The sequence below is a fragment of the Mus musculus genome, chromosome 2, assembly GCF_000001635.26.
Source record: "Mus musculus strain C57BL/6J chromosome 2, GRCm38.p6 C57BL/6J".
Lineage (NCBI taxonomy): Eukaryota > Metazoa > Chordata > Mammalia > Rodentia > Muridae > Mus > Mus musculus.
Genome location: NC_000068.7, coordinates 89130086 through 89201583, shown reverse-complemented (window position 1 = coordinate 89201583; position 71498 = coordinate 89130086). Strand labels below are relative to the sequence as shown.

The following is a 71498-nucleotide window of genomic DNA, read 5'->3' as shown; positions in this document are numbered from 1 at the left end:
AATTAAGTTAAATTTTAAAAAATCTTCAGCCAAAAGAAAAAAAAATAAAATAGGAAAAAGTTAATAGGATTGTATTAACTCTTTGTTTGTAAGTTGTTAGTATTTTAAATTGAGCAGAATACAGTAATTATTAATCTCTAAGTGTTGACCATTACAGATCACATGTCATCATCTACCATGAGATGCAATTCATGTCAGGTGATTATTCTGTGTTGAGACACAGATATAGCATTTACATTAAAGGAAAATAATCAATTCATACTAAATTCATAGACTATCATACTGGTGTTGCTTTTGAGTTCCATTATTCACAATTTTCTCATAATTTCTACTCTTTAACATTAAGTGTAAATAGATACAAAAGGGAAGGAAACAATGCTTAAGGACCTTACAATTTGGCAGACTATTTGATTTTTCCCATCTCTGAAATGATCTAAAGAACAACCTTTTTTTAAAATTTTTTTATTAGGTATTTATTTCATTTACATTTCCAATGCTATCCCAAAAGTCCCCCACACCCTCCCCCACCCATCCCCCCACCCACCCACTCCCACTTCTTGGCCCTGGCGTTCCCCTATACTGAGGCATATAAAGTTTGCACGACCAATGGGCCTCTTTCCACTGATGGCCAGCTAGGCCATCTTCTGATACATATGCAGCTAGAGACACGAGCTCCGGGGGGGGGGGGTCGGACGGGACAGGGGTACTGGTTAGTTTATATTATTGTTCCACCTATAGGGTTGCAGATCCCCCCAGCTCCTTGGGTACTTTCGCTAGCTCAGGAGAGATGACTCAGAGGTTAAGAGCACTGACTGCTCTTCCAGAGGTCCTGAGTTTAATTACCAGCAACCACATGGTGGCTTACAACCATCTGTAATGGGATCTGATGCCCTCTTCTGGTGTGTCTGAAGACAGCTACAATATACTCATATACATTAAATAACTAAAGGACAATCTTTAAGTTTTCTCTCAAGCAGCAATGTCAAGACTGAATCCCCTATGTTAGTATACCTTTAAATATAATTTTTCACAAAATATTTTTCTTAGAGAAATAGTCTTTGCTATTTTATTTCTCAAAGAATACACATTTCATGTAGGGATTAGTATAGGATTAGTATTTAAGAAGCTAGCTAATATGTTTGGTTGGTACCATGCATTTTGCCTAAATTCAGGAGTGAAATATATTCCATCCAATTTACAGCACTGTTCTCTTCAAATACAGTGTTCCATAAAATCATTATCAGATAGGAGCCAGATAAATATGTCAAAAAAAAGTAGCACCAAGGAGTACATAAAAGTCTTACTTAAAAAAAAAAAATGTTGAGTATGAAAGACAAAAAAAAAAAAAAAAAAAAAAAAAGTAAAAGTCTCTCCAGTGCAAGAATTAAGTATTTCAGAAAAAAATAGAAAGAACTTCATTTTGTAAAGATTGAAAAGTTTCTAACCACAGTAATAAAACTGCTCTAAACACGCAAGCAAGTGTAAAAGTACAAATGTGTCATAACAGTGTCATGCAGAAAGAAGTCTTAAAATCCCAAGAGTGTAAGGATTGGTCTCCCAAGCTGGTGACATCTCAGGGACACCTCTATAAACGTCAGTGACAACAAAGGAGGGAGCTTTGGCTTCTTTGTTCTTCTTGCATCCTGAGACCATGCTGATGGCTGGATCAGAGTGGCAATGCTAACATAATTTGCATCAACCTCCAGAATCACTGTTCTCTCTCTCAGATGTGGACTAGAATTGGATACAAGTAGAAGTGTGGCCACCATAAATGGGCTACTTCATAAGAAACCGGAGATACCTATTTTCAGATTTTTCACAGAAGCAATTTGAGATGATCTATTTAAGGTACATTTCCACATTTTCAGAGATGATTTTGATTTATAACAAAGTAATTTATATGTGGATGATATTTGTTAGACTACTGAGTTTAAAGGCAACATTGAATAGCTGTGTGCATGGAGTTTCATATACTTGGTGCTCAGACTCTTCAACATTATTGTGAATATTATGATTATGGGTAATCAGGCCTTAAAATGATACATTCAGAGCTCAGAGATTGGCACTTGCCAACTAGTAATTGCTCGGTGCCCGACCCCTGTCCCCGTCCAGTCAGTTGCTTAGTTGGAACGTTTTCCTTCCTTCCTTCCTTTCTTCTTGCCTCCTTCCTTCCCCTTGAACATGGACTTCTTTAAGTCTAATAAAACGAAACATATTTTCTATTTGTCATCTTGAAGTTGAAGGCAATTAGCAGAGAAATGGCATACCTGCTAATTTTCTATTATCTTTTTACCAGCAGTTTATTTGTTCTTTGTAAAATTGAGTAATACTGGTGTTCTTACTGTTCTCATATTATGGATTAGAAAGTAGTTTTATTTTGCAGCTATGTAAATAATAACACTGGAGAATAGTTGGTTGGTGTGCTGTCTATACTGCATAACTATTAATAATGAATGTAAAATGTCCTCTTCCCATAACTGGACATTAGACATGAGGCAGAGGGCATTAAATCAGAAAGAGTGATTAAGTCAAAGCAAAGTCTGATGGTTTAAGTATGTCCACTTAATTTTCTCTAGGTAGCAGAGACTGCCTCTGAACTGTTCAGAAAATTCAATTATTTGAACATCTGAACTACTTCAGAGCTTGTGGTTGTGATTTGATCCTTCTTAAAATTAACACAAAAGAGAAGTTTCCAAACTCCATTAGAAAAGTAGTGAGGCAGGACAGTAAAACTCGTTTCCTACATGCCATTAAGACAAGCAAAATTGATGCATTTGGTGACAGGCGCAGCGACAGAAGAGTTACTAATCTGAAGAGAACATGTTTTCCAGAGTTGGCACAAAGAAGCTCAGTTACACAGTAGGGATGTTTTTACTACTAGACAATAATCTTAGGTGAAAAATATGTTCCACTTGTGAAAATTTAAGATGAAATAAAATTTATAGTAAGTTTTAAATTTATGATTGCTATTGATGAGAATAATATTGTTTTTTCATTTAAAATCTATTTAAAAGCAACTACTCAAAATGTTAACAATTCTACTAATTCCTCTAATAGTTCTGAGTGTTTTAATCACTTTGGAGTTAACAAAGACATTCCATTATGTTAAACTATATTATTGCAATCAAAATTGTTGCAAAAACACTAGGAAGGAAATGATGGGCACTGTGAACTTCAGGACACAGGGAGGCACACGACTCAAGCTCACTCTACGACATGACTCAGTGACTACAGTTATGCAGTGCAGGGCCCTGAGCAAGACCAGCAATAAAACCTAGATGCTTACAGTGCATGCTTGTTAAAGATAAAACGGAAAGAGAATGTTTGGGAGAGAAGTATAGAGAAAATGCATTGGTTTCCGTATCAGAATCTGGAACTGAAATCAGTGAGTGAAAGAAAATATAAGAAGGTTGAATTTGTGATAATGACATCTGTGAAAAGATTATAATATTGTAAAAGCACAAGTAATGTACATATAGAGCAGGTTATATTTAGGACTATAAATATATATATTTGTTTATAAATATATGTCTATTATAAATATATATAAATATATATATATATATATATATATATATACACATACACTACACACACACACACACACATATGCATGTAACAACAATTAATATAAAGAAAGGCCATGAATTTGGAAGAGAACAAGGATGGTTATTTGGGAGAGTACAGAGGGAAGAAAGTGGGGAGAGAAAATGGTATAGTCATACTGTAATCTGAAACATAAATATGTAATTTTTCAAAGGGAAAATGATCACTAGGTGCTGTGTTGTTTGCCCATTGTTTTCATGCTTGCCAATGAGAGCTCAGCTAGCCTCAGAGTCCTTCGTAGAATTTATAGAAAAACAGATGTTGTAACTTTTAATTTTATTGTTTAATTTTTAAGTATTTGGTTCATAATAACAAATCCATGTGATCAATAAAGTATCATTTTATCTTCTCTTTTATAATATTAAATACATTTAAATACTCAATTGTGGATATTTAATTTTTCTGGTTTTCCACTTAATTTACTCTTACAAAGCTTAAGGTTTTCATACTATTAATGCTTTATTAAATGTATTGCCTGTATTTAATTGTATAATTTTTTATTCTAGACTTACATTGTCACCTTGTCTTGACTATTTTAGATGTTTTTCTGTCTTCAATATTTTTGAATGTGTATTATATTCTAAAGTAAACTTTTTCTTTTCACTTTATTTTAGAATGTAATTTATGGCCAGAATTCTTAACCGAAAAAAACATACACAAGTTTGTGCCTCTTAATTTGTTTGTTGTTTTATTTCCCTAAATTATTATTCAAGTGTATCAATATATAAAAATTGTTATTCAGATTTATATATGTTTTCATTTTTGTTTGTGGATATGTGTGTGTGTGTGTGTCTATTTGATATATGTCACTGTTTTTCTTCAGGAGTCCACAACAGCTAGAGGAAGAAAGTGAACCTGTGAATCTGGAGTTACAGAGGGCTGTGAACTCCACCTGGGTGCTAGGATTGAACTTCATGTCTCCTGCAAGAACAAAACATCTTCATTGAGCCATCTCTCCAGCTTCTAAAATATGATCTTCTAAACATATTCTTTCTTTTACTTGATTCAATGTTCATGAACAGATGTATACAGACCCTGTTTAAGTATTCATTATTCTATATCAAAATATTTTATGCATTTTCAGAATGTGTTGGAAAAAAAGAAAAGAAAGAAGCATGGATGTGGCTTGGTGTGGTGACACAAACTTGCAACACCAGTATATAGAGACAGGAAAGAAGATCTGAAAGTTGAAGTCATCCCAGGCTAAGTGGTGCGTTTGCGTCCTGCCTAGACCACATCAAACCTGGCCACCCTTCCTCTACTGCCTGCCCATACCACAAAAACAAAATCTACTGGTTTGTCTTTCCTGGACCCAAAACCTTGAAGTCTGTTAGACTTCAATAAATCGTGCCTGGCTACTTTTACAGACAGCCTGTCTCCTGCTTGTTTAATTACAGAAAGGGTGCTGTTCCTCTTTCTCCTTAACATTTTATTTCATCTACTTTTAGCCTACCACATGACAGTATATAAGGTTACAGGATATGACTCATGCCATTTCACTTAGTTCAACTGCTTTACTTTATCTGAATACTCTTGTCAGGCATATGAAATATACATGGACCCACAAGACTTAATGAAACATACTTTATTTATATTTAGCTTAATTTTCAGCTGTAACCCCTTTAATATTGTAGGATTAAACCTATGCTAAACCTTGTGTTCAGGTCAACTATATTTTAAATGGTAATTTAAACCTTGTGATCATGAGCCATGATTACATTATACTTATTTTCCATAGTGGATGTGTTAACATGAGTTTCGGAACTTGTTTCACTGGACAAACGATGGTGCCATTTCATTTGCAACAAACTAGCATTGAAAATCTTAATTAAAATTAGAATGATAAAGATCATTTCACTTAATGTTAAAATTAATATAGAGCTATATTTTGTTTGGAACTACTCACGTAGTTTTCTTCTTACACAAAGGCTCATGTAGGACTATTTATCTTGCATCGTTAATTTTAAAGAACATACGAAGGTACTAAGAACAGAGCAGGAAAAGGTGAGGATTTAGATCTCAGTATACATATCAAGATTGTAGGGTAGTTTATTTTTTTTCCTTTGCATTTTTCATTGTGTGAAATGCTGAGTTTCATTCTGACTTTCCATGCGTGGGCATCATGCCTTGCAATCTTCTTACTAAAATTATTTATCCATTCTGCTTTATCTCTGAATGACAATTTGTAAACTAATTAGTGATTACCTAACTTACTGTAAGTGATTGCTGCCTGTTCCAGTGACTTTACAGGGTCTGTTTCACATGACTGTTTCCTTGGCTTTTGCCTGATAGTGGCTGGAGTTCATATTATACATGCTACTGAGGAATTGATTTAGGTCATCATGTAAATATAATCATTGAGAAATAAATGAACTCTCAGATGATAGCTTGATTACTTATAAATATGCAAAGTAATGTCTACTTGTTTTAGATGTAAGTCATTGAAGCATCTCATTTTCTTGTCAGAGCACATTCTTATATACATATATATTTGTAACTGTAGGCATTTATGCACACAAATACGTAAAGATGAATATGTATATGCATGTATATGTTTGCTCATAAAAGTATTTTACAGGAAAAGATATAGAAATTTTTTGGATTGTGATTGCCTAAGGAAAATTAGTCTGAAAGCTGGAGTATTTACACATATTTGGGGAAGTATATTCTGTGGGCAAACAGTAGAATTTTCTTTTAAATTCATTATACTAGAATTGAAAATGAATACTACCACTAGTGACTTTTGATAATTTCAAATTTGACCATATAACTACTAGGGATGAGCAGGTAAGGCAGTATGGTTTTATAGTGAATTCTTATAAATTATAAAGCATGTGACTTGGGAAATAAGTCAGAAGACTCTAAATTATATTTGAGAGGAAATTTCTCTTTTTCAGCTTTGTGTTGTCGTGAGTTTTCATTTGTAGGTGACTGGTCCATGGCTTTCTGACTCTTCATTATTGACTCTATTGCCTTTACTGGGATATGCTATTTACATAAGTACAAAGGAAGAAGACGCTTTAAGAATAAAAGAAACTAGAAAGAAACATCCCTTCCTAGAAGTTCTTACAGGGGAAAAAATCACTCTTCACCTTGGATGTCACAGTTGTGTCTCTAAATTTCTAAGTTGAGCCTCTTTTGTTTGTTTAATCATGACAGTTTTGATGTTGACTTTTGCAGAAATAAAATACAGAAAACTCTGCTGACTAAGATTAGGACTTTAGGTCTGGAACAATTGCTTTTGTGTTTGGTTGAATTTTTATTATTTGTTTGTTTGTTTGTTTTCTTTTTGTAGCATTTCACTTATCTATCATGAAAACAGGATAAGTTTTACAAAGTTCCTCTTCTGGCATAAAACGATGAATTAAGAGAAATTTCCATACTTTTAACATATGCATCATGAGGAGTGCTATAGTGTTTTCTGCAGATTTTTCTTTTATGAAGAATAGATAAATTCAATGGAAGTTCAAATAAAGTTCACAGTTATAAATTTAATATAAATCCATGATTTTGAAATATGACCTAAGGTACCTCTTGCCTCTTATTTCAGTAGATAAGGCAGTGTTCTGGTCAGTCGGTGAAGACTGGTCATCATTTACATCTAGAACAGTTTAGAATGAATTTTAATATTCTGCTTCAGGAAGCCTATAAAGACAGATGAAAGCTGACCAATCAAATACAGGCTTTTGCTCTTCTCTCACTCAAGTAGATGTTTTCATTTCTAAATTTTAAGTGTAGCTGTTCAAAATATTTAATAATTTGTAACAGCTTCAATATAATATGTTATACAATTATATGTTTAAATGTTATATTATTTTTACAATTGGAAAATAATTAAAAGGACCAATTTGTACATTGTAATGATATAAACTTGAATGACATACACTTTTCTCATAATTTCAGATTTATGTGAACAGATTTCACTTCAACATCTTCTTAAGAGTCATGTTAAACCACAGTAGTGTCACTGAGTTCATTCTTCTTGGACTTTCACAGAACTCAAAAGTTGAGAAAGTACTGTTTGTTATATTTTTGTTGATCTACCTTGCAACTATTGGGGGCAACATGATTATTGTAGTAACCATCATCTATAGCCCTGCACTGCTGGGCTCCCCAATGTACTTCTTCTTAATATTCCTGTCCTTTCTGGATGCTTGCACTTCTTCCACTGTCACCCCCAAGATGATTGTAGACTTCTTCTATGAAAAGAAGACCATCTCCTTTGAATGCTGCATGACACAACTGTTTGCTGTGCACTTCTTCACTGGGATGGAGGTGATTGTCCTTTCAGCCATGGCCTATGACCGCTATGTGGCCATTTGCAAGCCTCTTCACTACTCCTCCATCATGACCAGGAGACTCTGTGGCATTTTGGTGATGTTGTCTTGGGCAGGAGGCTTCTTGCATTCTATCATACAAATCATCTTCACTTTGCAGCTGCCCTTCTGTGGACCCAATGTCATTGATCATTACATGTGTGACTTGTTCCCATTACTGAAGCTTGCCTGCACTGACACACACATATTTGTCATTTTAGTGTTTGCCAACAGTGGGTCTATCTGCATTATAATCTTCTCTATTTTGCTTGTCTCCTATAGTGTCATCTTGTTCTCTCTGAGAGCCCACAGTTCTGAAGGGCGGCGTAAAGCTCTCTCCACCTGTGGATCCCACATTACAGTTGTGCTTTTGTTTTTTGTGTCATGCATATTAATATATGCTCGACCTGCTGCCTTCTCTTCTGAAAAAAATGCACTTGTATTTGCCACAATCATAACACCACTTCTGAATCCTATGGTATATACTTTCAGGAATAGGGAAATGAAGAATGCTATTAGGAAACTGTGGAAGAGATGGAAAGTGGTTTCTGGTGACATTTAAAATTTTACATTTACAATAATTTGGAGACAGACCAGTGGGTAAGAGCATCTTATAGTGCAAACCTAAGCTGTATTTCTGATTCACAACACCCATGGCAGAAGTCAGTCATGGTAGCACAGTTTTAATGAAATATTAGTGAAGTCAAATACTGTAGAGCACAAGGGCTCTTACCAAACCCAGTATGGTTAAAGTTCATTGGAGACCTTGTCTTAAGAAAATAAGGCAGCAAGAAATAAATGGACATAGTACTTTCCTGTGTCTTTTCATGCACTATCTATGCCTCATGTGTACACACATGCATACACTATTCATATAGGTACACAAACAACACACACACACAAACAAAGAATCAATAATTGCATTTCTAAACTAACCAAAGAACTCAATAGAGCACTTTTTAGTAGGACAATTGTTTTTTTAATTGGACATTACTTTTAAAGAATAGCATCTTTTTTTATAGGATGCATTTACATTGGAGGTGTCAAAACTGATTCTCAGATCACACATTCACTATGAACTGGTTAATTAACATTAACATATGAATATTAAAGCCAGTATAATTTTATTGTTGTAAAAAATCTAGTGATTTCTAAAACTATTAATTAGGCTAACATTGGCTGACTAAATAACTTAGTATTTGAAATAAGAAAAACAAAATTGAAAATGTTCGAAGATCATGATACTTTGAAACCACAAGATCTAAAAATGCAGAGAAGCATATGTAAAGCCTGAAGTATATGTGTTGCTGGATCCTGTATCTTATGGCTAATATCCACTTATAAGTGAGTACATACCATGCACTCAGGATGATCTTCTCAAGATCCAACCGTTTGCCTACAAAATTCATGATGCTTTTGTTTTTAATAACTGAATAGCATTCTTTTGTGTAGATGCAACATGTTTTCTTTGTCCATTCTTCAGTTGAGATATCTATGTTGTTTCTAGTTTTTGTCTATTACAAATAAAACTGCTATGAATGCCTTGTGGTATGGTGGAACATTTTTTGAGTATATCCCCAGGAGTGGTATAGCTGGATCTTGAGGCAGAAATATTGCCAGTTTTCTGAGAAAGCTCCAAATTGATTTCTAAAGTGGTTGTACAAGTTTTCACTCCCACCAGCAATGGTGGAGTGTTCACCTTGTTGCACATCTTTGCCAGAATGTACTATCTCTTAAGTTTTTAACCTTAGCCATTCTGGTGGATGTAAGGTGAAACTTCAGTATTGTTTTGATTTGCATTTCCCCGATGACTAAATACTTTGAACATTTCTTTAAGTGCTTCTCTGACATTCAAGATTCCTCTGTTGAAAATTCTCTGTTTAGCTCTGTGCCCCATTTTTAATTGGGTTATTTGGGTTATTGGTATCTAACTTCCTAATACAGTATACCCAGGCTACACACCACAGACCCAAAGAAGCTAAACAGGAAGAAAGACACAAGTGAGGATGCTTGAATCTCACTTAGGAGGAATAAAATAGTCATAAGAGACAGATGGAGGGGGAACTGGAAGGGAGAGGAGATGGGGACCAACCAATAACAGGTCCCATGGGCAGACACCAGTCCTTGACACTACTAATGATATTCTTTTATGCTTGCAGACAGGAGTCTAGCATGTCTGTTCTCTAAGAGCCTCCACCCAGCAGATGACTCAGACAGATGCAGAGACCCACAACTAAACAGCACATGGAGCTTGGAGACTCCTATGAAAGAATAGAAGGAAGAATTGTGGACAGAAGGTAATAGAACTCCATAGGAAGACCAACAGAGTCAACTAACATGAACCCTTGGGGCTCTCAGAGACTGAACCACTAACCAATGAACATACACAGGCTGTATAGATATTCCCCTCACCCTTGCACATACTTAGCAAATGTAGAGCTTGGTCTTCATGTAGGTTCTGAACAATTGTAAAGGGACCTATCCCCAAAACTGTTGCCTGTACGTGGGCTATGTTTTTCTAGCTGTGCTGACTTGTATGATCTCAGTGGAAGAGGGTGAGCCTAGCCTCACAGAGACTTGATGTGCCAGGGTAGTGGGGATGTCAAGGGGGGTCCCTACCCACTTAGAGGAGGAGAGGGGGATGGAGGGATGGATAGTAGGAGGGGTTTGCCAGGAGAGGGCAGTGAGTGAGATATAAAGTGAATAGCTAAAACCAAAAAAACAAATAACAAAGACAAACAAACAAAAGAAAAACCCAAAAATCCCAAAACTTTGCTGTTTCATGTGAACACATTTTACAGATATGTCTATTCATGCCTCACAGATAATTTGAGTCAGTTCTTGAATTTCTAAAAGGAATAGACAATCAGAATTCCCATGGCGTCGTGTGACTACCCCAACCGAATGAGCAGTATGACAGAGTTCATGGTGAAAACCCATGTGAAAGCACAAGCCAGAGAAGAGTATTGATTATTCCCTGAAATGGTCATATGGTAGGAAATGTTCATATGGTAGGAAATGTTCATATGGTAGGAAATGTTCATATAGCATGCCTGTCATTATTTACAGAGAAGAGAATCCAGAGGAAGAGGAATCACATGTAAATTTCAATTTTAGAAGAGTAATATATTTCAATTTAATTTATCAGTTTAGTATTCACTTCCCCTTATAATTTTTGAGGGCTTGGGGGAGGATATATTGTATATGAGTATATCTTTACATCATTTTATTCCTCTCTGCTCCATTCACTTTCTTCCATGTTTCTCACCCTTTCACCAATGGCTATTCTTTTGTTCTATTGTTAAACACACACACACACACACACACACACACACACACACACACACACACACACATCGTAAATATATTTATGAATACAAATTGTTGAGTTCATTGTGTGTGTGTGAGGGGGGGGCTGATTTCTTTGATTAGGTAATGTATCATAGGTCCATTCTTGTAAAAGACTAATTCTTCTTCTATTTTTATATTTTTAAATTTGTGTATCTACAGGAAGATTGCATTCAATAATTATCAACAGATATGAATGATGAAGTAAATGTATATATTTTAGATCACTTTATATTTTATTATTTTATTTTCTTATTTTATTATTTGAGACAAGCTCTTTACATAGCCTTAGAAGTCCTAAAACTCATAATGTAATCCAGGCTGTCCTGAATTCACAGAGACCTGCCTCTCAGTACTAAGAGTGTACCACACTACCCAGTAATTTAGTTTTTTATACTAGTATTTTCTTGTAAATCTTCACTAAGTTAATTCAGTGTTACATATCTTTCCTTTTTTAACCAAAAACTCTATGAAGCCAATTGAATTTTATCACACATGGAAAACTCCAACTGGAATACATTTCTTATTTGTAAAGAAATTCAAGAAGTAAGTCAAATGTTCTACCATGTCCAAATGAAACCACCTTAAAATGTATTCAGTACTAAATGCAAATACTGTTATGGTTTCTCCTTAATTTACTTTCCAGAGCCAATATATAAAAATGGCTCTGAGATTGTCTTAATTTCCACTGGAAAGTGTATGTACTAAGAATTACAAATTGTTTAGAAAACAGTGTAAACAATGTGTGTGGATCTCATGAAAACAAATTTGTAACACATTTTGGATATGCTAGGGTACTTCCCCACTCAATTCCTGCATTTCTCATCTTTCTTTCTCATAGCTGGTACATCTTTTTAAAAGTTCTTCCTTATCCATAGGGGTTCTTCTAGGTTAAGTAACTTACCTGTTTCTATGAATTAGCTTAAGAGATAAAGATATGATATTAGTGGATTAATTGCTTTTGGAAGTTGTGAATACAGTGGTTAAAATAAAACAGCAAAACAAATCGCATCTTGTATCTTGGGTATTCTAAGTTTCTGGGCTAATATCCACTTATCAGTGAGTACATATCATGTGAGTTCACAATTTGCAAAACACATGAAACTCAAGAAGAATGAAGACCAAAGTGTGGACACTTTGCCCCTTCTTAGAATTGGGAACAAAACACCCATGGAAGGAATTACATAGACAAAGTTTGGAGCTGAGACGAAAGGATGGACCATCTAGAGACTGCCAGGCCCGGGGATTCATCCCATAATCAGCCTCCAAATGCTGACACCATTGCATACACTAGCAAGATTCTGTGGAAAGGACCCTGATATAGCTGTCTCTTATGAGGCTATGCTGGGGCCTAGCAAACACAGAAGTGGATGCTAACAGTCAGCTATTGGACGGAACACGGGGCCCTCATTAGAGGAGCTAGAGAAAGTACCCAAGGAGCTAAAGGGGTCTGTAACCCTATAGGTGGAATAACAATATGAACTAACCAGTACCCACAGAGGTCGTGTCTCTAGCTGCATATGTATCAGAAGATGGCCTAGTCAGCCATCATTGGGAAGAGAGGCCCCTTGGTCTTGCAAACTTTATATGCCTCAGTACAGGGGAACGCCAGGGCCAAGAAGTGGGAGTGGGTGGGTAGGAGAGTGGGGGGGGGGGTAAGGGAGACTTTTGGGATAGCATTTGAAATGTAAATGAAGAAAATACCTAATTAAATAAAAAAACAGCAAAACAATAATAAAAACATTTTGTTGCCTTTTATATCACAAGCATTATGACTTTATATTATATTGACTCTAGTTGTACAGGTATGGACTCCAATCTGTCATGAGAAAAGAAGTTCCAGTTTTTAGCTGTGGAATAACTACTAGATGCTGTTTTTCCATTTTACTCTACTAGTTTAAAAATTAGAAGCGGATAAGATTCTCTTATACTTTGATGATCAGATTCTGTGACACACACAGATTAAAAGCAAACTCTATACTCTAAATAGGACATGGATACAGAGTCCTACTCTTAGCCAAGAAGCTGCTTGGAGTTGGTGCCTTCTGGGGAAAAAGGCAGTTCTCTTCAGTGGAACATCACTGATCATGTCAGCATACTCCAAGCAGTACTCATGCCTAAGAATAGTTTGTCAGCATAAAATGGAAGCCAAGTGTTTGATGGACTTTTGTTTATTTGTTTGTTTTGGTAGTGTTTCCTTACTTTTAATCTTTTCTTTTATTTTTGATATTACAATTTCATCCTTTCTCCCTCCCCTTTTATATCCAAAACATTCCAATATACTCTTACACACTGCCTTTCAAATTCATGGCCTCTATTTTCATTGCTGTTGTTACAGGTATATATGTACATATTCCATTTAGGAATATGGAACATGTAACATTCTTAGTATGCATGATGTCATTCTTTGTATGTTTTCAGGGATCAGTGGCTCAAATATGGTCTTCATAGGGAAGACCATTTTTCCTACTCTCAGTATTTCTTAATCGCCTGGTTCCTTGTGTTGGATTGAGGCCCTATAGTCTTTCCCCCATCCACTTTGGCATATCTCTTGTGTCCTTTTTTAACTCATTTAGCAGTCATGTTGATGTGATTTTTATGGATGTATTTTCTGACATTACTAGGACTCAAAGCCTCAGTAAACTCCCTAATTCCTTTGGTTCTTACCAATCTGTCCCCTCTTTTACATTGTTCCCCGGATGTTACTTATGGGAAATTGTTTTGTAGAAGTATCAATTTGGACTGATCTCCACAATTGTACATTATAATTGGTTTTGATTTTCTGTAATGATCTTCATATGTTGCAAAGTTAAGTTTCTTTCATTAGGAGTAGGAATACTCTTATGTGTGAATACAATGACAAATATTTAAAGTGTAGTTAGAGGCTATGCGGCTTTTCATAAAGTAGGGTTGGAGGTTTTCTTCCTAGATGAATAAACTCAGTAGCCATGGGTGTTTTGTTAAGTGTCTGGTACCAGGCATGATTTATCTCTTGTTGAACAGGCCTTAAATTCAATTAGAAATGTGTAGGTTACTGCAAAGTTATGTGTACTGTGACTGGACTCTTAGTTTTATGGTGTCATTATGGTCATTGTGGTCCATAGCTTTATATGTGGAAGACAACTGATTGCATTTCTCTTTTTGAAGCTTGCATGTTCCTTCTGGTACCATTAATGATTGTCCTCAGAGAGGAGACATTTAGGTCAGTTGCAGCTTGGGTGCCTCTGAGCCCTATGTCTGAAAGGCATAGTATCTTCAGCAACAGTATCTTACCTCCCACCTCTGGGGTCAAACAGAACAACAGCAATATACTATATATTTGGCAATATCTTGGACAATTATGTCTAATAACTCAAAATAGATCTCTCATGCCTGCTTTTGGGATTTTTTGTTAGGTGATATTTGACTCTTAGAGCAGTGTCAATTCAAGCAAGACATTTTCATTTAAAGTAGATAGATAGGTAGATAGATTAGATAGATAGATAGATAGATAGATAGATAGATAGATAGATAGATAGATAGATAGATAGACATATATACACATAGACAAACACACACACACACACACACAGACTTACATATATTAGTTTTAGATAAATAGTTACTGGCATAATCCCTTATTTTTATTTCACCCTCTCCATTCTTAGTCTGTATTTATTTCCTCTTCCATCCCTAATTTGAAGCCCCATTGCCCATTTCCCCATTAGTTCATTTTTATCCTGCTATTCTGCTACCACAATACCATTGGTTACTTCCTCCCTTTCTTTTTTTCTGAAGGTGTTTTGGCATTATATTCAAAACTGAAGAGGTGAAGCTAAAGCCTCCAATTATTTTTGTCTTTGTGGGACTCTTTTTGTAGTTTATCTAGTTGCCTAAAAATCTCTTGATTTTGTTTTTATTGTTGTTGTTTGTTTTGCTTTGCTTTTTTAGCTGAATAGTATTCCATAGTGTATATGTACCACATTTTCATTATCTATTTGGACTTTTAGGTTGTGTCTATTTCCTATTTATTCTGAATAAAGCAGTAGTGAACATGGTGGAGCTAGTACCTGTAGAGTAGGACGCTGAGACCTTTGAGCTTATAACAAGGAATTTCCCCAAACTGATTTACAAACTGGTTGCACCTGTCTGCAGTCACAACAACAGTGTGATTGTTATCCCAACCACACAGCATTCCTTTTTAGTTGTTTTGTTGATCTTTGCCATTCTGAATGGAATAAGATGAAATCAAAATTTGGTTTGCTTTGCTTTTCTCAAATTGCTAAGGATGATAAAAATTTTAAATATATTTCTTAGGTCCATTTCATTTTGCTTTTCTTGTGTGTATCTTATAGCATTTTTTTGTTTGTTTGATTATAATTTTTGCCTTTATTTTTTGAAGGAGAGATAGAAAATGAAGTTAGGTGAGTAGCAAGATGGGTATGATCTGAGAGGAGTTGAAGAAGAGAAGAATATGATAAAATCTGTTGTTGAGAAACATTTTAATAAAAATTAAAAGCATTTTTTTGCTTTAGTTTTCAACCTTTTTTTTTTCTATTGGTTTTGTTTAGGATTGATCATATTTCTTTAGGATTGGTCATGGTACTTCATCTTGACTAATTTTGGCTAAAATAATAGACTTTGTGTGTGTGTGTGTGTGTGTGTGTGAGAGAGAGAGAGAGAGAGAGAGAGAGAGAGAGAGAGAGAGAGAGAGAGAGAGAGAGAGAGCTTCGTTATATACCTGTCTTCACTACTTTTAGGTCAACTTGACACAGAATAAAGTCACCTGCATTAACATTCCTTCTAGGTTCAGTCCAACAGTTACCTGGCAATAGGAGCTGTTTGGCCCATCCCCTCTCTCTTACTCTCTTTGCCCCTTCTCTCTCTCTCTCTCTCTCTCTCTCTCTCTCTCTCTCTCTCTCTCTCTGACTCTCTTACCCTTTTCTCCCTCTCTCTCCTTCCCCCCATCCCTCCCTCCATGTGTTCCTGGCCAGCCTCTCCTTTCCTCTTTCTTTCCTCTTTCCTCTTTCCTCTTTCCTCTTTCCTCTTTTTCCTCTTTCCTCTTTCTTTCCTCTTTCCTCTTTCCTCTTTCCTCTTTCCTCTTTCCTCTTTCCTCTTTCCTCTTTCTTTCCTCTTTCCTCTTTCTTTCCTCTCCTCTCCTCTCCTCTCTCCTCTCTCCTCTCTCCTCTCTCCTCTCTCCTCTCTCCTCTCTCCTCTCTCCTCTCTCCTCTCTCCTCTCTCCTCTCTCCTCTCTCCTCTCTCCTCTCTCCTCTCTCCTCTCTCCTCTCTCCTCTCTCCCCTCCTCCTTCCCTCCCCTTCCACTCTCCTGCCCTCCCCTCCTTTCCTCCCCTCCTCTCCCTCCTCCTTTCTTCTTCCTCCTCCTCCTCCTTCCTCTCTCTCTCTCTCCCCCCCCTCTCTCTGTCTGTCTTTTCATGCCTCTAATCCTCTCTCAACTCTCCTTCCCTTGCACCTAACTAAACTCTATTCTATATAATACCTGTCATATGGCTGGTACCTCGGGGGGGGGGGGGGGGTAATGTTTTAGCATTGGCCCACAGAGGCATTTCTACCACCCCACCTTACCTGGCTCTACAAAGCATATTCCTGGCTCTTTTTAAATAAAATACAACAACCTGAAAGGAAGAAACCTCAACTGAGAAATTGCCTCAAAAAATAAATCTTATGTAAAACATTTTAAAAATTAGTGATTGATATGAGAGGGCCCAGCCCATAATGGGTGGAGCTATCTCTGTGTGCTGGTCTTGACTTCCAACCCGCCCACTGCAGCACCAGCACCATGGTCCCTGGCCCGGGGGGAGTCTACAAACACCCACAAGGACCCACACAGGATCCGCTATGGGATCCTAAGTCCTCTGGTGAGTGGAACACAGCGCCTACTCCAATCCAATCGCACAGTACTTGAGACTGCATTAATTAAGGAAGTAGGTAACCTGACCTGATTTGGGGCTCAAGTCCCTTCCGGCCTGCCCACTGCAGCACTGGGGTTCCTGGCCCGGGGGGGGGGGAGAGTCTACGGACACCCACAAGGACCCACACAGGATACTCCATGGGATCCTAAGTCCTGTGGTCAAATCTAAGTGGATCAAGGAACTTCACATAAAACCAGAGACACTGAAACTTATAGAGGAGAAAGTGGGGAAAAGTCTCAAAGATATGGGCACAGGGAAAAAATTCCTGAATAGAACAGCAATGCTTGTGCTGTAAGATCTAGGATTGACAAATGGGGCCTCATGAAACTGCAAAGCTTCTCCAAGGCAAAAGACACCATCAATAAGACAAAAAGACCACCAACAGATTGGGAAAGGATCTTTACCTATCTTAAATCAGATAGGGGACTAATATCCAATATATATAAAGAACTCAAGAGGGTGGACTCCAGAAAATCAAATAACCCCCTTAAAAGATGGGGTTCAGAGCTGAACAAAGAATTCTCACCCGAGGAATACCAAAAGGCTGAGAAACACCTGAAAAAAAATGTTCAACATCCTTAATCATAAGAGAAATGCAAATCAAAATAACCCTGAGATTCCATCTCACACCAGTCAGAATGGCTAAGATCAAAAATTCAGGTGACAGCAGATGTTGGCAAGGATGTGGAGAAAGAGGAACACTCCTCCATTGTTGGTGGGATTGCAAGCTTGTACAACCACTCTGGAAATCAGTCTGGTGGTTCCTCAGAAAATTGGACATAGTACTACCGGAGGATCTAGCAATACCTCTCCTGGGCATATATCCAGAAGATGTCCCAACTGGTAAGAAGGACACATGCTCCACTATGTTCATAGCAGCCTTATTTATAATAGCCAGAAGCTGGAAAGAACCCAGATGCCCCTCAACAGAGGAATGGATACAAAAAACGTGGTACATTTACACAATGGAGTACTACTCAGCTATTAAAAAGAATGAATTCACGAAATTCCTAGGCAAATGGTTGGACCTGGAGGGCATCATCCTGAGTGAGGTAACCCAATCACAAAAGAACTCAAATGAAATGTACTCACTGATAAATGGATATTAACCCAGAAACTTATTATAGCAAGATATAAGGTACAATATGCAAAACATATTAAACTGAAGAAGAACGAAGACCAAAGTGTGGACACTTTGCTCCTTCTTAGAATTGGAAACAATCACCCATGGAAAGAGTTACAGAGACAAAGATTGGAGCTGAGACGAAAGGATGGACCATCTAGAGACTGCCATATCCAGGGATCCATCCCATAATTAGCCTTCAAACGATGACACCATTGCATACACTAGCAAGCCTTTGTTGCAAGGACCATGATATAGCTGTCCCTTGAGACTATGCCGGGGCCTAGCAAACACAGAAGTGGATGCTCACAGTCAGCTAATGGATGGATCACAGGGCCCCCAATGGAGGCGCTAGAGAAAGTACCCAAGGAGCTAAAGAGATCTGCAACCCTATCGGTGGAACAACATTATGACCTAACCAGTACCCCGGAGCTCTTGACTCTAGCTGCATATGTATCAAAAGATCGCCTAGTCGGCCATCACTGGAAAGAGAGGCCCATTTAGGCAAACTTTATATGCCCCAGTACTGGGGAACGCCAGGGCCAAAAAATGGGAATGGGTGGGTAGGGGAGTGGGGGGGGGGAGGATGTGGGGGACTTTTGGGATAACATTGGAAATGTAATTGAAGAAAATACGTAATAAAAAAAAAAGGAAAGAAAGCAGGTTGAGCAAATCATGGGTAGCAAGCCAGTAAGCACAGCCCCTCCATGGAATCTGCATCAGCTTCTACCTCTAGATCCATACCCTATTTCAGTTTCTGTACAGGCTTCCTTCAACAATAGTTTATATATAATGTAGAAGTATAAGCCAAATAAACTCTTTCTTCTTTAACTTGCTTTTTGGTTATAGTGTTTCAACATAACAATTGAAACTTTAACCAACTTAGCTCCAGAAATTCTGTCTGGCCATGAAATCAGAAATATGCACCTTTATCTGCCGCTTGGGTGTTTAGGTTAAAGCATGTGCCACTACACCCAGACATGTTTATAGTATTTTTGGAAACAAATTGGTAGCCTTAGAAATTAGAATTATAGTGTTTGTTCCTCCCTGTTCCAGAAACAGATGCATCTCATGCAGTGCCAGACTCATCCTGTAGACACAATGGTGAAGGTCAGGGTGAACTGATTTAGCCATATTGAGCACCTGGTTATCAGGGTTGCCTTCTGCTCTGCATCTGGCAAAGTGGAGATTGTTGCTGTCAATGACCACTTCCTTGACCTCAACAATATGGTCTACATGTTCCAGGATGACTCTACCCATGGCAAGTTCAATGGCATGGTCAAGGCTGAGAATGGGAAGCTTGTCATCAATGGGAAGTCCATCATCATATTCCAGGAGCAAGATCTCGCTAAAGTCAAATGGAGTGATGCTGGTGCTGAATATGTTGTAGAGTTTACTGAAATGGTCATCATCTCTGCCCCTTCTGCTGATGCCCCCACACTTGTGAACCATGAGAAATATGACAACCAATTCAAGATTGTCAGCTATGCATCCTGCACCACTAACTGCTTACCCACCTGTCCTAGGTCAACTATGACAACTTTAGCATTGTAGAAGGATTCATGACATCCATGCCATCACTGCCACTCAGAAGACTGTGGATGACCCCTGAGTTGCCTAGAGCATCATCCTTGCACCCATTGATATAGCCAAGGCAGTGGGCAAGTTTATCCCAGAGCAGAACAGGAAGCTCACTGGCATGGCCTTCCATGTTCCTACACCCAATATATTTGTAGTGGATCTGACATGGCATCTGAAGAAACCTGCCAAGTATGATGACATCAAGAAAGTGGTAAAGCAGGCACCTGAAGGCCCACTAAAGGTATGACAGTTCCTGGTATGACAATGAACTGGTATGACAGCAACAGGGTGATGGACCTCTTAGCCTACATGGCCTCCAAGGAGTAAGAAACCCTGGACCACTTACCTCAGCAAGGATACTGAGAGCAATAGAGAGGCCCTTGTTTGCTAAATAGTACCTGTCCCAACTCAGCCCCCAACACTGAACATCTCCTTCACAGTTTCCATCCCAGATTCCCATAATAACAGGAGGGGCCTAAGGAGCCCTACTCTCTTGAATACTATCAATGAAGTTTGCTGAACCCCCCAAAATTAGAATTATAGTATATATTGATATTAAAAGACCTCAGTAGAGAGATATATCCTAATTAAAAGAATAAAATGGTTCAGAAAAAAATCTTAAAATTATAAATGAAACAAAAGCGATGTTTTGCTCAAAATCATCTGATGGTTCTTTCTCCTAAAATATTGTTGTTTTTACCATGTATGGGTCATGAATCATCCTCACATACTCTCAATCTCTCTTATTTCCCAAATTTTCTTTCATCTCTGTTTCTTATCTAAATTTCCATGATTTCCTTTTTTCTTCATATTCATACTTCAGTAGATGTAAAAAGCTGTGGAAGTGGAAACACGAAATAGTTTTATAAATATATATGACAAAATAACATTTGGAACTGGGAGATGACTCAGTTGCTGAAGTGTTTGCTACAAAGTATGACAATCTGAGTTCTGATTCCTAACATTTGTGCAAAATGCCAGGATTTACTGGGCATGCTTATAACTCTAGTGCTGGGACATGGAGACATGAAAATTCAAGTTCTATGAGAAGATATGGGAATTTATTAAGTAAGTCTACCTGAATTGTTGGGCTTCAGGATTAGGAAAACAAACTAACTCAAAGAATAAGGAGGAAAGCTATAGAAGGAAACACACTAATTAATGTTGATGTCTTACCTTTCAGGTCACACACATGATCATACACATACAAATACAGGCATATATCAAATGCATACATAAAATGAATAATGAATGAAACAAATATTGAGATCCAAGATATAAAGAAAGTGGAAACAGATATACTTTAATAGTAAAAATTGATTAAAGATGCAAAAATGAGAAGTATGATCATATTTGTGATGAAAGCATTAACTCGGTCTTTAATAAATATGCAATGATGTGTTTTAATATGCAGTTGCATGGTGAACTTGAATTCACTATTCAGACTCCAATTCAGCCAAGGGTGTTGTGAAAAAAAAAGGAGGAAGAGGAGAGAGGGAGAATGAGGTCAGGAAGAGAAGAGAGTCAGAGACAGAAGGGGCAGAGAGAGAAAGGAGGGGCCAAACAGCCCCTCTTCTAGCAAGCCAGGCCTACTTGGCTGTTGCCAGGTAACTGATGAGAAGAGTCTAGAAGGAATGCTAATAAGGGGGAACTTTGAAAGTGTTTCTCTATCACGTCCATCCGCTCTAGACCAGAAAGAACAACACGACCACCAGTCCTTCTAACAGCAGTTTATTCAGCAAACTTCAGTCTTCATCTCTCTAGCTTCAACTTTATCTCTCTTTCTCCCTCTTTACTTTATCTCTCAACTTTTTCTCTCTTCATCTTTCTCCCCCGAACCCTGGGCCTCTCACTCTTATATACTCTCAGTCCCCATCCACTCACAGCAGGCCACTTCACCTCACCAGGCATGCAGCTTCAGCCAATCAGGGCGGCAGGGGCATGTCTCCACCAAATATGGACGTGTTTAAACTGCCAGCATCATGGTGCACCTGTGCAGCTCTCATGATGGTCGTGGCTTATTTTCAGGTATATGAGGAAGTCAGGTGCAAGTCATAAGACTTAGCTGCAGTCCCTGGCGCCTTCTTGGGACTGCTGCCACACCCACTTCTCACATTTCTCCTCCCTAAAGGCTGTGAAAACAACATTTGAGATTTAGAAATTTTCATTTGGAAAATTGTAAAACCTGAAGGCATAAAAATCAATGCATCAACTTGTAACATATGGGTTATCATTTTAGAACCAAAGAAACTCAGAACAATATAAGAAAATTTATTCAAGTTCTAGTTTCATTATGCTGCTGTAATAAAATCATGAAATCATCGTAACTTAGGGAGGAGACTTTATTTGGATTAAGCTTCTAGTGTGTAAACTATTATTGTGAAAGGACAGGACAGGACGAGATTGCTTGCTTGCCATTTGTTTGATTTTCTGGTTTGTGCTCAGTTAGCTTCTTAAGAAACAAATAAACAAACAAACAAACAACAAAAGAAACAACTAAAAACAGAATTATCTGCATATGAACAGCTCTGCCCACAGTGAACAAGGGCTTTTCTCCCTCAAGATACTCCACCAAAATAAATAAAGGCCAATATTCAGGGCAGCCTTCATTTGAGATCTTTCATCTAAAGACTGAACGTATCAAGTTGATAAGTGAGGCTAAGAAGTGCAAGGATAATGTATTCTGTACTATGTGAGAGCATCTGAAAGACCCATAGTGAAACAGGAGAGAGTAGGCAGGACATGCAGAGTTAGGAACTCTGGGAAAGAGTTAGGCACTCAAGCAATTGCAAGTAGCATCCTATGTTTCCAAATAGTGACATGGAGGCTTATTTATGAACTAAAGCTGAGGGTTGTTCACCAGGTAACTCATAACTCAGTTAATGTGTTCATACTATTCTATGTCTGCCATGTGGCTGATTATCTCTCCTCAGTTTCAATGTCTGACTTCCTTTGCACCTTGATGGGCCTGACTTCTTCTGAGAATTCCTATCTCTTCTCTGAAGTTCTGCCTTTTCTCTCCTGCCTTGCTATAGGCCATTCAGCTATTTATTGACAGGCAAAACTTTTACGCAGTTCACAAGAGTGAGATTATCCCAACGAAGAAGGACACCTATATTTTCATAAGGTATATCCCATCCCATAACAATAGACTTTTAACTTATTATAAGTAAGAGCCCATCTCTTTCAAGATGTCAGTGACTTACTATAAAATGTCTGATTCTGCTCCTATCACCTAGCAATCCCACAACATACAAAAGTGGACTCACCATAGCTTTGATTGTATCTGGCTTCAGACATGCCAATTTGATTTTTATTGTTTGTTATCTTTGTTGATTTAAGATAAAGTAACTTGGAGTGTAGTGTTAATTTTGAAGTCACCATTGTCTTTGCCCTTTTCTGCGTTAACAATATAAGCATGTGACAACACAAGTAGACATCCATTTACCTCTTATAGAATGCTTAGAAAGGCTTGCTTTCAATTGTTCTTTGTGGTATGTATAAAAATTAAATGTCTTTCCTCAGTTTCAAAATGTTCATTTTATATGAAAAAATTGGAAATGAATTTTATACATATTTAGTATTCAAATATTAAACAAAATACTTTATAATTTACTGTGGCTAAAAATATAAAATTTGAAAGTGATATTTATTGTTTTATTGTGACAATTATTGCATTAGACCAAAAATTCAGGCTGAGATTTCATAAATGCAAATATTATCAGTTACAAATTCTAGAGTCTTGTAAACAGCTTCAAATACCTTTATAGAGTTCACACTTCTACACAAGAATGATCCAAAGACAGATGAATACTTTTTTTATTTTCTAAATTCTCAACCTTTCTTTCTTTCTTCCTTCCTTCCTTCCTTCCTTCCTTCCTTCCTTCCTTCCTTCCTTCCTTCCTGTCTGTCTGTCTGTCTGTCTTCCTTCCTTCCTTCCTTCCTTCCTTCCTTCCTTCCTTCCTTCCTTCCTTCCTTCCTGTCTGTCTGTCTGTCTGTCTTTCTTCCTTCCTTCCTTCCTTCCTTCCTTCCTTCCTTCCTTCCTTCCTTCCTTCCTTCTTTCCTTTTTTACTTTTTCTACTATTTGAGGAGAAAAGTTGGACATATAAAAATTGCTAGTTCAGCTTAGAAAAAAAGTGACAACTATGGTTCATTAGTACATTCATCAAAGAATGTCCTCTTTGATAATTTTCTCTGTTTTCTTTTTTTAAAACATTATTTAATTTTACAATATAATTACTCTGAAAACATTGTCAAGACCTAGAATTGAATGAAAATAAAACCACAGCCAAACGAGAGACAATGAAAACGAATGATAAGTTTGTAGCACTGAGCACTGACATGGAAAAGGTTTGAAGCTGTCATTGATGCAATAGTGTCATCAGTGCCGTAGGCATAGCCAACCACTCTAATTGGATTCAAAGTTGGCTCCACTAGTTAAACCCACATCTTTCTTCTCCATTATGAGAACAGAGGATACACGGCTTTGATTTTAGCAACTTGCACATCTGGGTAGTTTTGTAGACATTAAAACTTGGGGACTGTGAAGTCTTGTTCTATGGTATCTAAGAGATGCTAAAGCATGGTGTGAGTAAAAGGACTGAGGCTCATACAAGAAGTGTCTGAGCTTATCAAGCCTTGGTGGCAGTGGTGACATTAGGCTGCTGAAGATGGCAGGTAGTGCAACACAACATATGAAGTTTCTATGTAAGGAATGGAGCCAGGTCATAAGAAAGGTTGCTTGTATTATAAAATAGCAGTGCTAGAGTGATGGGGCTAAGTAGCCACTTTAGATCTCAGGTCTATATTAGAAGTTCAAGAAGTCAGAGTACTTGGAGCTGAACAATGTAGAATCTACTCGACTTTTGCCATGGCTTTGAACTGTCATTCTTTGCTATAAACTAATCATTTCCTAACTGTCATTCTTTGCTATAAACTAATCATTTCCTTTTATAATGGAACATCTACTTGTGCAAATACATATAGGACATCTGTAACTTGTTTTTATATTTGTTAGCACTTATGGAAAGATAGTTCAGCAGTTAAGAGCACTAGATGCTCTTCCAGAGGACCCAAGTTCAGTTCCCAGCATCCATATGGCATCTCACAACTGTCTTTACCCTTTTATTCCAGGGGACCTGACACACTCACAGAGACACATATTTAGGCAAAACACCAATGTACATAAAGTAAAAAGAAACATAACGAACTGCTTACTATATTTTTCAGTAATGACTAGTGTTCATAGTTCTACATGATTCTGTACAGTAAGTTGGTGAAGAAATTTCTTTCTTTTTTTTTTTTTTGTAGCAAGCCAACAGCACAACATGCTGGAATATTAATCAATTAGGTAAAATACGTTCACTGGTGCAGAAGGGTTATTATTGTTTTGGGTATAATCATTTCAAACTAAACTTGAAGTATGATCAATAGGAGGGAACACATAACTTGATGGTCAAAAGCCTATGAAAAAGGAGGTCACAGATCCTAGGGGAGAACATATTACTGTTGTTTTGCTAAGTAGATGTTGTGCCAGACATTTCTAAATATTCATGTTTATATGAGTAAAGTAGTATACTTCTTAGTCTATAACATTGCAGCTTCTTATTTATTTATTTATTTATTTATTTATATTTATATTTATTTATTTATTTATTTATTTATTTATTTATTTTTGGTTTTTCGAGACAGGGTTTCTCTGTATAGCCCTGGCTGTCCTGGAGCTCACTTTGTAGACCAGGCTGGCCTCGCACTCAGAAATCTGGCTGCCTCTGCCTCCTGAGTGCTGGGATTAGAGGCGTGTGCCACCACACCCGGCATGAAGCTTCTCTTTATGAAACTATTTTTATACTTTGAGATGATAAAATTATTTATATTATTTCCACTTTCCCTTTCCTTCATCTGAAAGAATTGTAGCCAACTAAGAAATACTGAGAATGGGAGAGATTTTCTTCTCTAGGGATAACCAATTGGTTCTCAATATGAATGGTCATTTAGTGCATAGGCACATACTTTTTTCATAATAAATAGCTGTTCAAAGCTCAGACCTAAGTGGCACAGCCATAGTTTGCCCCCAACACACCTGCAACATTTAGAAATGATTTTAAAGGGTAAGAAAGGAAGAAATTGAAAGTGAGAAGATTCATTGAAATTATATGTTCTGGGTATAATAGTGAAATTAGAATCACAAATAAGTACATATTGATATCTGCACAATACCAGCACAAGAACCAATCCTGTAACATTGTATCATGGGTACAATGAGTTTTCATGAATTCTTTCCTCCCATTGAGCAGTTATTAACAATTAAAGATTGTTTGAGGCGGAGCATCATTTTCTGTAGGTATGTAGCTACAGTGCAGCTGAACAAACTCCAGTAATTATTTCCCTGCCCATGTTCATTCAATCACCCTTACAGCCAGTGCCAGAAACAAAAGATATAGATGCAGTTGAGAAGAAGGGGGGGAGGGCATCAGGATTGGGAGGTGGGCAAGGGAATGTAATGGGTGGTCAGTATGGATCATAATACATTGTATATGTGTAAATTTGTCAAAAAGTAAATAAAATATTCTCAGGAAATTAATACATCTATTAATGAATACAGTACTTGTTAGTATTTTCTAAAACCATTCAAATTATTCTTCTATAATGATTAGTAAAGTTCTCACGACAAAATCAGCTTTTATTTTGGATACTACATAAGCATTATACTCAAAATCTACATGGAGATACTGCAGTCCATCATGTGTTTTATTCCTGAGAGTGATACCACATTTAAAACCATCAAATAGAAACATTTCCACCCCAATATTTTAAACTTGACTTTGGATGAGAATGGATGTGTTATAACACTTAATCAAGTGAAAAAGTACATGAAATTATGTCTTGGATACTCCTGGGGCTAAAGCCCTCTGGGAGCAAAGAATAGGTCTCAAAAGTGGGTCACCTCTGGAGAAACCCACATTAAATTGCATTCGCTATTAAAATGGAACTTTTCTGTTTTGCTTTTATGGTTAAAAACATGATGTGATGAAGAAAATTGAGAGAAGCACTCATGACATTTTTCTACTCTGGCCAACCTACTCTTCTCTATTAAAAGTGGAAGGAAGCACTATATACAGTATTTGTTCATCGGGAAACTCCTCAGAAAACAGAGCATGGCTATATTCAGGTTTTATATACAACCAACTTATGGTTAGACGTATAAGGTACTGATGTAGAGTTATAAAAGACTGATGTGCTGTTAATCTGTATATAATATTGAAAATGAATATTAAAACTGTATATGATATATCCACAATTTAACACTAACATATGGCACAAGGAAGGACATTGTGTTCAAAGTCACTTGTGTTACAGAATAAGAGACTTCTGATTTGTGTCTACTTAATTTTGTCCTCTAAGTGATTTTTTGGGGGTTTGATCTTGATTTTAAAATTTAAATACTTTGATAATGACAGCTTAGTTATTTCAAATAAAGTTTGTAAATCTTATGCTCCTTTCTAGTTTACAGCATATATTTAAAGTGTCTAGATAAGGACATTTTAAGTGTCTATAAATGAATACTTAATTTCCTGTGCCCTTCTGAGTTACTAGTTAAAAGCTTCATTTCTGACATATACATATTACTAGTGTTGTATTTATAGAATCTTTTGCTAGTAATTCTAAGTGGTCTTGTTTATATATCACAACTATTTCCTCCTCTTTCAGTAGTTTGACACTAGAATGCATCCTATTGTAAAATTTCTTCATCTAATTTTATTTTTGAAATAGAATTTGGGAGCTGGAGTACTATTTCAAAGATATAAACATGTTTACGATTCTGCAATTGGTTTCTAATATTTATTTTTTTTAAATTACATGAATGAAGCAATAATACTTTTTAAAATGTGACTGTAAAAAGATTCCTTTCACTGAACTGGTTCTGCTTTCTTTGTCTCTTTCAGATACAGCATTGCTTAGAATAATGTGGATGTCAGTATTCATGAGTTCCTTTTTTTATAGTTTATAGCATACAATAATAAAATCTATGAAGTGGATTGAGTGTGGTGGCACATTTTATAATCCCAGTACTTTGGAGGCAGAGAGACAGGGATCAGGAGTTCACATTCATTCAAGGCTACCTGGTGAGTTTGGTACATCCTGGGCTGTTTAGGACTATGTAAACCCCATTATAATAATCAAACAAAATCCCTATCAGCTTGTTTCTTTATGTACCAGAGATCTTAAGATGAATAATTCTAGCTATTTTAATATCAAGCTGCTTTATTATCTATTTTCAAAATACATTTTTATTTATCCTTTGAGAACTTTATACATATAAACTATGTATTGTGATTCTTTCCTACTCTGGCATGCTCCCTAGGCTCAAATGGCAGAAACTGAACAATTTCTAAATATCTAGCTTACTTTTCGTTTAGTCTAATTTTAGATTTATGAAAATAAGATAAAATGGAAGGGTTCAAAGTTTCACTAGCATTGATTCACTTGATATGGCCACATGGCTTTATCATGTATTCATTTATCAAGATAGAGAAAAAATACAAAATAATTATGTTTAAATTAATTTTAAACTATTGTTCTTTTTATGTAGCAAAATCCAATTCTTACTAAAATTTAATTCAATACCTTGTGTTTATTATCTCCTACATGATATAAAATCATAACCCTCATGATAGCAACTATGTAAATTCACTGTGATCTTCATTTTCTATGTTTTGTGGAACTTGTTTTATTAGAAAAATGACAATGCCACTTTGGTTGAAACGAATGTGCACCTTAAGTAGAATGTAAAAGATGATGCTAATAAAATTACTTAAAGTTAACACTGTACTTTATCTTGGAACCTCTCAGTCAAGACTTTTTTTTTTTTTTTACTTCAGAAGATGGTCTTTATAGTCTATATTAAGAACATTCGAAAGTACTATACATTGAAGCCATTATGTGTGGCAGCTACAAAATCAAGTATTTTACCTTGTGAATAGATATGATGCATAGCCTTTATCAGTTTTGGCTATAAAAATCAAAAGTTATATCTGAAATTAAATTATCTGGCGAATGCCATTGTTTAGGGTTGCTTGGTCTTAGCCCTTAACATTTCTTTGTATAATTTTTCATAATTTATAATTATATGGATGCCATAAGAACCTTGTTACTATTAAATCTGTTTGTGCAAATGAAACACATGAGACAAGTACCATGAGTGACATTTGACATTTTCTTTTGTCCTTCTGCATAGTTGGAGAAGGGCAGGTAGGCTGTTTATGAACATGTTTCATAATTAATTCATATATATTCCTTATCATATATGTTGAAAAACTACATTTTCTGAAAAAGTCCTATTGTATTAATAAAAGGCTAAGTCTCAAGAGCCTAATTTGTCTTCAATGAGTAGACTTTTTCTTCAGATATGTACTGCCACTAGCTTTGATGTCTTGCTGATTGATTCCTGACATTTGATTCTTCACCACACAGTCTGTTGCCTTTATCAAGATGTCTTTCCCATATGAATAAAGAAACAACATTATTTAATCTTCACACACAAAAACAATGCTCCTGTAAAAATTTTACTGAGAAAAACAGTCTTAGTCTTTACCCAGTTGGCTCTGTGGAGACCTCCTGGGTATTGGCACCTGAATCTCTTAAGATCCCAGATTAATCATCTACTGTTTGTTTTATCCTAACAAATTCATTATAAATTTTTAACAAATAAAGTAGAATTAATAATCTTTGGCACATAGTTTTGATTAGGAGTGAGTCCTGAATAGCTTATAGTAGATTGTAGTCTCAATAATTTCATTTAGCTTTCATGAAAACAGTCTGAATTTTTTTTAAAGTTCTGGTCACATTTCAAAATGATGAATTAAAAGTTAATTTTCAAGATCTTGAACACACAAAAGACAAATTTTTCTTTAACACAGAATAGATGATTTTCAAGATGCTTTGTAGCTGTAAACAAATTCATAGTGCAGCCATATCTTTTAATGAATAATTTGTCACCGCTCTTATTGCCAGAGAAGGCAGTATTCTTATTAGTCACTGAAGATTATTCATCTTGGACTAATGCATGCAATATCTGACAAGATTATTAAATTGTGACCTCTTGTTTATACCTAGATATATCTTCTAAATATGTTTTAACATTTCACTTCAAAAATACAAAGATAATGATAAAAGATGATTGTTCAAATATATATTATTTCTATTGCCCACAAGAGAGTATATTCCTTCACCCCAATGTTTAAAATGTGGCTATTTTATCTGGTTCAAAAGTTTATTCTTACTTTAATTCTACTTGTTATATATCTGTATACTTTATAAACTTTCTAATATTCTGTTTTTAATAGTAATAAAATAAATCAAGATAATTTTGCATAAGGGCACATCAACTTGTTCATAGTAATTCTGTAAATTGTATTAAGTATTTGGTTTTTTTTAATAATTGTAGATTTAGTTGAACACATCTTACTTTCACCATCATATTATGAATCATGAACAACCAGAGCTGTGTCACTGAGTTCATATTCCTGGGACTTTCACAGAACTCAAAAGTTGAGAAAATACTGTTTTTTATATTTTTGTTGATCTATCTTGCAACTATTGGGGGCAACATGATTATTGTGGTGACCATCATCTACAGCCCTGCACTGCTGGGCTCCCCAATGTACTTCTTCTTGATATTCCTGTCCTTACTGGATGCTTGCACTTCTTCCACTGTCACCCCCAAGATGATTGTAGACTTCTTCTATGATAGGAAGACCATCTCCTTTGAATGTTGCATGACACAACTGTTTGCTGTGCACTTCTTCACTGGGATGGAGGTGATAGTACTGTCAGCCATGGCTTATGACCGCTATGTGGCCATTTGCAAGCCTCTTCACTACTCTTCCATCATGAACCGGAGGCTCTGTGGCAATCTTGTGATGGTGTCCTGGGCAGGAGGCTTTTTGCATTCTATCATACAAATTATATTCATGTTGCAGCTGCCCTTCTGTGGACCCAATGTCATTGATCATTACATGTGTGACTTGTTCCCATTACTGAAGCTTGCCTGCACTGACACCTATATATTTGTCATTTTGGTGTTTGCCAACAGTGGGTCTATCTGCATCATAATCTTCTCTATTTTGCTTGTCTCCTATGGTGTCATCTTGTACTCTCTGAGAGCCCACAGCTCTGAAGGGAAATTTAAAGCCCTCTCAACCTGTGGATCCCATATTATTGTTGTGGTTTTGTTTTTTGTCCCATGCATATTAACATATGCACGACCTATATCTGCATTTTCCTTTGAGAAAAATGCTGTTGTATTTACCACAGTGTTGACCCCATTGCTCAATTCTGTAGTTTATACTTTCAGGAATAAGGAAATGAAGAATGCCATCAGGAAAATGTGGAAGAAACTGATTGCAGTTTCTGATAAACACTAAAAATTATCCCATATTGTGCTAGCTGTGTAAATAGACTGTTGGCTAAGAGCACTCCATACTGTACAAAGAGAAGACATCAGCTGTGATTTCAAGCATCCATGTCAAAACCAGGCATCCTAGGGCCCTTTAACCAAGTGTAGGCTCAATGATAACTTAATCACTGATTCGAAGAAAACAGTCTAGTCTAACATAGAGATCTAAAAGCTCATTTTAGAACACTTGCCAAAGCAGTAAGTTAATGCACAACAGATGAATATATACAATGTGGTCTTATGAATTTGTATGTATATGCAAAAGCACAAACAACATTCTCTCTTCATGTGTACAAACATGTATATGCTACCTACATGCCCATTTATTTATCCTTATAAAAACAAAGTATATACTTAAAAAATAATAGAATGATAAAGAAGTTAATATGTACTTCGCAATTACTACTTTATTTTGAGTAATATATAGAACAAAATATCATCATTCTTTAGAGGGTCATTCAGTGTTTGAGGTAAGAAAACTTCTTTTATTGTTTCTTTAATTTTTGAGATCATTTATTTTATTTTATTTTTTTATTTTTTGAGTTGAATAGTTTATTTACTTTTAGCTGTTTTGAGTATTCTCCAAATTCCAGAGTAGCTACATCAGTTTACAATCATTCTAAGAGTGAACAAGAGCTTCTCACACTAAGGTATCCTGAACAACATTTGTCACTCTTTTTTTTTTTGATATTAGTTAATTCTGATTGACTGAGATGAAATTTCAAATTTATTTTTAATTTTTTTCCTAATTTGCCTTTCTCTGCATATTAGTAAGGCTGAGAATTGTGGATTTTTTTGATATTTTATCGGACATTTATTGAATTATATTTTTCTACTTGTCCCTGAATACAATCAATTCTAAGGATCGAGGTTGTAAATTCATACTTTGGTTCCATTATACTATGTCCCAGATTATAATATGAATACATTATTTCTCCTCTACCTTTTCCCCCTTCAAGCTTTTTCTTATGTATCTACTTACTGGCTTTTAAATTTGTAGCCTTTTTCATTGTTATTATTTGTACATATGTATATGCATGTATATTCTGACCTATACCTGTTTCAGTCTATATAAAATTCCTTATATGTATGTTTTCATGGCTGATCATTTGGTATTTCATAACCAATTTGAGTACTTTTTTCTGAAGAAAACTATTTCTCTCACTGTCAGCCAGTTATGGTGACACAAAGTGATAGGATATGCTGAAGAGGCCAAGGTAGGATCTTGAGACATCTATTTTTTGAGATTATATATTTATTTTGAATTGACTAGCTACTATTGTCACATGACAATACCTGTTCATGTAAAATAAATTACAAGTATATAGTCTCATAAATCCATGAAACATTGGAATATGTATGTATATGCATATTATATTCATGGTTATGTTACATTATGTGAAGTTATAAAATTGAATTTTCAGGAATATGATTTAATATAGCATGCTTTTCTTTTCAGTAGCACTGGTCGGATAACTCAATTTTTTTTGGCAAAATTGCTAAATACTCATACTATGTTTGTCTCCCCTTAATTCTACATGGCAAAGGACAAACAAAGTGCAAGAGCCTGCAGACCCATGACATGGTATCACATTCCCAATGGAAATTTATAAAAATTATGATACGATTTAAACCAATATTTCTAGTGAATTGTGAAGCTCACATCAAACAAAATATATAAGTTTAGACATGTTAGGGTGATTTGCCCACTGCGTTTGTCATCAGACTCAAAGGAGATACTTGCCCTGAAAATAAAGGATCTTTTCTTTCAAAGTGTTCGTTTGTTCCTAATAATTAGCTTATAAAATGAACATCTGACATCCATGGCTTAATTGATTAATGAAGCTGCTAATCTAATGTTCGAAGAAAACCATGAAATAAATTATTTTGACTATAGTATAGAACTCAAAACAGCTATATTTTTTCATCACATAACAAAATCAAACTTTATCCTTTATTATTTTAATCCTGAATATTCAGTTGTAGATTCTGGTAATGATGTACCAGGAGAAAAGTATGGGGGTTTGGGCAAATGACCTCTCTTATAGAGTGTGGGAAACTGAGAACTCAAGGACAGAGAATACAAGAAGCACACTGCAAATTAAAGTTCATCTTTATTGTTACTATTATGTTTTTTTGCCGGATAATAAGTATCCTTATTAATGTAATAAGGCAGAATGAACCAAATTAAACAAGTATAAAAGCTGGTTTATTGGAAGCAACCAGGGAGAGTTCACCAGTCTCAGAGAAGGAGGCCAGAGAAAGTCTGACACAGTTAAGGCAGGGAGGTTTTATAGTTCTCAGGGAGGGTTCAATGACATGTTATCCAAGAGCTGGGATTGTGCTGAGTCTTGTCAGGAGGTAAACAACTAGGAGAGCACTAGTGTGGACTGGTCAAGTTAGAATGCTATTTGCATCAGCTGCCAGAAATGTGGAACTAAGCTTTTAATGCCATTTCTTTGCTTGGAGTTGTTTAGTGTAGTGGTGTTGGGAGAAGGAGGGCAGACCTGGTTTCCCAGCTGGTGCAGGGGTGATGAGCAGGCTCCAACTGAACAGTTACAAATCCTTTTGTAACAATCACGAGTTAAGAGTCAGTAGAGAACTATAATTAAAGGCACTATGTTCAAGGTGATGCAAAACAGCATTATTTTTTTTTCCTTATTTTTCCTTTCTTAACTGATCTGTAGACACTGACCAAGGCAGCACACATTCATATGCTTCTTCCAACACCTGTTGGCAAATTTCCTTTCTGATAAATATCAACATCAGATGTTTTCATATCTGTGCTGCAGATTCATTATAGCCTCAAATAACCTTAATTCAAACCACAACAGGAAAGAAATATTTTTAAGTCAAGAAATAAATGCTGAACACCACTGCCCTGATTTTATTTACACTAGTCTAAATATGTGTAAATAAAAACACTGTGTTATTTACACTGTGTTGAATGTTTAGCAATGGAAAGATTCATTAATAATTTTTTAAATTTTTATTAGATAATTTCTTCATTTACAATTCAAATTCTATTCCCTTTTCTAGTTTCCTCTCAAAATATCCCCTATAGCCTTCCCCTGCCCTGCTCGCCAACCACCCACTCCTGCTTCCTGGCCCTGGCATTCCCCTATCCTGGGGCCTAGAATCTTTGCAAGACCAAGGGCCTCTCCTCACATTGGTAGCCATCCTCTGCTAAACATGCAACAGGAGACATGAGCTCAGAGGGGTACTGGTTAGTTCATATTTTTGTTCCTCCTATAGGGTTGCAGAGCCCTTTAGCTCCTTCGGTACTTTAGCTCCTTCATTGGAGGCTCTGTGTTCCATCTAATAGATGACTGTGAGCATCCACTTCTGTATTTGCCAGGCACTGGCAAGGCCTCACAAGAGATAGCTATATCAGGGTCCTGTCAGCAAAATAAGGTTGGCATATGCAATAGTGTCTGGGTTTGGTGATTGTTTATGGGATGGATCCACGGTTGGGACAGTCTCTGGATGGTCCTTAGTTCAGTCTCAGCTCTGAACCTTGTCTCTGTAACTCCTTCCATGGGTATTTTGTTCCCCCTTCTAAGAAGGAACAAAGTATCCACACTTTAGTCTTCCTTCTTCTTGAGTTTCATGAGTTTTGCAACTTGTATCTTGGGTATTCTAAGTTTCTGGACTGATAGCCACTTATCAGTGAGTGCATATCATGTGAGTTCTTTTGTGATTGTGTTACTTCACTCAAGATGATATTCTCCACATCCATCCATTTGCCTAAGAATTTCATGAATTCATTGTTTTTAATAGCTGAGTAGTACTCCATTGTGTAATTATACCACATTTTCTGTATCCATTCCTCTGTTGAGAGACATCTGGGTTCTTTCCAGCTTCTGGCTACTATAAATAAGGCTGCTATGTGTGAGTGCCCGACTTGCCAGCAAAGCAGATGCCACAACAGGATCCTTCTGCACACGTTTATTGGGAGAGCTTGATTGTAGAGACGAAAAGACCCCGAGCCCAGAACTGGTGCTGCTTATATAGGCCTAGGAGAGGCGTGTCTCACACCCAGATTGGTTATGCATTTACTACCTCATTTGCATGTCTCACATCTGATTGGTTATACTCTCAGTACCTCACAGAACCTCATTAACATGCCCGGGCCAGGCAGTGTCTTGGCAAAAAACTTTACTGCATATGTACACATTGGTTGTTTACCCAACCTTATGTGTGGTGACCAGCGGTAGCCAGGCCACCTTGTAATGGCATATGTGGCTTCCCACATCTCCCCCTTTTTGTTTTAATAAAATGATGCTGGACTAGGCCTGTGTGATTATGTCCATCTGCCATGGCTCCTGTTTTAGGTCATTCCTCTAGTGTCACAGCCTTACCTGTCATAGGATAACCCTATCGCCACTGGGCCCCGTGTCTTAGGTTGGTCTGTGCATGAGGAAAGTTGCACATTTTGTGCAAAAACCTGGTACTTCCTTTTCAAACCTACTCTTTCTACCCTTTGTACACTGCTTTTGCATATGACCTGTTTGTCCACAATTATAGCAGGTTATTCCTTTTGTTTGCACCATCAAAACTGCTGCAGCCAGCCCTGCATTTGAAAAGGGTCCTCCTATTTCTCTACAGGCTTTCATCCACGCTTGTAGTCCTTTCCCTTTCCAAGGTGTGATAGCATTTCTGCATTCTTTGGTACATTGTTCATAAACTAATTGTTCAATTAGCGGCATTGCGGCCTCAGAATCACCAATTATGCGTCCTACTGTTTCCATCATGTGAGCCACAAATTCAGAGAATGGCTCATTAATTCTCTGAATATTTTTTGTCAAGTTACCAGATACCTCTCCTCGATTAGGCAATGTTTTCCAAGCTTTCACTGCTGCCTGATTGATCTGATCATAGACCTGCACTGGGTATCCTAATTGATTGTTTGTCCATATACCCTGACCTGTAAGTATTTCAAAGCTCCATGCTGGTTGCCCTGCAGTAGCATTAGCATGGGCCTGACTCAAACACAGATCATGCCATATAGACTTCCAATCTAGATACTGTCCCATCGTAAGACATGCATTTACACACTCATCCAATCAAAAGGAGTCATGGCATTATGAGCCAGTCTATCAATCTGGGACTGAGTAAAAGAGGCATTGACTCCATAAGTCCTTACTGACTCTGCTAAATCTTTCACCTGTTTATGTGATACTGGCTCATAATATCGCTGTTGAGCATGATCCTGAAAAACAGAAAAAGCCTGACATATTTTACGCAACCCTCTAGGAGTGCTAAAAGAGTGGCCATTGCCAATTGCTTTCTTATCTGTATAAGGCAGAGGAGGTGGGGGAGCACTGATACTCCTCCCTATTGGACCATATCTTTCTGCCTCATACTCTGCAGCAGCCTCCTCCAAATCTTCCTCCTCCCTTGCTGATAATTCCGAGTCCTCTGAGCTAGATAATTGTAACAACTCAAAGTCCTCGAGAGGGGGGTAAATTGACTTGATTTTCTGTTTTATATTTCTTATACTTTCTTTTATATCTTTATATTTTATATTATCTTTTGTATCTTTATATTTTATATTATCTTTTGTATCTTTATTATCTTTTGTATCTTTATATTTTAGGTTCTTTTCCTTTTCTCTTTTTATACTTATTTTTCTGCGCACGCTTTCTTTTTCATATCTCTCTGTTTCTGACATACTTTCCTGTTGCTCCTGTAAAAGTCGCTGCCCTTCCTTAACAACTAGCTCACATTTCTTGTCCTGGATACAAGCCTTAATTAATTTCCATAATGGCCTTGTTCCTGCTTTCACTTTCCCATCTGCTTCTTCTCTTGCTATATCTTTTCCCAGCTTTTCCCAACTAGGCAGCCTCAGCAACCCAGTGTGGGCAAACCAAGTAGCAAGTCTGTCTATCTCTTTTAAAACCCCGTTCACCATACTTTCAGAAATTTTTAAACCTTGTTCTTTGAGCAAGGCTTGCACCGACCCTACTAATGGCATAGACTGGCCAGTACCCATGATCGTCCTGGACTAAAGCGTTATCTACGTGAAATTATTCCCAGCAGATACACTCATGCCCAGGGCGATGACAATTAAGGCAAGGGCATAATATCAAGGCAAGAAAGAAAGCAAGCAACACAACCCCAGTGACAATTACCAGATCTATTCCATAGGAAAGCATACCTCTCAGAGACTTATATTAATTTCTTTTTACTTACCAGTACCACCGTTCCCCAGCTGAAGAGTTCTGAATCCACGCAGTTGAATCCTTCTTAACAGTCTGTGTTGCAGGAACACTTCCTTGACCGCTCCTTCCTCGTGATGCAGTTCTGAATCCTCCCTGTAACAGGTGGTCTTCGCTCTTGCCTGAAGATGTTTGTCCTGGGTTTTCGGCACATATGCAGCTAGAGACACGAGCTCCGTGGGGTACTGGTTAGTTCATATTTTTGTTCCACCTATAGGGTTGCAGATCCCTTTAGCTCCTTGGATACTTTCTCTAGCTCCTCCATTGGGGGCCCTGTGATCCATCCTATAGCTGACTGTGAGTGAGCACCCACTTCTGTGTTTGCTAGGCCCCAGCATTTTGTATATAGTTGATTTTGTTTCCATGTTCTCTATGGAATCTTCTGCCCCTGAGATTCTCTCTTCCATCTATTGTATTCTGTTGCTGATGCTCACTCCTATGTTTCCTGATTTCTTTCCTAGGGTTTCTATTTCCTTAGTTGTGTCCCTTTGGGTTTTGTTTATTGTTTCTACTTCCATTTTTAGATCTTGGGTGGTTTTATTCAATTCCATCACCTGTTTGGTTGTGTTTTCCTGTAATTCTTTAAGGGATTTTTGTGCTTCCTCTTTAAGACCTTCTACTCATTTATTCATGCTCTCCTGTATCCAGCATAATGAGATACAATTTTAAATCAGAATCTTGCTTTTCGGTCGTGTTGGAGGTATCCAGGACTCACTGAGCTGGGAGTGCTAGGTTCTGATGATGGTGAGCAATCTTGGTTTTTGTTAGTAAGATTTTAAAGTTTGTCTTTAGCCATCTGGTAATCTCTGGCATTAGTAGTTATAGCTGTCTTGGGCTGGAGCTTGTTCCTCCTGTGATTCTGTTAGCCTCTGTTAGCACTCCTGGGAGTCCAACTCTCTCCTGTGTCACAGTGGTCAGAGTGCTTTCTGCAGGCCACCTCTCCTCTGGTGGGGAAGGTGCACAGATGTCTGGAGCTCAGATCTGTTCCTGGTTGAAGATGAAGGCCTGAAATGGGGCCTGTCACAGATCTTTGTTGCTTCTACAGTCCGTGTGCTCTCCTGTGAAGACTGGTCTCTGAGGGACAAGGGATAAAAGATCTGCCTCAGTCTTATAATGAGAGACCCTAGCATGCTAAACTTCTGAAGAATAAAACAGTCTGTGTTTACAAACTAATTTAGTCTGGGATATCATTCTTTGGCAAATCATAGATTCTTACCCACAAAGATATAAGCTTTTATTTATATTATTTTATAACTTCAGACAAGGTCCTAGAGTATTGTTTCACTGTTACAGAAAAGTACAGTGGCTTTGCAAAGTATTAAAGGTCTGGGATAACTACACAGAATTGCTGAGAAGTTACTGCTTAAAGGTACATAGGTAAAGCCTTGGCTCCAATAGAGACGCCAGGGTGCTGGACATGCAGGAGCATGGGATATAAGGGAAAAAAATACATTTCACATAGGGAGTAGAAACAAATCAGGAGAAAGGTTGCTCTGAAAATGTCAGTAGAGCTGGAGAGATGGGGCTACCAAGTACCTCCAGATCACTGTCAAATAAATGCTTATAAGTCCTAGACGGCAGAGTTCACCAAACTATAGGATTTGGAATTTATCCTACTTGATTATGCTATTATTTTCTTTATATTATTCTCTTCTATGGACTCTCTATGCTTTAGGAATGGAAACATTTACTCTGTGTTCTTACATAAGGAAAGTACATAACTTGTTTTTAAATATGTTGTTTCCAGGTTTCACACTGGAAAACTTTTTAAAAATATCCTTCACTAGCTAGCTTCTGGTTCCAAAAAGGTGGTACAACTTAGTTTATTGGTAGAAATTATCAAATGTCTTAATCATCTGGGAACACTGTATATTGAAATATTGACGTGAAAAAAATTACCCAGTAGTGTAATAGTTACATGAATGTTTTATCGGTAACCAAACTCCTTCAAATTGGATTGAGGAGATTTTTAGAGAAGGAAATGCATGGCAGCACTGGAAATTCATCAAGAGTGTGGGAGCAGATGCAGTTCACAGAGAATGTGCATTATTGACATCATTATGGCCATGTTAAGGATGCTAATGCCTCAAGCCCATGGAAAGCATTCACTGAGTAGTGCTCAGAGGAAGCAAGCCATCCTCTTGTTCTATTATGTATATTTATGAATGTCTGAACCATAGTTAAAACCATTTAAATGCAGAAACAATCAACTACAGCTTCCTGAGACTGCTCTTCTTCAGGGTTCTCCTACATAGATCAGTCATCCACCTCCTCTTTCTTGTTGTACATTGTGAACATGCTGAATTTCCAGTTTGCTCTTGTTACAACTCTATCAGAGCACATGTTCCACTCACTCCCAATCCCACTGTTATTCTTTCTTTTTTCATTTCTTTCCCCCTAATTCATGGCAAATCTTCGAAGACAAAAAGCTTATGAAGAAGTTCAAGGCCCTAGGAGAGAAGGAGTGAATCTACTTTTTTTTTTTTTGGTCATAAGTGGACATGATGGCAACCTTCTATATATCTGTGCTTATATGCACAGCCCACTTCCTATTCTGTACAGAGTAGCTTCTCTTTGCAGTGTGTACTCCTTAATGCAAGGACCTATTGTCTAAGTGCAAAGTTACTGTGTAATGCTCATCTGTAGTATCCCCTTCTCGGATCCAGGAAATATCTTGGAACAGAATCAAGGAATATCATAAGAGCTTGAGGAAGATAAAGATTGCTATCTTCTGGATATGACACGATTATTGCAATCATGACAAAAAGCAAGCAAGCAAACAAGCAAAAAATCCCAGCACTTTTTGATACTTGGACTGGAACAAGTTCCTGCAAATGGAAGGGACTCATGATCCCAAGGACTCACTGAGGAGCTATTGATAATTCAACTTTCCTGATTAAGCAGAGACATTTTCTTTAAGCTTTAGCACGAGGAAAGTTACCTATGAACCAGGAAATAATCCTCTATACATGTTCATAAAACTCTAAAACTAATGGGTCAAAACAAAAGACTTAAATTGAAGGGGGTATAGTCACAGGAAGAAGTGAGTCAGTCCAATTGGAATGAGCACAAGAGAATTTCCTATGTAGTCAGTGTGGTCATAGAACATTTTGTACAAGTACATAGAATGTTATCAAAAATACAAAATTATTAGTAGGGGAAATGAATATTTTTTTATTTTATATATTCTTAGTTTTTTATGCATGAAAGGTTTCTTAAAAAAAAAAAGTCCTTGCTACTGTTTCCTTGGAATAGTAGATATTATTTTTATGGATTGATTGATTCATTTCTTGTGACAGAACCCTGATTTTATTATGCTTATTGACTATGCAAGCCTTTTTACATAAATTATGCACAGTAACATTATAATCTACTTATAATCCAACAGTTTTCTCATCCTGAGAGCCTAAAGTTTTGAAAACATTGGAGGGAAATGAAATTATTACATACCCTCAAGTGACTGAAAAAGTCCACAAAATTATGTCTCAGATACTCTTGGAGTCAGATATTGTCCAAACCCTTGGGGAATTAAGAGTCTCACAGGTAGATGACCTCTCAGGGAACACCCATTAAAATCCAGTTGTAGTTAGAGAGTAAATTTGGTTCCTTCTTTTTCCTTTTACAACTAAATCATATTGAATATGGCATGAAGGAAGCGAAAGTGAATCTTCCACCTTCAATCTCAGAACTTGTCTTTTCTTTTACGTTTGGAAGGAAAAGTTGACTAAAGCAGAATTTTGGTCATCATTAGATGAACTTGCCTCAGTAGAAACTAGGAGATGCTTGTCTTCAGGTTTTAAGCACAGTCAACACAAGGTGAGAGTCATAAGGAACATTTATGCACCTTTGGAGGTATTTTTAAATTGGGACAAAACACTTTAAATGTGGATGCTGTGGTCAGGTACTGTGTGTTTAATGCAACAAATGACATTTCATTTTGTAACAGTCATCTTGAAAATTTTATTAACTGTGATGCTCAGATTCCTTATCTTTAATGAGAATTTTTGTGGTCAAAGTTAGGCCACATAGATGTGAATGAAATGATTCCCTACGCAACTAGAAAATAGCACATAAATATGCTGACTGGTCAAATGCCTAATAAGTGTTGTTACTATGCAAACTTATTTCTTCCCTCCTTTCTTTTTCTCCTCTCACTCTTTCTGTTCCTTCCTTCCTTTTCCTCTTGCTTTCTTACTCATAGGCCATTTGTTCTGTTCTGTTTTATGTATTTATCAATTTTAATGAAATTAAAGTTATTTTCAACATCCAATGGAAAAATAAGTAATATAAAAGGCACCATTTTTCTGTACAATGTGTAATAAAACAATATTTTAAATGCATTATCCATTACAAACTAGTTTAGTCATTACTTTAATACTTGAATTAGTAAAGAATACTAGTATAGGTCCATGACACTGAAAATGTATATAAAATGTTCTATTTCTACAACTACAGATTAAGATATGGCACAGGAAAGGTCATTATGGTCAGAATGATTCACCTCATAAAGTGAAGTCATTTGATTTCAGTCCCTCTCCTCCACTTAAGTGTCTTCCAGAATTAGGTTTCTACATCTGAACTGTTAAGGAAATTGAGTGGTTGGTGCTCGGAACTGCTTGAGTGGTGGTAGTCATGGCCTGGCCTCTGTCTTAAAATGAGCTGAATCATTTAGATATGAATTGCTAAATTTCAAAAATCTTTTAGAGAGGAGATGGCAGGAAACAGAATTTGCCTGTATTACAGAAATAGTAATACAAGTGAGTTGAACTGTTTAATGAAATCAGCAGAGCAACACCGAGAAGAGAGAAGTGGGATTAGGAATCTGGAAAGTACTCACTTCCCTGAAAGTCATGTAAATTAGCTATACATACAAAATAACATTTAATTTGAAGATAATTTTTGAATAAAATATGATTGATCTATGGAACACTTAAGAAACAAAACTAACAATCCTATTTGATAATTTTTGAATAAAATATTATTGACATATGGACATATTAACAAAGGTGATAATTAAAATACTATTTCAACTTTAACTTGTTCTTGTTAGAAAACCAATATTTCACTTGTTTTAAATATATTTTAAAGCAACTATATAGATAACTTTTCTGTCTATTTCCTCTGATAGTTTTAGATATAAACACACTTTGTATTTAGAAAAACATCCTATTATCTGTAGATAAACTGGTAAAGTAGTGATCTTTATTATAAAAATCAATGGGAAGAAAATAGTAGACAAACAGACAGTTGGGCACAAGGAAAGACATAGTCCAAGATCTTTGCTCAAGGAAATGGTTCAATTATCAGTTTCTACAGTGATATATCTTGATCAAGACCAGGCACAAGGCTTTAGTGTTCAAATTTATGACTCAGCAATAAGAAGACCATGGATAATTTTAGAATAAATTTAAATATAAGTATTACAGGAAAGTATACAGTTCAAATCCAAGAGAATTTGAAGACAAGAGAGGATTGATTTAGCACCATGAGCACTTATGGAAAGACTATAATAGTTTAAGTATGTTGTGTATGATGTCATACTATGTTAGCACATGAACTCCACTTTCAATAATGCAATGAATGATCTGAAAACAGATATCTCATTTTTCAGAACTTTAAAGAGAAATTGATTTTGTGGTTTTAATCCTGATGTTTCTTTTAAAATATGTTGATAACAACAACATACATTCAAAATATTTTTATTGTACACTATATAAAATAGCTACAATATCAATAAATAGATGCTTAATTTTCCCATGTTTCTTTTATCCTACATACTATAAAAATGCTTCATAGTTAAAGTCTTAGGTAATTATATTTTCAATGATTCTTTGCTTTAGAAACCTCTATAGCATTTAATGACAAGGGGGGAAATTGATAATCACTAAGTGTTAGTGTTATAAACTAATAAAATATTATTATATGGACTCATACCCTAATGTAATCTATTTTCATTTAATTCCTACAATAAAAATTTAAAACTGAATTTATTGGTATGAAAACTATAAACATGATTATAATTTGAAGTTATTTCTTATATCTTCTTTGAAAGCATATTTTGAATTTATTTCAAATTCATACTATATATATAATTTATATCAAATTGGTATTATTTTAAAAACACTTTAATTAAAAAATTCATAATACTTTGATCATATTTTCTCCTACTACAATTACTTCCAACTGTTTCCCAACTCACTAACTCTCAAGATTTTCTTTCTTTCTAGACACTCACACACACACTCACACACACAAACACACAATCATATGTACACAAATATACAAACATAATACATATACCCATATAACATATACACTCACACACATACACACAAACACATACACAAGCATACATACACATACACACAACATATAAACATTCACACACACGTACACATACACACACACACTCATATACAAGACGACATTTGCTTTTTTTTGAGTGCTTCAATTTTCACATCAGCATATGTATGTACCATTCTTAACAACAATGCTAACATCAATTCTCACATGTTCTTGTTAGTTGACAGTGTGTGGCATATCATGATAAAACTATGGATCTGACAGGTTGTGATGGCATATTTGTAATCCTAGCACTTGGAAGTGGAGGAGCAATGATTGGGAGATTAACATCATCTTTGGTGAAATGGTTATTTGAAGACCAGGTCGAGCTACATCAACTTTTCCTGTACCTCATTAAAAAAGAAAAAGAACCATCTGTTTGTCTTTATGGATCCAAAACTCTGAAGTTGACAGTTCATGTCATGGCACAAATGTGAAAGTACACATAGCATTTTCAAATTATTTACATATACACATTTACTTTGTAGATTTTTTTTGGAAGAAGCATGCAAAACCAGAGCATTGTCACTGAGTTCATACTGCTGGGACTTTCACAGAACCCAAAAGTGGAGAAAATACTATCTGTTTTGTTTTTCTTGGTCTACCTTGCAACTATTGGAGGAAACATCATAATTGTGGTAACAATTGTATTCAGTCCTGCACTTTCTGGCTCCCCCATGTACTTCTTTCTATCTTTTCTATCCTTCCTGGATGCATGTGTTTCTTCCGTAATCACACCCAAGATGATTGTAGACTTCTTCTATGAGAGGAAGACCATTTCCTTTGAATGTTGTATGATACAACTCTTTGCTGTCCACTTCTTCACAGGGGTGGAAGTGATTGTCCTGTCAGCCATGGCCTATGACCGCTATGTAGCTATTTGCAAGCCCTTGCACTACTCTTCCATCATGACCCAGAGGCTCTGTGGCATCCTAGTCGGAATAGCTTGGGCAGGAGGCTTCTTGCATTCTATCATCCAAATTATCTTCACTTTGCAGTTGCCCTTCTGTGGCCCCAATGTTATTGATCATTTTGTATGTGACTTGTTCCCATTACTAAAGCTTGCCTGCACCAATACACACATTTTTGTCATTTTGGTATTTGCCAATAGTGGTTCTATCTGCATCATTATCTTCTCTATTTTGCTTGTTTCCTATGGTGTCATCTTGTTCTCTCTGAGAAACCACAGTTCTGAAGGTCGGCGTAAAGCTCTCTCTACCTGTGGATCCCACATTACTGTTGTGCTTTTGTTCTTTGTCCCTTGCATATTAATATATGCACGAAATAATTCTGAATTCTCATTTGAGAAAAATGTGTTTATATTTGATGATGTCCTGACACCAATGCTAAATCCTTTGGCTTACACTTTCAGGAATAAGGAAATGAAGAATGCCATCAAGAAAATGTGGAGGAGATTGTTTAATATTTCTGATAAGCATTAAATTATTTAATTTATGGGGCCAGGGAAATGGCTCAATTTGTAATAGATCTTGCTATATATGCATGAGAATCTAAGTTTGGATCTTGATGTGTGTTTCCATCTTGATGTAAATTTCCGATCCCAGTACAACTACGTTAAGTTTTAGGTATCAATTTACTAGGAGCTCCAACTTAAAAGTCTATGTTTCTAATTTCCTGAAGACACCCTTTCCCATACCATCAACTGGGCCCCCTCTTTCCAACCCATACCCAGATTATCTGGGAATTGCTCTATTGCCCATTAGTTACACACCACTCTTTCCATATGTATTCTATATTCTTCAATGTCCAAACCACTGTGTAAGTACATCTGTGCATCACCACATAGGCTCGCTCTCTTTCCTGGATCTCCTTATTGTGTTCCCATGTTGTCCAGATCCCTCCAGAGCTCCCATAGCCTTCCTGCTCCTAAACTAACTCCCTAGTACTTTTTGGTAGGTTCTACCTCTATAGAAGCCATAGGCTCCCTAAATAATAACCCAGAATCCCAACAATTTCTGTTTCAATAAGTACAATAGAGAAAGTGTAAGTGTTTTATGGTTCACATTTATTTAACAGATATACAAATTTACAGTGTATAATTATATCAAGTAATTTTGTGTCAAGACACAAATGTAAAATTTATATAGAAAGAATGGATCTTCTGTATCTTGCATTTGTAGACTATTGAAATTATGGTGCTTCTGTAACTATCATACCTAATATTTTTAAGAATCATTTTAATTTTTCATGTCCTATGGTGTTTTAATAGATATGAGAGAGATATGAATCAATACTTAAAAGTAAATATAAAGTTAAATATAAAGTACCAAATGGTTTGGACTGTTCTCTTCTGGAAGGGTCTAATGTGCAACTTTAAATTTTCTATCAAGATATGGACTCAGTGCTTAGTTCTCTTGCATTAAATATGTTTTTAAATCATCTTACAGATAAATTAAAGGAATGAATATCCTTTGACATCTGGACTCTACATTTTCAGTTTTTAAATTATGATTCAAACTACAAGTAGAGTCTTTTTTTTTTAATTCCACTACCTGATAGGTTTTTATAAGGAAGATTGCTGTAAATTTCAAGCATATTTGGTCTTCACAGAGAAGCAGTTGTCAAAAAGATCAGAAGACTTATGAATTCTTTTTTGTTTGTTTGTTTGTTTCTTTGTTTTTTTTTTTCGAGACAAGGTTTCTCTGTGTAGACCTGGCTGTCCTGGAACTCACTCTGTAGACCAGGCTGGCCTCGAACTCAGAAATTCACCTGCCTCTGCCTCCCAAGTGCTGGGATTAAAGGCCTGTGCCACCATGCTGCGCCAACTTATGCATTCTTAAGATGAATTTTCTTAAAGAGGAGAAAAATTCACCCCTCCCCACTAAAATCAGGCTCAACTCATAGTTGCCCACTCTTATCACTCTTGTTCAATAATGTGCTTCATGACTTAGTGAAATGCAATAGCACAAATTAACAAGGTGGAGTTGACAATAAATAGTTCTGATAGTCATCTTCACACAATCTACAGCCATCTAGTAGTAGACAAGCCTTCAGGCACACATGAGAAGAATTTTCTTGATTAGAGTAGTCACTAGAAACATCAGTGAGGGCTCCTCTTGAATACTTTTATTGATGTGGGAAGATCCACTAGAAAAATGGGAGCTTTTTTCTTGATTAATGCCATGAATACTACACAAAATGAGAAAGGTAGCAAAGCATAGATCTTCACTCATCTGCTTCCAGATTATGAATGCAATGTGATAAACTGCCTCAACCTCTGCTGTCATATTTACCAACCACAATGGACTGACCCACGAAAATGCTTAAGCCAACATACTTATCCTTCATTAGATTCCTGTGTTGGGAATTCTGTTGCAGCAATGAATAGCATATCTGATAAAAAATTAGTATGAAGAGTGAAGTTTGTGTTATAAAACACATAATCATAGGTTTCTGATCTGTGGTCTTCACAACTGATTTGTGGCTTTAATGTCAAAGAGGTTGGTACTTTAAGCTAGAAAAGTCCTAGCATGCCACAGATGGCGTTTCATGGGCCACTCTGGTAAGACCTTAGAAAATAAGAATACTGAGAAACAATAGACAATGAAAGCCTTTATCATAAAATTTCAGAGTGAACACAGGACTCTACCAGAAAATATACAAAGGGTCACTTAGATGGTATTTGGCTGAAGAGGCTGTTTTCCTTTTGACTCTGTCCTGAGAAACTGGTTGAAGTTAAAGGAAACACTTTAATTTATTTGGTGAGAAGACACTTTAGGACAACAGCATATTCAGTGTCTGGACTGGCTTTTTTTCTTTTTTAAACTGTATTTGGCTAGGTCCACAAGGAAAGTAAGCAAAAATATGGGTACACACACACACACACATACACACAAAAATATATATATGAATGAAGTGGGGTTTATGGGGGAATATTTTTTAGCTGCTTAAGTTTAGAAGACAAGATGTGTGTTGAAAAAGTGTCTCATTATCACACACACAAAAAAGCACTTTTTGCACTGTAATAACAGCAAGTACGATCCCAGGAAAAGACGCAATCAATAAAAGGATCCAACTTGTAAAATGTGACCTTATCAAAGGAATAAAAACAGTAGCTGAGAATGAAGCAGAAAGAAAAGCAAAAATAATTCATCTCCTTGGAAGAAACAGCTAGAAAAATAGCTTTCCTGGGTTTAATACAGAGAAGACAACAGTCAGAGTGTCAGGCTATATTGACACCTCCAGCTAGAGGAAAAGTTTGCAGCACTGTCTTTGTAGGGTTAGTTTTGTAGGAAAATTATCAAAGGTCTTAATCATTTGTGAACACTGTATATTGAAATGCTGACATGAAAAAATATACCCACCAGTGTAATAGTTACATGAATGTTTTATAGGTAACCAAACTCCTTCAAATTGGATTGAGAAGATTTCTAGAGAAGGAAATACATGGCAGCACTGGAAATTCAAGAGTGTGGGGAACAGATGCAGAACACAGACAATGTACATTATTGACATAATCATGGCCATGTCAAGGATGCTAATGCCTCAAACCCTTGGAAAGCTTTCACTGGGTTAACCTCAGAGGAAGGATACCTTCCTCTTGTTCTATTATGGATATTTATGAATGAATGAATGAGTGAATTAGTTATAACCATTTAAATGCAGAAACAATCAACTACAGCTTCCTTCTGTAGGATGAGTGCAACCTAAGACTGCTCTCCTGCAGAGACCACCTATGAAGATCAATTAATCCACCCACTCCTCTTTCCTGTTGTGTAAAATGAACATGTAGCATTTCCAGTTTTTTCCTGTTGCATCTCTACCAGAGCACATCTTCCAATTAATCACAGCTTTTCTGTACATGCTTGTTTTTGTTTGTTTGTTTGTTTGTTTGTTTGTTTCATTTCCTTCCACCTAATTCATGGCAATTTCAAGTCTTTGAAGATAGCAACATAAAAACTTATGAAAAACTTCAAGGCCCTAGGGGAGAAGGAGATAATACTTTTCTCTCTCTCTCTCTCTCTCTCTCTCTCTCTCTCTCTCTCTCTCTCTCTCTCTCTCTTTCTTCCTTCCTTCCTTCCTTCCATCCTCCCTCCTTCCCCCCTCTCTCTTTTCTCTTTTTTTTTTTTGGTCATAAGTGGACATGATGGCAAACTTCTATATATTTGTGTTTATATCCACAGGACACTTCTTAGCCCATATAGAGTAGCTTCTCTTTGCAGTATGTAGTGCTTAATGCAAAGACCTATACATGTTATAAGTTCAGAGTAAGTGATGATCTAGACAACATCTTGGAACAGAATCAAAGAATATCATAGGAGTATGAGGAACCTGAAGATTGCTAGCAAAGATTATCTTTTAGATATAACATGATTACTGCAATTATGAGAAAAATAAAACAAAACAAAACAACCCCCCCTCATCAAATCCTCCAGCATTTGTTGAGACTTGCACTAGACCTGTACAAATTTTGTCATGTGGAGAGAGAGGAAGTCAGGAATCCTAAGGCCTCACTGAGGGTCTATTGATAATTCAACTTTCCTGGTTAAGCAGCACCATTTTCTATAAGCTTGTAGCACCAGGAAAGTTGCCCATGATCCAATGAATAATCCTCTATCCATGTTCATAAATGCAACTCTAAAGCCAATAGGCCAAAAACTAAAAACTAAATATAGGAGGGGGTATATTCAGGAAGAAGAAGGGTTCAGTATAATTGGAATGGTGAGAAGACAGTGCACTATATAGTCAATGTGGTCATAGGACATTTTGTACATATACATAGGACCTTTGTTAAAAATACAAAAGTGTTTCTAGAGAAAATGGATAATTTTATTAATGTATATATCTTTAGATTTTTATGCATAATATGTTTCTTTAATGAACAATCTTTGCTAGTGTTTTCCTGAAAGAGTGAATATTATTTTTACAGATTGATTGATAAATTTCATGTGACAGAACTCAGCTCTTATTCTGCATTTTGATTATGCAAACCTTTTATATAAATTATGAACAGTGACATTACAATCTATCCATAATACTAGAGTTTTCTAATTCTGAATGTGAAGGTATATGAAAATGTTTCATATAGAACCAGCCCCAAATCTTTAAAAACTTTGGATGGAAATTAAACTATCACAAACTCTCAAGTCAGTAAAATCATCCACAAAATTATGTCTCAGATACTCTTGAAGTTAGAAATCGTCCAAACCCCCAGGGAGCTGAGAGTATATCTCACAGGTAGATGACCTCTCAGGGAATACTCACTAAACTTCAGGTGTAGCTAGGGAGTGAATTTGGCTCCTTCCTTTTCCTTTTCTTATTAAATCATGTTGAATATGGCATGAAGGAAGCAAATGTGAATCTTTCACCTTCGCTGTCAGAACTGGTCTTCTTGTTGGTTGGTGTTCAGAAGGAAGAGTTGACTAAAACAGAATTTTCATCAACATTACATGAACTGACCTCAGTAGAAACTGGGAGATGCTTGTCTTCAGGTTTTAAGCACAGTCAACACAAGGTGAGGCTCATTAGGAACTTTTATGCACCTTTGGAGATATTTTTAAATTTGGAAAAAACATTTTAAATTTGGATGCTGTGGTTGGGCTATTGTGTGTTTAATGCAACAAATGCCGTTTCACTTCATAATTATGCTCTTGACACTTTTTATTAACTGTGGTTCTCATATTCCTTACCTTCAATGAGGATTTCCATAGTCAAAGTTTAGGCTACATAGAAGTGAATGAAATGATAGCCTAGACAACCAGAAATTAGCACTTAAAAAAATAACTGTTCAAGTGGCTAAAAAGTAAGTTGTTATTGTACAAACTCCATTCTTCCCTCTTTTCCTTCTCCTTTCCCTCACTCCCTTTCTTCCTTCCTTTCCTTCTTGTTTTCCTTCTTCATAGACCATTTATTCACTTCATTTTTATTTATTTGTTCAATTTTAATGAGAATTAAAGTTATTTTAAACTTCAAATTGAAACCAATGAATATACAGGGAAGCACTTTTTCCTGTACAATATGCAATAAAACTTTAGGAAATTAAGATGTTGATTCATAATTTGACTCTGGACAATTGATTGAAAATGGTCATGCCCTGGACCCTCTCTCAAATTGATCTGAATCACCCAGATATCAAAGGAGAAATTTCAAAAAATTCATTAGGAAGGAGTTGGGAGGAAACAGAATTTGCCTGTGTTACAGAAATAGTAAGATAAATCAGTTGAGCCATTTAATGAAATCAGTGAAGAAACACTGAGGAGAGAGAAAAGGGATTAAGAATCTTTCCCTATAACTCCTTCCATGGGTGTTTTGTTCCCACTTCTAAGGAGGGGCATAGTGTCCACACTTCAGTCTTCATTTTTCTTGAGTTTCATGTGTTTAGGAAATTGTATCTTATATCGTGGGTATCCTAGGTTTTGGGCTAGTATCCACTTATCAGTGAGTACATATTGTGTGAGTTCCTTTGTGATTGTGTTACCTCACTCAGGATGATGCTCTCCAGGTCCATCCATTTGGCTAGGAATTTCATAAATTCATTCTTTTTAATAGCTGAGTAGTACTCCATTGTGTAGATGTACCACATTTTCTGTATCCATTCCTCTGTTGAGGGGCATCTGGGTTCTTTCCAGTTTCTGGCTATTATAAATAAGGCTGCTATGAACATAGTGGAGCATGTGTCCTTCTTACCAGTTGGGGCTTCTTCTGGATATATGCCCAGGAGAGGTATTGCTGGATCCTCCGGTAGTACTATGTCCAATTTTCTGAGGAACCGCCAGACTGATTTCCAGAGTGGTTGTACAAGCCTGCAATCCCACCAACAATGGAGGAGTGTTCCTCTTTCTCCACATCCTCGCCAGCATCTGCTGTCACCTGAATTTTTGATCTTAGCCATTCTCACTGGTGTGAGGTGGAATCTCAGGGTTGTTTTGATTTGCATTTCCCTGATGATTAAGGATGTTGAACATTTTTTCAGGTGCTTCTCTGCCATTCGGTATTCCTCAGGTGAGAATTCTTTGTTCAGTTCTGAGCCCCATTTTTTAAGGGGGTTATTTGATTTTCTGAGGTCTACCTTCTTGAGTTCTTTATATATGTTGGATATTAGTCCCCTATCTGATTTAGGATAGGTAAAGATCCTTTCCCAGTCTGTTGGTGGTCTTTTTGTCTTATAGACAGTGTCTTTTGCCTTGCAGAAACTTTGGAGTTTCATTAGGTCCCATTTGTCAATTCTCGATCTTACAGCACAAGCCATTGCTGTTCTGTTCAGGAATTTTTCCCCTGTGCCCATATCTTCAAGGCTTTTCCCCACTTTCTCCTCTATAAGTTTCAGTGTCTCTGGTTTTATGTGAAGTTCCTTGATCCACTTAGATTTGACCTTAGTACAAGGAGATAAGTATGGATCGATTCGCATTCTTCTACATGATAACAACCAGTTGTGCCAGCACCAATTGTTGAAAATGCTGTCTTTCTTCCACTGGATGGTTTTGGCTCCCTTGTCGAAGATCAAGTGACCATAGGTGTGTGGGTTCATTTCTGGGTCTTCAATTCTATTCCATTGGTCCACTTGTCTGTCTCTATACCAGTACCATGCAGTTTTTATCACAATTGCTCTGTAGTAAAGCTTTAGGTCAGGCATGGTGATTCCACCAGAGGTTCTTTTATCCTTGAGAAGAGTTTTTGCTATCCTCGGTTTTTTGACAAAGTTTGGAGCTGAGATGAAAGGATGGACCATGTAGAGACTGCCATATCCAGGGATCCACCCCATAATCAGCATCCAAACGCTGACACCATTGCATATACTAGCAAGATTTTATCGAAAGGACCCAGATGTAGCTGTCTCTTGTGAGACTATGCCGGGGCCTAGCAAACACAGAAGTGGATGCTCACAGTCAGCTAATGGATGGATCACAGGGCTCCCAATGGAGGAGCTAGAGAAAGTACCCAAGGAGCTAAAGGGATCTTCAACCCTATAGGTGGAACAACATTATGAACTAACCAGTACCCCTGAGCTCTTGACTCTAGCTGCATATGTATCAAAAGATGGCCTAGTCGGCCATCACTGGAAAGAGAGGCCCATTGGACATGCAGACTTTGTGTGCCCCGGTATAGGGGAACGCCAGGGCCAAAGGGGGGGAGTGGGTGGGTAGGGGAGTGGGGGTGGGTGGGTAAGCGGGACTTTTGGTATAGCATTGGAAATGTAAATGAGCTAAATACCTAATAAAAAATGGAAAAAAAAAAAAAAAAAAAAGAATCTTTCCCTAGTCCGGCATGGTGGCACACACCTTTAATCCCAGCGCTCGGGAGGCAGAGGCAGGCAGATTTCTGAGTTTGAGGCCAGCCTGGTCTACAAAGTGAGTTCTGGGACAGCCAGGGCTATACAGAGAAACCCTGTCTCAAAAAACCAAAAAGAAAAAAAGAATCTTTCCCTGACAGCCGTTTAATTTGACTAGTTCCACACGCAAAATACTTTTTAACTGGTAGATAATAGTTTTAGATTATTGGCTTAGTGTATTTAACATAAATAACAAATTAAGATAAATTTCAACATCATCTTACGTTATTGTGAACTTCTGAAAAATAAAATATGTGTTTCAGATAATTCTTTACATTGATAAAAGTGGAACTCATGTGCTAACATAGCTGGACATCATCATAACATGATTAAACTATTATATTATTTCCATAAATGCTTACACTGATAATTCAGCCCTCTCCTGCCTCCAAATACTCTTGGATTTCAAGTCTACACTTTCATGTAGGGTTTACATTGAAATTTATTCTGTAATTACCTATGGTCTTCTTGTCCCTATGAGTCATGCATTAGGACAATAAAAAGCTTTCCCTGGTCTTGCTCAGGACCTCTAAATGTAGAAACTAATCATTGAGCCATTTCCTTGAGGAGGCAATACATTATTGCCTACTATTTCCTTCCCACGGATTTAAGAAATATGGGTATGGGGGACTTTGGGATAGCATTGGAAATGTAAATGAGGAAAATACCTAATAAAAAATTAAAAAAAAAGAAATAAAAGTAATAACAGCCAAGTAATCTATCTTCAGATAACAGAATGTTTTTGTAAATGCAGTGAGAATATATTTAAAACTGTCATAGTGAATACAGAAATGCCACTCTACATAGTTGCTTTTAAATATATTTTACACATGTGAAATATTATTACCAATAACAAAATAAATTGATGTTGAAATACTATTTTAAATTGCCATTTATGCTAAATTCCATTGTTATTTGCAATAACATAAGATGATGTTGAAATTGTTTTTGAGTTTTTAAAATATTGATGTTTATTATAAAATATTTTGATAATACTAATATCTATATTAAAAATATTTTCATTGTATAGTAACTAACACAGTTTCAATATCAATAAATGAGCACTTAATTTTTCCATTATTTCTTACTTAACATACTATAAAAGTTCATAATGGAAGTCTCAATACTATTCATCTTTTATATATTGTATCATGTGATTTTATTTTGCATCAATCTTATTTTTATTTCATGCGTCTTAGGGATATTCTAGGTATTTGATATCAATGATTCTTTGTTTTAGAAACTTTTATTGAATTCAATAACAAAGAAGGAAATTGATAATCAGTAAATGTTAGTTTTATAATCTAAAAGAAAATATGATGTTATGTCATACCTTAATGTAATCTATTCTTATTTAATTCCTAGAATAAAATTTTAAAATTGGTTTACTGGTATACTTATCATAGCATAACTATAATTTGAAGTTATTTCTTATGTTATCTGAGAGCATTGCTTGGAATAAATTTCACCAAATTTGTATAATTTTAAAAATAAGATACTTTAATTTAACATATCAATATATTTTAATCATGTTTCCTCCATCCCCATTCCTCCCAACACAATCCCACTTCAGTATCCCTCAACTTTTTTCTCTCTCTAAACACACATACACAAACACACACACAAGGTAACATTCCATTTTTTTTTTTTTTGGAAGACTTCAGTTTTCACATCAGCATATGTATGCTGTCATTGTTAAACAATGCTGGCATCAGTAGATGTTCTTATTATTTTACACTTTGCAAAATATCTTGAAAAAAACTATATATATGGCAAGTTGTGGTGGCACATATAATAATTCTATCATTTGGGTGTGGAGGAGCGATAACCAGAAGATCAAAATCATCTTTGTCAAAGTGGTTATTTGGAACCCGGCCTGAGCTACAACAGACTTTTTCAACACTCTAAAAATAAAGAACTATCTGTTTTCTTTCATGGTTTCAAAACTTTAAAGGCTAGCAGTTCATCTCACAGAACTTATGTGTTACACATAAAGATTGTTTTCAGAATATTTGACAGCAGAAGTGAGAAAATAGTGAGAATTTTTCTATCAATATAATATTTTATTTTGTCTATTTTATATTTATTATTTTTGCTTTATAAGTTGAGTTTTCATGCATGTATACAGTGAAATATAATATTCAAACTCCTTCAGTATCAAAAGCAAAGACTTCTGCTCTACTTTGTTTTGTTGCTTTTGAACCCACTCAATCCAGTTAGTGCTGCTACTATTGGTCATTCAGTGGAACATTGGAAACCTCCTAGTGACCATACCTTCTTTAATGAGTGATTTTTTACCTCATCATGACTAATCCATTTTCAAATATAAGCAACCTCAGAGGACAGTTTATTTATATGTAAAATTTGTTCTTGCCACATGACACATTCTTTTACTCACATATTTGTAACAGCAGATATATGTGTGTGCATAAGCACACAAACACACACATCTATATATGTATATAGCTAAACAGTCAAAACACATCTTGTGGACACATTTCAGTTGTGCGCATAGAAAAGAACAACCTATAACATTTAATTATATTTACCTAGGAAAAGTGAATTCAAGACCTAGAATATTTACATAAATGATTCATGCAAGAGTTTTCTGTTGGAAAGGCAGCTAGGGTTTCAAGTGGATAAATTATAAATAGCACTTAAAGGGTATTTTAATGAGGGTCTCATTTAGATGTTTTCCACTTGAAGCTCTTCTTAATCTTTGGAGTTACAAATGTAAGTTGTTTATTAACATGTTTTACAGTAAGTTCATAAACATTTTACACAATATGTGTTATAAGATATTGACTTTATTAAATTTTCATTGTATTCATAATTGGTAAATAATTAAGTCTCAAGACTCAAAATTGTATTCAACTAATTGTTTCTCTGTTTTCTGTGATTTTCAGGAACTTTCATTTGTAGGTCATTGGTTGATTGGTTCCTGATCCTTTTACATTTAGTCCTTTGGCTATCAAGATGCCTCACTCATATGCAAACAAAATAGTAGATTCTTTCACCAGTACATAGAGGAGTAGAACATGAAAACACTCTAAAGTTCTCACCGAGATAAATTATTCAATCATCTGCCTCTTCAATCTATAAAGTCATCCTGTGCCCTTTGGTCTGCGTCTCCAAAAAATCCCAGATTATTGATATTGTGTTAGTTTGATCCTAACATCTATAATTATAACTTTAGCACAAAACGCAGAAATAATAACTTCTGTCAGGTACTGTTGACAATAAAGTTGAGCATTGAGCATTTTTTGCATTATTTCATTTGTACATGACAATATTAACAATATATCAACCAAAATTTCCTCATAGTTTCAGGTTTATACGAACACATTCACTTTGTACCTTTTAAGAATTATGCTTAACCAGAGCTTTGTCACTGAGTTCATACTTCTGGGACTTTCACAGAACCCAAAAGTGGAGAAAATACTGTTTGTTTTGTTTTTCTTGGTCTACCTTGCAACTATTGGAGGCAACATAGTAATTGTGGTAACAATCTTATTCAGTCCTGCACTTTTTGGCTCCCCCATGTACTTCTTTTTGTCTTTCCTTTCATTCCTGGATGCATGCATTTCTTCTGTAATCACACCAAAGATGATTGTAGACTTCTTCTATGAAACGAAGACCATCTCCTTTGAATGTTGTATGGTACAACTTTTTGCTGTCCACTTCTTCACTGGGGTGGAAGTGATTGTCCTGTCAGCCATGGCCTATGACCGCTATGTGGCTATTTGCAAGCCCTTGCACTACTCTTCCATCATGAACCAGAGACTCTGTGTCATTCTGGTAGGGATAGCCTGGGCAGGAGGCTTCTTGCATTCTATCACACAAATTATCTTCACTTTGCAGCTGCCCTTCTGTGGCCCCAATGTTATTGAGCATTTCATATGTGACTTGTTCCCATTACTAAAGCTAGCCTGCACCAATACACACATTTTTGTTATTTTGGTGTTTGCCAACAGTGGTTCTATCTGCATCATTATTTTTTCCTTATTGCTTGTTTCCTATGGTGTCATCTTATTCTCTCTGAGATCTCACAGTTCTGAAGGGCGGAGTAAAGCTCTATCTACCTGTGGATCCCACATTACTGTTGTGCTTTTGTTCTTTGTCCCTTGCATATTAATATATGCACGAAATACTTCTGCATTCTCATTTGAGAAAAATGTGTTTATATTTGCTGATGTACTGACACCATTACTAAATCCTATGGTATACACTTTCAGGAATAAGGAAATGAAGAATGCCATCAAAAAAATATGGAGGAGATTGTTTAATATTTCTGATAAGCATTAAATTATTTAATTTATAAGACTGAGGAAATGGCTTAATTTGTAATAGAACTTGTTATATGTACATGCATACCTGAATTTGAATCTTGATGTGCATTTCTGATTCCAGGACATGTAAGTCAGGTGTTGGATATCAAATTAATGGAAATACCAACTCAAAATTTCATACTTCTAGTTTCTCTAAAAAACCTTACCCCACACTAGCAGCTAGGCCCACTTTTTCTACCCCATAAACCTTGGTTCTCTGGGAACCATGCTTCCTTGCCTATCAGTTAGGTATTGTTCCTTCCATATGCATCCTATACCCTTCATGATCTGAACCACTGTGTAAACATAACTTTGCCCCACACCATAGGTGTTCTAGCCATTCTTGGATCTCCTCATAATGCTTGCCATATTGCTGAGCTCCCTCTAGAAGTTCCATATGCTTCCTGATCCTAAATAACCTAACACCTTATCTATTCCTGGTAAAGAATACATAGGCTTTCTAAATATACAATCAGCTTTACATCCTTCTCTTAGTGAGTAGGATACAGAAAAGTCTGATGGTTTACCTTTATTTAATAAATCTTAGAAAATACAGATTATAATTCATGTCAAGTGATTATTTTTATATGAGCACACAGATGTAAAATTTACTTGTGAAGAGTATATCTTTTTGGAGTTCAGTGGCCAGATACTCACCCACACCTAAAGCTTGTGTGCCTCTCAGGAGGTCCACCTTAACCAAAGACACAGGTGAAAATCTCTCTCAAATACCCAAGTCAGCTGGGACAACCATAGAGCCCAGCTGATGTGGGACTCAATCCCCTTGTCCCCTTGAGTTCCACTTTTCTTCCTGTCTGTTGTCTATCCAGAGCCAGATCTGTAGCCTGATACCCACCCACACTCTACAGCCTGCTTGCCTCCAAGGAGGTCAGCAGTAACCAAGACACATATCCCACTTGATATGAAGCCCACCTGCCCTGCCAAGATCCACCTGCCTTCTGATCTTCTTCTCCACCCAATACAGATCAACATGTCCCATACCCTCATACACCACAGCCTGTTGTCTCCCAAGAGGTCTGAAGAAATCAGGGATATAACCTACTTGCTTCACGGGAGGTCTATAGTACCCAGGGACACAAGAGGCCTGCTCTAACTAGAGATACAAGAAGCCCACCCTCTCCAGAGACAGCACTACCTGCCTCCAAGGAGGCCAGTTCTAACAGAGATAACCCAGCCAGTTAACACCAGAGATAACTAGATGGCTAAAGGCAAGCACAAGATCATAAATGACAGAACTAAATGCAATTTGACACCACCACAACCCAGTTTTCTAACCACAGTAATCTCTGGATACTCTAACATGACTGAAAAGCAAGATGATGACCTAAAATTGCATCTCAAGAAAATGATAGATGTCTTTTAGGAGGCTATAAAGAACTCCCTTAAAGAAAAACAGGAATACAGATAAACAGATAGAAGCCCTTTCAAAGGAAGCAAATAAATCCCTTAAAGAAATACAGGAAAACATAATCAATCAGGTGAAAGAATTGAACAAAGTGGTTCAAGAACAAAAATGTGAATAGAAACAAGAAAATACAAAAGGAGGCAACACCAGAGATGGACAACTTCGGAAAGATATCAGGAGCTATAAATGTAAGCATAACCAACACAATACAAGAGATAGAAGTGAGAATTGCATGCATAGAAGATAACATAGAAAATACTGACTCATGTATCAAAGAAAATACAAAGTGTAAAATATCCTAACCGCAAATATCCAGGAAATTTAAGACACAATCAACAGATCAAACCTAAGAATAATAGCAATAGAGGAGAGTGAAGTATCCCAGCTCAAAAGGCCAGAAAACATCTTCAACAAAATCATAGAAAACTTCCCTAACCTAAAGAAAAAGATGACTATAAATATACAAGAAGCCAAGAGAACACCAAATAGATTGGAACAGAAAAGAAAATACTTCTGTTACATGATAACCAGAACACTAAATGCACAGAAAAAATGAATATTAAAAGCTGTAAAAGAAAAAGGCCAAGTGGTATATGAAGGCAGACCTATCAGGATTATATCAGACTTTTAAACAGAGACTCAAAAAGCCTGAAGACCCTGGACAGATGTCATCCAGACCCAAAAAGAACACAAATGCCAGCCCAGGATACTATACCCAGCAATTCTCTAAGTCACCATACATGCAGAAAACAAGCTATTCCATGACAAAACCAAATTTAATCTTACAATCCTACAGAGAATACTGGAATGAAATTACCAATTCAAGGAATATAACTACAGAGAAGAAAACATAAGAAATTAAAAATCTCACAACAAACTCAACAGGAATTGCACACATATAATAACATCTCCAACAACAAACATAACATGAAATAACATTCATCTGTTTTTAATATTTCTCAACATCAATGGATGTAATTCTCCAATAAAAAGACATAAGCTAAGAGACTGGACAGACAAGCAGGATCCAGTCTTTGCTGCATACAGTATCACACCTCAATGACAAAAACAGATACTATCCTAGAGTAAAATGCTGGAAAAAAGTTTACCAAGCAAATCTGAAGAAACAAGTGGAAATTACTGTCTAATGTGCAAAAATAGATTTTCAACCATAAGTTATCAAACAAGATGTGGAAAGGCACTTCATATTCGTCAAAGGAAAAATCCACCAGGAGGAAGACTCAGTTCTGAACATCTATGCCCCAAATGCAAGGACACTCAAATTTATAACAGAAACTTTACTAAAGCTCAAAACACACATTAGACCTCACAAAATAATAGTGGGAACTTCAACACCTGCTCTCACCAATGGACAGGTCATGGAAATAGAAACTAACCAGAGTCACAGTGAAACTAGCAGAAGTATGAACCAAATGGATTTAACAGATATATACAGAACATTCACCATAAAACAATATATATATATATACCTTTGTCTCAGCATCTCATGGTATCTTATCCAAAATTGATTATGTAATCAGACACAAAACAAGCCCCAACTAATACAAGAAGATTAAAATAATCCCATGCATCCTATCAAATCACCACAGACCAAAGCTAGGCTTCCATAATAATAAAAAGAACAAAAAGTCCACATAGGTACCCATGGAAACTGAACAACTCTCTACTCAATGATAACTTGGTCAGGGAAGAAAAAAAAATAGACTTCCAAGATTTCAATGAAAATGAAGACACTACATACCAAAACTTACAGGACACAATAAAATTAATGCTAGAGGAAAACTGATAATGTTAAGAAGAAGCAAGTCCATGAAAACAAGGGCAAGCTCTTTGGGAAAAGAGGAAAACTGGGAGGGAACTCAGAATCTCATTATCCTCTTCTTTCCCCCACACTTCCAGTCCTCCTTGTCTTCCATCTTTCTCAGTATGAGAAAGTGCCCTTGTAAAGAAATTGGAGAGATCCTACATTAGCAACTCAATACTATACCTGTAAGCCCTAGGACAAAAAGAAGGAAGCACACCCAAGAGGAGTAGAGGGCAGGAAATTGTTCAGGATGGAAATCAAAATATTAGAAACAAAGAGAATGATAGAAGGAATCAACAAAACCAAAAGCTGGTTCTTTGAGAAAATCAATAAGATAGATAAACCCTTAGCCAAACTAACTAAAGAACACAGAGCCAGTATCCAAATTAACAAAATCAGAAATGCAAAAGGACACATAGTAATAGAAACTGAGGAAATTAAAAAAAAATCACCAGATTTTACAACAAAAGCCTATACTCAATAAAAATGGAAAATATAGATGAAATGACTGACTTTTTAGACAGATACCATATACCAAAGTTAAAGCAAGGGCAGGTAACATATATAAACAGTTCGATATACCCTACGGGAAAAAGAAGAGGTCATTAAAAATCTTGCAAGATTGTACAACCATTCTGGAAATCAGTCTGGCGGTTCCTCAGAAAATTGGACATAGTACTACCAGAGGATCCCACAATACCTCTCCTGGGCATATATCCAGAAGATGTTCCAACTGGTAAGAAGGACACATGCTCCACTATGTTCATCGCAGCCTTAGTTATAATAGCCATAAGCTGGAAAGAACCCAGATGCCCCTCGACAGAGGAATGGATACAGAAAATGTGGTACATTTACAAAATGGAGTACTACTCAGCTATTAAAAAGAATGAATTTATAAAATTCCTAGGCAAATGGATGGACCTGGAGGGCATCATCCTGAGTGAGGTAACCCAATCACAAAAGAACTCACACAATATGTACTCACTGATAAGTGGATATTAGCCCAGAAACTTAGAATACCCAAGATATAAGATATAATTTGCTAAACACATGAAACTCAAGAAGAACGAAGACCAAAGTGTGAACACTTTGCCCCTTCTTAGAATTGGGAACAAAACACCCATGGAAGGAGTAACGGAGACACAGTTTGGAGCTGAGATGAAAGGATGGACCATCTAGAGACTGCCATATCCGGGGATCCATCCCATAATCAGCTTCCAAATGCTGACACCATTGCATACAGTAGCAAGATTTTCCTGAAAGGACCCAGATGTAGCTGTCTCTTGTGAGACTATGCCGGGGCCTAGCAAACACAGAACTGGATGCTCACAGTCAGCTATTGAATGGATCACAGGGCCCCCAATGGAGGAGCTAGAGAAAGTAACCAAGGAGCTAAAGGGATCTGCAACCCTATAGGTGGAACAACAATATGAACTACCCAGTATCCCCCAGAGTTTGTGTCTCTAGCTACATATGTATCAGAAGATGGCCTAGTTGGCCATCAGTGGAAAGAGAGGCCCATTGGTAGTGCAAACTTTATCTGCCTCAGTACAGGGGAATGCCAGGGCCAAGAAATGGGAGTGGGTGGGTGGGGGAGTGGGTGGAGGAGCGTGTGGGGGACTTTTGGTATAGCATTGGAAATATAAATGAAATAAATACCTAAAAAAAAATAGAACATGTATGTTAGGAGACATTTTAATGGCCTCTTATGAAAGATAAAATATTTATCTATCTTGCAAAATCTTTAGTAAGTCATTAAAGATGTACATTCATTCTGAAAAAAAAAATGCCAGAGACCTCGAAGCAGACCAGTGACCCATTGCAATGAACATTTGCAAATAAAGAAGCGTGGACAAAAGGGTGCACTGTGGGACACACTGTGACACACCACAGCTTCCACAAGGAGGTTTTTTTTTTCTTTTGGGGGGTTGCAAGGGTGGGGGTGGATACGAAGGGATGGGGAGATGAATGGGATTGGGGTACATGATGTGAAATTCACAAAGAGTCAATAAAAAGTTTAAAAAAAATCTTCCAACCAAAAAAGCCCAAGGCCAGATGGCTTTAGTGCAGAATTCATCCAGACCTCCAAAGAAGAGCTAATATCAACACTTCTCAAAGTATTCCATACAATCGAAACTAAAGGAACACTAAGTAATTCATTCTATGACACCACTGTTACTTTTATACCTAAACCACACAAAGACCTACCAAAGAAAGAGAACTTAAGACTTATTTTGCTTATGAAGACTGATGCAAAAATAATCAAAATTCTAGCAAGCTGAATCCAAGAATAAGTCAAAATAATCATTCACAATGATCAAGTAGGCTTCATCCCAAGGATGCAGGGATGGTTCAATATATGAAAATCAATTAATGTAATTCACTATTTAAACAAACTCAAAGAAAAAAAACACATGATTATCTCATTAGATGTTGAAAAAGCATTTGACAAAATAACACACCCATTCATGTTATTACAGAGATCAGGACTTCAAGGCCCATACCTAACACAATAAAAGCAATATAGAGCAAAACATCAGTCAGTACCAAATTAAATACTTGAAGCAATCCCACTAAAATCGGGGACAAGACAAGGCTGACCAATCTCTCCATATCTATTCAATTTAATACTCTAAGTTATAGCTAGAGCAAGAAGACAACAACAGGAGATAAAAGGGAACAAATTGGAAAAATAGAAGTCAAAGTACCCCCAGTATAGGGGACTGCAAGGGTCAGGAAGTGGGAGTGGGTGGGTTGGTGAGCAGGGGGAGGGGGACTAGGAAAGTGTATAACATTTGAAATGTAAATAAAGGAAATATCTAATTAAAAAATGAAAAAAAGTAAAGGCATCACTATTCGTGGATAATATGAGAGTACATATAAGCAACCCCAAAAATTCTACCAAAGAACTTCTACAGCTGATAAACAACTACAGCAAAGTGACTGGATATAAAATTAACTCAAACACATCAGACATCAGTAGCCTTCCTTTATATAAATGATAAAGAAAATTGGAAAACAACATCCTTCATAATTGTCACAAATAATATCAAATATCTTGGGGTAACTCTAAGCAAAGAAGTGAAAGCTAGTTATGACAAGAACTTCAAGTCTCTCAAGAAAAAAATTGAAGGAAGCAGGAGTGAGTGCGTTGGGGAGCAGGGTGGGGGGAGGGTATAGGGGACTTTGAGGATAGTATTTGAAATGTAAATGAAGAAAATATCTAATAAAAAAGATTAAAAAAGAAATTTAATAAGAACTGATATAATAAAAAAGAAAGAAAGAAAGAAAGAAAGAAAGAAAAAAGGAAATTGAAGAAGATCTCAAAAAATTAAGAGATTTTACATGCTCATGGATTGGTAGGATTAACATAGTGAAAATGGGCATCCTGCCAAAAGCAATCTATAGATTCAAAGCAATACCCATCAAAATTTCAACACAAATCTTCTAAGACATGGAAAGAGCAAATCTCAATTTCATACAGAAAAACATAAATACCAGGATATCGAAAACAATTGTTAACAGTAGAAGAACTTCTGGAAGATTCACCATCTCTGACCTTAATCTGTACTACAGATTCATAATGATAAGAACTGTGTGATAGCAGTACAGAGACAGACATGTCTATCAATGGAATAGAATTGAAAACACAGCAATAAACCCACACACTTATGGATACTTGATCTTTGACAAAGAAATAAAGATATACAATGGAGAAAAGAAAGCATCTCCAAAAAATGGTGTTGGTCTAATTAGCAGTTAGTATAGAGAAAAATATAAATTGATCCATACCACTTTACACAAAGCTTAAGTCTAAGTAGATCAAGGACCTCAAATAAAACCAGATATACCAAGTCCAATAGAAGGGAAAGTGGAAAAGAGCCTTGAACTCAATAGCACAGTGGGAAACTTCCCTAAACAGAACTGCCATGACTCAGGTTCTAAGATAAATAATTGATAAATGAGACCTCATGAAACTGAAAAGCTTCTGTAAGGAAAAGGCACATTTAGTTGTACAAATTATCACCCTACAGTTTGGAAAATTTTTTTAACTAACTCCACATCAGATAGAGGGCTTATATCCTACACACACACACACACACACACACACACACACACACACACACATACACACACACACACACACACACACAGATATATAACTAAAGAAGCTAACCCCCAAGATATGAAATAACCCAATTGAAAATGTTTTTATGGTGGAGTGTTAAGTTTCAGTTACAAAACTAAGAAATAAGCTTTCAGAATATAGAAATGCCATTATAAAGAATTTTGAAGGGCTGAGAAGCCCTTAAAGAAATGTTCAATGTCCTTAGTCATCAGGGAAATGCAAATCAAAACGACCTTGAAATTCTACCTCACATCAATCTAAATGGCTAAGATCAAAAGCTCTAGGGACAGCAGATGCTGGTGAGGATGGGGAAAAAGAGAAACAGTCCTCCATAGCTGGGGGGGATTGGAAATTGGCACAAACCCTCTAGAAATCAATCTGGTAGTTCCTCAGAAAATTGGAAATAGATCTACCCAAAGACCCAGGTATATATCATTCTTGGCTTATACCCATAAGATGCTCCATTATGCCACAAGAGCACATGCTCCACTATGTTCAGAGTAGCCCTATTTATAATTACATGAAGCAGGAAACAACCCAGAAGTCCTACAATGGAAGAATGGATACAGAAAATGTGGTTCATTTACACAATGGGATACTATTTGGCTATTAAGAATGAAAACATCATGAATTTTGCAGGCAAAAGGATGGAACTAGAAAATATCCTGAGTGAGACAACGCAGATTCAAAAGGCCATGCATGGTATATACTCACTAGTAAGTGGATGTTAGCCAAAAAGAACAGAATACCCAGGATACATCCCACAGAAATTAAGAAGTTTAACAAGCAGGAAGACCCAAGTGAGAATGCTTCAATCCCACTTAGAAGTGGGAAGAAAATAATCACTGGAAGGAGAGGGAGGGAAGAATCTGGATAAGAGTGGGTAGTGGGAGAGAAAAAAGGGAACAGAACCAGGTAAGGGGGCAGGCAGGAGAGAAGCCCAGAGGGCCGGCAGCAGGAACTAAAATATGCCGCCTCAGGGGTTGAGGGATCCTTCTAGAAAGTACCAGAGACCTTGGAGGTAAGAGACTCTGAGGACTGTTCAGGCTATATTTCGTGGGAAAAGATCTGACTAATCCTGTAGAGACTTGAGGATCCAGGAAGTGTTGAGGTCTGGTGGAATGGGAGGAAGCAACTTCTCTGAAACAGGAGGGAGGAGAAATGAGATGAGGAACTGTGGGAGATGTGACTGGGAGATGGGGAAATGGCTAGATTGTAAGTAAATAAAAAAATAATAACAATAAAAAACAAAAATAGAAAAAATAACCAACAACAAAAGCAAAAACTAAACAAAAGAAAAATAAAAACCCGTATAATTATCAAAACAACAACAACAACCAAATAAAAAACACTTCATGCTGTATTGTAATAGTAGCTATTATTGGGCAAGACCCAACCAATCAAAGAATCCAACCTGTGAGATATGATGTTATCCAAAAGGATAAAAATATTAACTGAGAGTGAAGCAAAAGGAAAAGCAGAAGTTTATCTCCTTGGAAGTAATTGCTCAAAATGGCTTTCCTGTGACTATTACACAGAGGACAAAGGCTATAGTAAGAATGTCGGGCTACACTGTCATCTCCAGCTGGAGGAAGAGCAGGCAGCATTGTATTTGTGGGGTTGGTTTTGCAGGAATGAAAGATAAAAGATTGTGAGAGAGAGAGTCATAGAGCTGTTGCATTGTTTTGCAGAGAAGCTGAAGTTAAATCATGTATGTCATGGCTTGAATCCCTATAAGGATTCACAGAAAGTGACTACTTGAAACTGTGAAGGGAATGTCAAGATGTAGTAGAGACCTAGGGGTACTGTAAATACCAAAGTCATAAGACATTCTCTAGTTATCTGCCTTCAGAGACTGGAGCCAACTAATGGGAAAAGTTGTTATTGGCAACAGATGTGAAGAGTTGGGAGAAGAGGTGATACACCACATGCTCCAGATGCTAGAACCCTTGCTTTGCTCTGCTTAGCTCTCACTAGTCTTTTGTGCTGCCATTTCTACGTTTGACATCAAACAATCTTTGTAGAATTGGAATATTTACTCTGTGCCTCTGTGTGTATGAAATTGTAAGTGCATTTTAATTTCATAGACTCTCAAAGTACTATTGCTTTGAGCATTCCTTTCTGTTGGCAGTTCATACTGCCCATAGTCCCCACAGTGGCATATTTGCTTCTGGAGGAGAAAATAATCAAATGTTATACTTATCTCAGTTCATTTAGTGTTAAAATATGGAGCTGTCAGATACAATTTGCTCGCTGATACAATAGTGAGATAGCAATCTGTGAGATAACCAGTCACTTTCAGATCTGATTAGAAGCCTTCTCAAATACACACACCTGATATTATAACCACTGGTAAAAGTCTGTGGCTAGAGAGGTCACAGACTTTAGGGAGAACTTTTTGTTTGGTTGGTTAGATTTTTTCCTTTTTTTTTTAATTTGTTTGTTTTGTTTTTGTTTTTTATTGCTATATCGACAAGATGACTAATTGCCTCTCAATCATTTTTTTCTCCATAAACTACTTACACTTTCAGCTTCTTTTAGAATTTGGCAGAGGTTAATGTAGAAACTTTTAGCTCTTTTAAATACTGAGAATAAGTAATGATGAATGTTGCCCATCTCTAAATGGGACAGATACAATAGCTCCTCCCAATACCAGGAACTATCTCAAAATAGAAGATAGAATATAATGTAAAACATGAAAGATACAGAAGTGTGTTATGATACATTGTCTGGTGGATATGAAATGGTCATTAAGCCAAGAAAAAAAAAAAGAAAAACACCAAATTTGGATATCTGAAACAAAAAACAAAACACAAAAACCTAGCATTTGCCCAGGACCTTCAACATTGTATCATGAAGCCCCACTTTTTACAGTTAAAGATAGAAAGAGGTAGTATTTTCTTTAGTTATGTAAGTGTAGGTGAGTTCTTCCATGTTTAGTAATTAGCCACATATGTGAGCTCATATAGAAAACTCAAATTAAATTCATCAGCTAAACAAAAAGACAAATATAAGGAAGGGAGTGGTTGATAATAACACTATCTGAAAAATTAGGGAAAGGAGAAGAAATCATTATGAATAATCAGTATGACTATAGTATACTGTATACATATATGAAATTGTCAAAACTAAGTAAAAGATAAAATATTCTTAGATAAAATAAACAATGTTCCTATGAATGTACATATGTCAGCTATTATGCATAGAATACTTTTCTTAGTGAAGAAATGTTGATAATGTTTCTCAAAACAGTGTATTTTTTCTTATATATTCATAAATAGGTCTCATTGACGGGAACATTTTGCCTATATTCTGCACAGATACTGCATTCCATATATTGTAAAATAGTGTACATTTTTATTAAGATGGTGGCATATGAAAGCATTTATCTAATTGAATGCTTTCCAAATTAAATAAAAACACAGCATGATTTTGATTAGACAAAGAAGCACTATACATACACAATTAAGAGAGAAGATATACAAATGGTATGCTGGATTCTCATGGGACCAAAAATTTTACAAATCCTGGGGGATCTAAGAATTAGTTTCACAGACTCATACTGTCTGGTAGAAACCTCTTTAAATTCCAGATGCACTCTGTAAGGAATTTTGGATTCTTCGGTTTTATTTGTTTTGCAACCACGATGAGTAGAACACTTGAGCAGAAGAGATAACATCGTTCACCCTCACTGCCAGAGGTGCTCTCCTGCTTCCTTTAGATGTGGAAGTACACGCTGGAAACAAACTGATAATCTTGACTACTACTGAGTGGACAACTGACCACAGATTATAAAGGATGTCGGTCTTCAAATTTTTCCCACAATTAACACATGGTGAGGTGTATGAAGCACATTATTTCACTTTCAGAGATGATTTCTAAATTGTGATAAAGTGTAACATTTAATATAGTCATGATCTGTTCATTGTATAACTGTTCTTGAGAGTAGCAATAATCCTGGTGTTCATTGCTTCCATTACAGAGATTGTGTGATCAGTGTCAGTGGTTCTGAGGTGAATAAAATGAGACCACAGAAAAGCACTCCACAGTGAATAATTGCTCAAGTGGTCACAGGGCTCAAATAAATGTTATTATAGTACAAACTCATTTCCTTCCTCTCCTCCTTCTTTTAGTCTATTCTTTCTATTTTCTTCTGTCCAAGGAAGTTCTATTTCATTCCTATTTTATTTCTCAAGTTTTACAGTATTAAACATAGTTTAAATGTTTCATCTTCAAATGGGAACCAAACAACTCAGAAATATGATACAAGACTTTTATCTCTTCAAAAATCTTTCTTTTTCTGAATACATGTTAATTTATATGTTCATAGACTCATAAATATAACATTTGCATTTAAAGCTGGTATGATTTGAAGTTGTTTAAAGAATGCATATATTAAAACATGGTAATTAAAATGCTCTTGCATGCTTCATAGTTATTGATAGCAAATAAACAGGCTGTTTTCACAAGTACAAACTTAGCACATAACACAGGAGAAGACACTAATGCTCAAAAAGTGTGACTTAAATCACTGAGTGAATTCTTCTAATTTAATCTTGTCCACTTTATTTCTCCTAATCTTTAATATACAACTCAGATAGGTTTCAACTAAATGTTTGAAACTCTGAACTGTTTTAGTGCTAGTATATTTCTCTTTGAATGTAAACTGAATCACCAAGACATCATCTGATATACAGGACTTAAGAAAAAGAGAAGAGACCTTTTGTTTTCATTTCAGAAACTCTATGACAAGCCAAATTGAGACATTTAGGGAAATCTGGAGAGCAACAATTGGGAGAGGAAAAAAAAAAGAAACTAATCTTAAGAGTATGTATTTCCCACAGGATCATGAAAAGGCATTTTCTTAGAAATAAATACAGAAAATAATAGTCTTAGATTAAAAATATGATGGCTTTATGGAGTTTAATATATAGAACAATTTTAAATAAGATTATAATTTACTGTTATTTGTAAGACATTATTTATTTATATGCAATATATTTTAAAGCAATTGCTTATATTGATACCATGCTCCTCTGCCCTCTGACAACTTTGAGTGTTATATCACAGTTAACAAAGACATCCTATCTGTAGGCCAATTTTTGCTATAAATAACTTTTCTGGTAAAAAGAATGGGAAGGAATTAGTGGGTAATGCACCTGGAAAACCTAGCATCTTCCCAATGTCATGCATTACTCAAGATCACTGCACAGGAGATGTTTCAGTGGTCACAGTTTCTCTTGTGAAAATACCCTGAGCCAGATCAGGAATAGATTTATCATTTTTAAATGCATAGGTGCCTGATCAAAGAAGGTCTTCAAATATTTAAGGAGAAACAGAGAGAAGGAGTTGGTTCCTATATGAGAAAACAAATTTGAAATCAAAGTGAGAAAGTATTGAGTTTATCATAATACCATTCATGAAAAGATGATAACAGATCAAAATAGTCAGGGTGAGATGTCTTGTTAAGTGAGCTCATTGCTTCCACTTTTTGGTAACCTGGTGAATGGTCTGCAAGCCACAGGCTGTATTCCCAGGGAATTTGATTCTGTGGGTTTTAATCACGGTGTTTAATTTTAAGTAATTCGCTAAAAATAACAACATATCAATTACAGGTCTGTAATTTGATGTTGATTTCTATGTTATAGAATACATTTAAAACAAAAATGTCTTCTGTTTAACAGAAAGTTAAAATATTTCATTGCTGGTATATTCATATTATTAGCTTCATTTATAGTGTTATATGAGAGGAAATTGTAATGGTCTTGTTTATATACAATACCCTTTAGAGATGATTTAGATATTTCTTATTTTCCAATACTTTAGATGCTATGTTATATTCTGTTGTAAATTTCTCTCATCTTATTTTATTTTCAGAATAAGTTTTGGAGCTAGAGTGCTACCTCAATACATTTAACATGCTGAGGGTTCTGCCATTATTGTCTAAAGTGTGCTCTGAAAGAATTGTATTACAGAAGAACTGTTATTTTAGTTGAATATATTTTAAAATGTGATCATAAAAAGATATTTTCTTTGGACTGATTCTACTCATTATCTCAGTTTAGATGTGCAGACATTGTTTAAGTAACATGGACCATACTATTCACAAGTTCCTTTTGAAATATTGTTTGCAGAATATGATGATAAAAACTATGGATTTGGCTGAATGTACTAGCATAAGTTTATAATTCCAGAATTTGGAGGTGAAGGCAGGAATGTCAGGAGTTCAACATCACTAACTTACAAGGTGAGTTTGAGACCAACCTGGTCTATATTAAATCTTGTCAACCCACACTAAAGTAAGAACCAAACACGTGCCTTTCATGGACCATAAGGCCTGAGGAATGTTAGTCTATTCAATTAATAAAATCAGTGTTGTAATAAAGCTGTTTTGTTACTAACTGTAAAACTATTCTTATTTATTTTTGAGTATGTAATACTTAAACATATATATAAAATATAAAATGTTGTATTATCATATCCACATTTTCATCCTCTTTTACACTCTCTGCAACAGAAAATAAAATAAGAAAACATTTTCTATTTAATACTTATTTACTCTACAATTAGATTTAAAAAAACAAAATGGAATATGAT

At 36.2% G+C, this 71498-nt stretch overlaps 3 protein-coding genes and 2 pseudogenes across 3 annotated transcripts; all 5 read left to right on the top strand.

Annotated features, from left to right (window-relative positions):
* The first annotated feature begins 7551 nt into the window (after nucleotides 1-7551).
* Nucleotides 7552-8484, top strand: Olfr1226 (olfactory receptor 1226). Its single transcript, NM_146967.1, has one exon. It carries the CDS (start codon nucleotides 7552-7554, stop codon nucleotides 8482-8484), a length of 933 nt encoding a protein of 310 aa, NP_667178.1.
* Gm13761 (predicted gene 13761) lies at nucleotides 19387-20325 on the top strand (annotated as a pseudogene).
* Nucleotides 20326-30338: 10013 nt separating this feature from the next.
* Olfr1225 (olfactory receptor 1225) lies at nucleotides 30339-31365 on the top strand. The gene has a single exon (NM_146891.2). The coding sequence runs from the start codon at nucleotides 30374-30376 to the stop codon at nucleotides 31307-31309; it is 936 nt and encodes a 311-aa protein (NP_667102.2). The 5' UTR covers nucleotides 30339-30373; the 3' UTR covers nucleotides 31310-31365.
* On the top strand, nucleotides 44411-45343 carry Olfr1224-ps1 (olfactory receptor 1224, pseudogene 1; annotated as a pseudogene).
* Nucleotides 50248-57498, top strand: Olfr1223 (olfactory receptor 1223). The gene is made up of 2 exons (NM_146892.2): nucleotides 50248-50379; nucleotides 56100-57498. Exon 2 carries the CDS (start codon nucleotides 56563-56565, stop codon nucleotides 57496-57498), a length of 936 nt encoding a protein of 311 aa, NP_667103.2. The 5' UTR covers nucleotides 50248-50379; nucleotides 56100-56562.
* Nucleotides 57499-71498: the final 14000 nt, after the last annotated feature.

Bases quoted from the DNA above. Each gene is read 5' to 3' on its own strand.
- Olfr1223 (NM_146892.2), top strand. From the start codon at position 56,563: ATGCTTAACCAGAGCTTTGTCACTGAGTTCATACTTCTGGGACTTTCA.
- Olfr1225 (NM_146891.2), top strand. From the start codon at position 30,374: ATGAACAACCAGAGCTGTGTCACTGAGTTCATATTCCTGGGACTTTCA.
- Olfr1226 (NM_146967.1), top strand. From the start codon at position 7,552: ATGTTAAACCACAGTAGTGTCACTGAGTTCATTCTTCTTGGACTTTCA.